Here is a 72,089-nt window from a genome sequence, read left to right as displayed (position 1 = left end):
GGTTGCTCGGAAAGTAGAAATGACCATAAGTTTCATACTGGTTGCAATAATTCGTTTTATACGATGGAAAAACCGTTGTATTTATATTGTATTTTATGCTTCTGGCGTTGACTTCTAAGGCCCTAGCTGTTCGATCTAGTCCAGCAACGCCCTAGAGTGACGCCTAGGGTGCCCGGAACGTAGAAATGACCATTACTTTCACACTGGTTCAATTATTCGTTTTATACGATGGAAAAGCGGTTGTATTTATATCGTATTTTATGCTTCTGGCGTTGACTTCTTAGGGCGTAACTATTCGGTCTGGTGGAGCAACGCCCTGTAGTGAAACCTAGGTTGCCCGGAACGTAGAATTGGCCATCACTTTCAAACTGGTTGCAATTATTCCTGTTATATGATGGAAACACTGTTGTATTTTTTTTGCATTTTATGGTTCGGGCGTTGACTTCTAAGGCCCTAACTATTCAATCTGTTGGAGCAACGCCCTAGGGTGGAGCCTAGGTTGCTCGGAAAGTAGAATTGTCCATAAGTTTCAAACTGGTTGCAATTATTCGTTTTATGCGATGTAAAAACTGTTGTATTTATATTGTATTTTATGTTTCTGGCGTTGACTTCTAAGGCACTAACTATGCGATCTGGTGGAACAACGCCCTAGAGTGAGGCCTAGGTTGCCTGGAACGTAGAAATGACCATAACTTTCACACTGGTTGCTATTATTCGTTTTATACGGTGTAAAGGCTGTTGTATTTATTTTGTATTTTATTCTTCTGGTGTTGACTTCTTAGGCCCTAACTATTCGATCTGGTGGAACAACGCCGTAGAGTGAAGCCTAGGTTGCCCGGAACGTAGAAATGACCATTACTTTCACACTGTTTGCAATTATTCCTTTTATACGATGGAAAAGCTGTTGCATTTATATCGTATTTTATGCTTCTGGCGTTTACTTCTAAGGCCCGAACTATTCAACCTGTTGGAGCAACGCCCTGGGGTGAAGCCTAGGTTGTTCGGAAAGTAGAAATGACCATAAGTTTCATACTGGTTGCAATTATTCGTTTTATACGATGGAAAATCTGTTGTATTTATATTGTATTTTATGATTCTGGCGTTGACTTCTAAGGCACTAACTATTCGATCTGGTGGAGCAACGCCCTAGAGTGAAGCCTAGGTTGCTCGGAAAGTAGAAATGACCATATGTTTCATACTGGTTGCAATTATTCGCTTTATACGATGGAAAAACTGTTGCATCTTTATTGTATTTTATTCATCTGGGGTTGACATCTAAGGCCGTAGCTATTAGATGTGGTGGAACAACGCCCTAGGGTGAAGCCTAGGTTGCCCGGTACGTAGAAATGACCGTAACTTTTACACCGGTAGCAATAATTCGTTTTATACAATGGAAAAACCGTTCTATTTATTTGGTATTTTATGCTTCGGGCGTTGACTTCTAAGCTCCTAACTATTCAATCTGTTGGAGCGACGCCCTAGGGTGAAGCCTAGGTTGCCCGGAAAGTATAAATGACCATAACTTTCACACTGGTTGCAATTATTCGTTTTATACGATGGAAAAGCTGTTGCATCTTTATTGTATTTTATTCATCTGGGGTTGACTTCTAAGGCCGTAGCTATTAGATGTGGTGGAGCAGCGCCCTAGCATGACGCCTAGGTTGCCCGGAACGCAGAAATGACCATTACTTTGACAATGTTTGCAATTATACATTTTATACGATGGAAAAACTGTTGTACTTATATTGTATTTTATTCTTCTGGCGTTGACCTCTTAGGCCCTAACCATTCGATCTGGTGGAACAACGCCCTAGAGTGAAGCCTAGGTTGCCCGGAACATGGAAATGACCATTACTTTCACACTGTTTGCAATTATTCGTTTTATACGATGGAAAAGCTGTTGTATTTATATCGTATTTTATGCTTCTGGCGTTGACTTCTTAGGCCCTAACTATTCGATCTGGTGGAACAACGCCCTAGAGTGAAGCCTAGGTTGCCCGGAACGTAGAAATGACCATAACCTTCACACTGGTTGCAATTATTAGTTTTATACGATGGAAAAGCTGTTGTATTTATATTGTATTTTATGCCTCTGGCGTTGACTTCTAAGGCCGTAGCTATTGGATGTGTTGGAGCAACGCCCTAGAGTGACGCCTAGGGTGCTCGGAACGTGGAAATGACCATTACTTACACACTGGTTGCAATTATTCGTTTTATACGATGGAAAAGCTGTTGTATTTATATCATATTTTGTGCTTCTGGCGTTGACTTCTTAGGCCGTTACTATTCGATCTGGTGGAGCAACGCCCTGGAGTGAAACCTAGGTTGCCCGGAACGTAGAATTGGCCATCACTTTCGAACTGGTTGCAATTGCTCCTGTTATATGATGTAATCACTGTTGTATTCTTTTTGCATTTGATGCTTCTGGCGTTGACTTCTAAGGCCCTAACTATTCAATCTGTTGGAGCAATGCCCTAGGGTGAAGCCTAGGTTGCCCGGAACGTAGAAATGACCATAGCTTTCACACTGGTTGCAATTATTCGTTTTACACGATGGAAAAGCTGTTGTATTTATATCGTATTTTATGCTTCTGGCGTTGACTTCTTAGGCCCTAACTATTCGATCTGGTGGAACAACGCCCTAGAGTGAAGCCTAGGTTGCCCGGAACGTAGAAATGACCATAACTTTTACACTGGTAGCAATTATTCGTTTTATACAATGGAAAAACTGTTCTATTTATTTTGTATTTAATGCCTCGGGCGTTGGCTTCTAAGGCCCTAACTGTTTGATCTGGTGGAGCAACGCCCTGGAGTGAGGCCTAGGTTGCCCGGAACGTAGAAATGACCATAACTTTCACACTGGTTGCTATTATTCGTTTTATACGATGGAAAGACTGTTATATTTATATTGCATTTTATGCTTCTGGCGTTGACTTCTTAGGCCCTAACTATTCGATCTGGTGGAACAACGCCCTAGAGTGAAGCCTAGGTTGCCTGGAAAGTAGAAATGATCATCACTTTCACACGGGTTGCTATTATTCCTGTTATAGGGTGGAAAGACTGTTGTATTTTTATTGTAATTTATACTTCAGGCGGTGACTTCTGAGGCCGTAGCTATTCGATGTGGTGGATGAACGCCATAGAGTGACGCCTAGGTTGCCCGGAACGTAGAGATGACCATTACTTTTACACTGGTTGCAATTATTCGTTTTATACGATGGAAAAGCGGTTGTATTTATATCGTATTTTATGCTTCTGGCGTCGACTTCTAAGGCCCTAACTGTTTGATCTGGTGGAGCAACGCCCTAGAGTGAAGCCCAGGTTGCCCGGAACGTAGAAATGACCATAACTTTCACACTGGTTGCTAATATTCGTTTTATACGATGGAAAAAGTGTTATATTTATATTGTATTTTATTCTTCTGGCGTTGACTTCTTAGGCCCTAACTATTCGATCTGGTGGAACAACGGCCTAGGGTGTAGCCTAGGTTGCCCGAAACGTAGAAATGACCTTAACTTTTACACTGGTAGCAATTATTCGTTTTATACAATGGAAAAACTGTTCTATTTATTTTGTATTGAATGATTCGGGCGTTGACTCTTAAGGCCCTAACGGTTTGATCTGGTGGAGCAACGCCCTAGAGTGAAGCCTAGGTTGCCCGGAACGTAGAAATGACCATAACTTTCACACTGGTTGCTATTATTCGTTTTATACGATGGAAAATCTGTTATATTTATATTGTATTTTATGCTTCTGGCGTTGACTTCTTAGGCCCTAACTATTCGATCTGGTGGAACAACGCCTTAGAGTGAAGCCTAGATTGCCTGGAACGTAGAAATGACCATCACTTTCACACGGGTTGCAATTATTCGTTTTATACGATGGAAAAGCTGTTGCACCTTTATTGTATATTATTCATCTGGGGTTGACATCTAAGGCCGTAGCTATTAGATGTGGTGGAACAACGCCCTAGGGTGAAGCCTAGGTTGCCCGGAACGTAGAAATGACTGTAACTTTTACACCGGTAGCAATAATTCGTTTTATACGATGGAAAAGCGGTTGTATTTATATCGTATTTTATGCTTCTGGCGTCGACTTCTAAGGCCCTAACTGTTTGATCTGGTGGAGCAACGCCCTAGAGTGAAGCCCAGGTTGCCCGGAACGTAGAAATGACCATAACTTTCACACTGGTTGCTATTATTCGTTTTATACGATGGAAAGACTGTTATATTTATATTGCATTTTATGCTTCTGGCGTTGACTTCTTAGGCCCTAACTATTCGATCTGGTGGAACAACGCCCTAGAGTGAAGCCTAGGTTGCCTGGAAAGTAGAAATGATCATCACTTTCACACGGGTTGCTATTATTCCTGTTATAGGGTGGAAAGACTGTTGTATTTTTATTGTAATTTATACTTCAGGCGGTGACTTCTGAGGCCGTAGCTATTCGATGTGGTGGATGAACGCCATAGAGTGACGCCTAGGTTGCCCGGAACGTAGAGATGACCATTACTTTTACACTGGTTGCAATTATTCGTTTTATACGATGGAAAAGCGGTTGTATTTATATCGTATTTTATGCTTCTGGCGTCGACTTCTAAGGCCCTAACTGTTTGATCTGGTGGAGCAACGCCCTAGAGTGAAGCCCAGGTTGCCCGGAACGTAGAAATGACCATAACTTTCACACTGGTTGCTAATATTCGTTTTATACGATGGAAAAAGTGTTATATTTATATTGTATTTTATTCTTCTGGCGTTGACTTCTTAGGCCCTAACTATTCGATCTGGTGGAACAACGGCCTAGGGTGAAGCCTAGGTTGCCCGAAACGTAGAAATGACCTTAACTTTTACACTGGTAGCAATTATTCGTTTTATACAATGGAAAAACTGTTCTATTTATTTTGTATTGAATGATTCGGGCGTTGACTTTTAAGGCCCTAACGGTTTGATCTGGTGGAGCAACGCCCTAGAGTGAAGCCTAGGTTGCCCGGAACGTAGAAATGACCATAACTTTCACACTGGTTGCTATTATTCGTTTTATACGATGGAAAATCTGTTATATTTATATTGTATTTTATGCTTCTGGCGTTGACTTCTTAGGCCCTAACTATTCGATCTGGTGGAACAACGCCTTAGAGTGAAGCCTAGATTGCCTGGAACGTAGAAATGACCATCACTTTCACACGGGTTGCAATTATTCGTTTTATACGATGGAAAAGCTGTTGCACCTTTATTGTATATTATTCATCTGGGGTTGACATCTAAGGCCGTAGCTATTAGATGTGGTGGAACAACGCCCTAGGGTGAAGCCTAGGTTGCCCGGAACGTAGAAATGACTGTAACTTTTACACCGGTAGCAATAATTCGTTTTATACGATGGAAAAGCGGTTGTATTTATATCGTATTTTATGCTTCTGGCGTCGACTTCTAAGGCCCTAACTGTTTGATCTGGTGGAGCAACGCCCTAGAGTGAAGCCCAGGTTGCCCGGAACGTAGAAATGACCATAACTTTCACACTGGTTGCTATTATTCGTTTTATACGATGGAAAGACTGTTATATTTATATTGCATTTTATGCTTCTGGCGTTGACTTCTTAGGCCCTAACTATTCGATCTGGTGGAACAACGACCTAGAGTGAAGCCTAGGTTGCCTGGAAATTAGAAATGATCATCACTTTCACACGGGTTGCTATTATTCCTGTTATAGGGTGGAAATACTGTTGTATTTTTGTTGTAATTTATACTTCAGGCTGTGACTTCTGAGGCCGTAGCTATTCGATGTGGTGGATGAACGCCATAGAGTGACGCCTAGGTTGCCCGGAACGTAGAGATGACCATTACTTTTACACTGGTTGCAATTATTCGTTTTATACGATGGAAAAGCGGTTGTACTTATATTGTATTTTATTCTTCTGGCGTTGACCTCTTAGGCCCTAACCATTCGATCTGGTGGAACAACGCCCTAGAGTGAAGCCTAGGTTGCCCGGAACATGGAAATGACCATTACTTTCACACTGTTTGCAATTATTCGTTTTATACGATGGAAAAGCTGTTGTATTTATATCGTATTTTATGCTTCTGGCGTTGACTTCTTAGGCCCTAACTATTCGATCTGGTGGAACAACGCCCTAGAGTGAAGCCTAGGTTGCCCGGAACGTAGAAATGACCATAACCTTCACACTGGTTGCAATTATTAGTTTTATACGATGGAAAAGCTGTTGTACTTATATTGTATTTTATGCCTCTGGCGTTGACTTCTAAGGCCGTAGCTATTGGATGTGTTGGAGCAACGCCCTAGAGTGACGCCTAGGGTGCTCGGAACGTGGAAATGACCATTACTTACACACTGGTTGCAATTATTCGTTTTATACGATGGAAAAGCTGTTGTATTTATATCATATTTTATGCTTCTGGCGTTGACTTCTTAGGCCGTTACTATTCGATCTGGTGGAGCAACGCCCTGGAGTGAAACCTAGGTTGCCCGGAACGTAGAATTGGCCATCACTTTCGAACTGGTTGCAATTGCTCCTGTTATATGATGTAATCACTGTTGTATTCTTTTTGCATTTGATGCTTCAGGCGTTGACTTCTAAGGCCCTAACTATTCAATCTGTTGGAGCAATGCCCTAGGGTGAAGCCTAGGTTGCCCGGAACGTAGAAATGACCATAGCTTTCACACTGGTTGCAATTATTCGTTTTACACGATGGAAAAGCTGTTGTATTTATATCGTATTTTATGCTTCTGGCGTTGACTTCTTAGGCCCTAACTATTCGATCTGGTGGAACAACGCCCTAGAGTGAAGCCTAGGTTGCCCGGAACGTAGAAATGACCATAACTTTTACACTGGTAGCAATTATTCGTTTTATACAATGGAAAAACTGTTCTATTTATTTTGTATTTAATGCCTCGGGCGTTGGCTTCTAAGGCCCTAGCTGTTTGATCTGGTGGAGCAACGCCCTGGAGTGAGGCCTAGGTTGCCCGGAACGTAGAAATGACCATAACTTTCACACTGGTTGCTATTATTCGTTTTATACGATGGAAAGACTGTTATATTTATATTGCATTTTATGCTTCTGGCGTTGACTTCTTAGGCCCTAACTATTCGATCTGGTGGAACAACGCCCTAGAGTGAAGCCTAGGTTGCCTGGAAAGTAGAAATGATCATCATTTTCACACGGGTTGCAATTATTCCTGTTATAGGGTGGAAAGACTGTTGTATTTTTATTGTAATTTATACTTCAGGCGGTGACTTCTGAGGCCGTAGCTATTCGATGTGGTGGATGAACGCCATAGAGTGACGCCTAGGTTGCCCGGAACGTAGAGATGACCATTACTTTTACACTGGTTGCAATTATTCGTTTTATACGATGGAAAAGCGGTTGTATTTATATCGTATTTTATGCTCCTGGCGTCGACTTCTAAGGCCCTAACTGTTTGATCTGGTGGAGCAACGCCCTAGAGTGAAGCCCAGGTTGCCCGGAACGTAGAAATGACCATAACTTTCACACTGGTTGCTAATATTCGTTTTATACGATGGAAAAAGTGTTATATTTATATTGTATTTTATTCTTCTGGCGTTGACTTCTTAGGCCCTAACTATTCGATCTGGTGGAACAACGGCCTAGGGTGAAGCCTAGGTTGCCCGAAACGTAGAAATGACCTTAACTTTTACACTGGTAGCAATTATTCGTTTTATACAATGGAAAAACTGTTGTATTTATTTTGTATTGAATGATTCGGGCGTTGACTTCTAAGGCCCTAACGGTTTGATCTGGTGGAGCAACGCCCTAGAGTGAAGCCTAGGTTGCCCGGAACGTAGAAATGACCATAACTTTCACACTGGTTGCTATTATTCGTTTTATACGATGGAAAATCTGTTATATTTATATTGTATTTTATGCTTCTGGCGTTGACTTCTTAGGCCCTAACTATTCGATCTGGTGGAACAACGCCCTAGAGTGAAGCCTAGGTTGCCCGGAACCTGGAAATGACCATTACCTTCACACTGTTTGCAAATATACATTATATACGATGGAAAAGCTGTTGTATTTATATTGTATTTTATGCTTCTGGCGTTGACATCTTACGACCTAACTATTTAATCTGGTAGAGCACCGCCCTAGAGTGGAGCATAGGTTGCCCGGAACGTAGAACATACCATTACCTTCACACTGGTTACAATTATTCCTGTTACACGATGGAAAAACTGTTGCATCTTTATTGTATTTTATGCTTCTGGCGTTGACTCCTAAGGCCCTAACTATTCAATCTGTTGGAGCAATGGCCTAGGGTGAAGCCTAGGTTGCCCGGAACGTAGAAATGACCATAACTTTCACACTGGTTGCAATTATTCGTTTTATACGATGGAAAAGTTGTTGTATTTAAATCGTATTTTATGCTTCTGGCGTTGACTTCTCAGGCCCTAACTATTCGATCTGGTGGAACAACGCCCTAGAGTGAAGCCTAGGTTGCCCGGAACGTAGAAATGACCATAACTTTCACACTGGTTGCTATTATTCGTTTTATACGATGGAAAATCTGTTATATTTATATTGTATTTTATGCATCTGGCGTTGACTTCTTAGGCCCTAACTATTCGATCTGGTGGAACAACGCCCTAGAGTGAAGCCTAGATTGCCCGGAACGTAGAAATGACCATAACTTTCACACTGGTTGCAATTATTCGTTTTATACGATGGAAAAGCTGTTGTATTTATATTGTATTTTATGCCTCTGGCGTTGACTTCTAAGGCCGTAGCGATTGGATGTGGTGGAGCAACGCCCTAGAGTGACGCCTAGGGTGCTCGGAACGTAGAAATGACCATTACTTACACACTGGTTGCAATTATTCATTTAATACGATGGAAAAGCTGTTGTATTTATACCGTATTTTATGCTTCGGGCGATGACTTCTTAGGCCCTAACATTTCGATCTGGTGGAGCAACGCCCTACAGTGAAGCCTAGGTTGCTCGGAATGTAGAAATGACCTTAACTTTCACACTGGTGGCAATTATTCGTTTTATACGATGGAAACGCTGTTGCATTTATATTGTATTTTATGCCTCTGGCGTTGACTTCTAAGGCCGTAGCTATTAGATGTGGTGGAGCAACGCCCTAGAGTGACGCCTACGGTGCTCGGAACGTAGAAATGACCATTACTTTTACACTGGTTGCAATTATTCGTTTTATACGATGGAAAATCTGTTGTATTTAAATTGTATTATATGATTCTGGCGTTGACTTCTAAGGCACTAGCTATTCGATCTGGTGGAGCAACGCCCTAGAGTGAAGCCTAGGTTGCCCGGAACGTAGAATTGGCCATCACTTTCAAACTGGTTGCAATTATTCCTGTTATATGATGGAAACACTGTTGTATTTTTATTGCATTTTATGCTTCGGGCGTTGACTTCTAAGGCGCTAACTATTCAATCTGTTGGAGCAACGCCCTAGGGTGAAGCCTAGGTTGCTCGGAACGTGGAAATGACCATTACTTACACACTGGTTGCAATTATTCGTTTTATACGATGGAAAAGCTGTTGTATTTATATCATATTTTATGCTTCTGGCGTTGACTTCTTAGGCCGTTACTATTCGATCTGGTGGAGCAACGCCCTGGAGTGAAACCTGGGTTGCCCGGAACGTAGAATTGGCCATCACTTTCGAACTGGTTGCAATTGCTCCTGTTATATGATGTAATCACTGTTGTATTCTTTTTGCATTTGATGCTTCAGGCGTTGACTTCTAAGGCCCTAACTATTCAATCTGTTGGAGCAATGCCCTAGGGTGAAGCCTAGGTTGCCCGGAACGTAGAAATGACCATAGCTTTCACACTGGTTGCAATTATTCGTTTTACACGATGGAAAAGCTGTTGTATTTATATCGTATTTTATGCTTCTGGCGTTGACTTCTTAGGCCCTAACTATTCGATCTGGTGGAACAACGCCCTAGAGTGAAGCCTAGGTTGCCCGGAACGTAGAAATGACCATAACTTTTACACTGGTAGCAATTATTCGTTTTATACAATGGAAAAACTGTTCTATTTATTTTGTATTTAATGCCTCGGGCGTTGGCTTCTAAGGCCCTAACTGTTTGATCTGGTGGAGCAACGCCCTGGAGTGAGGCCTAGGTTGCCCGGAACGTAGAAATGACCATAACTTTCACACTGGTTGCTATTATTCGTTTTATACGATGGAAAGACTGTTATATTTATATTGCATTTTATGCTTCTGGCGTTGACTTCTTAGGCCCTAACTATTCGATCTGGTGGAACAACGCCCTAGAGTGAAGCCTAGGTTGCCTGGAAAGTAGAAATGATCATCATTTTCACACGGGTTGCAATTATTCCTGTTATAGGGTGGAAAGACTGTTGTATTTTTATTGTAATTTATACTTCAGGCGGTGACTTCTGAGGCCGTAGCTATTCGATGTGGTGGATGAACGCCATAGAGTGACGCCTAGGTTGCCCGGAGCGTAGAGATGACCATTACTTTTACACTGGTTGCAATTATTCGTTTTATACGATGGAAAAGCGGTTGTACTTATATTGTATTTTATTCTTCTGGCGTTGACCTCTTAGGCCCTAACCATTCGATCTGGTGGAACAACGCCCTAGAGTGAAGCCTAGGTTGCCCGGAACATGGAAATGACCATTACTTTCACACTGTTTGCAATTATTCGTTTTATACGATGGAAAAGCTGTTGTATTTATATCGTATTTTATGCTTCTGGCGTTGACTTCTTAGGCCCTAACTATTCGATCTGGTGGAACAACGCCCTAGAGTGAAGCCTAGGTTGCCCGGAACGTAGAAATGACCATAACCTTCACACTGGTTGCAATTATTAGTTTTATACGATGGAAAAGCTGTTGTACTTATATTGTATTTTATGCCTCTGGCGTTGACTTCTAAGGCCGTAGCTATTGGATGTGTTGGAGCAACGCCCTAGAGTGACGCCTAGGGTGCTCTGAACGTGGAAATGACCATTACTTACACACTGGTTGCAATTATTCGTTTTATACGATGGAAAAGCTGTTGTATTTATATCATATTTTATGCTTCTGGCGTTGACTTCTTAGGCCGTTACTATTCGATCTGGTGGAGCAACGCCCTGGAGTGAAACCTAGGTTGCCCGGAACGTAGAATTGGCCATCACTTTCGAACTGGTTGCAATTGCTCCTGTTATATGATGTAATCACTGTTGTATTCTTTTTGCATTTGATGCTTCTGGCGTTGACTTCTAAGGCCCTAACTATTCAATCTGTTGGAGCAATGCCCTAGGGTGAAGCCTAGGTTGCCCGGAACGTAGAAATGACCATAGCTTTCACACTGGTTGCAATTATTCGTTTTACACGATGGAAAAGCTGTTGTATTTATATCGTATTTTATGCTTCTGGCGTTGACTTCTTAGGCCCTAACTATTCGATCTGGTGGAACAACGCCCTAGAGTGAAGCCTAGGTTGCCCGGAACGTAGAAATGACCATAACTTTTACACTGGTAGCAATTATTCGTTTTATACAATGGAAAAACTGTTCTATTTATTTTGTATTTAATGCCTCGGGCGTTGGCTTCTAAGGCCCTAACTGTTTGATCTGGTGGAGCAACGCCCTGGAGTGAGGCCTAGGTTGCCCGGAACGTAGAAATGACCATAACTTTCACACTGGTTGCTATTATTCGTTTTATACGATGGAAAGACTGTTATATTTATATTGCATTTTATGCTTCTGGCGTTGACTTCTTAGGCCCTAACTATTCGATCTGGTGGAACAACGCCCTAGAGTGAAGCCTAGGTTGCCTGGAAAGTAGAAATGATCATCACTTTCACACGGGTTGCTATTATTCCTGTTATAGGGTGGAAAGACTGTTGTATTTTTATTGTAATTTATACTTCAGGCGGTGACTTCTGAGGCCGTAGCTATTCGATGTGGTGGATGAACGCCATAGAGTGACGCCTAGGTTGCCCGGAACGTAGAGATGACCATTACTTTTACACTGGTTGCAATTATTCGTTTTATACGATGGAAAAGCGGTTGTATTTATATCGTATTTTATGCTTCTGGCGTCGACTTCTAAGGCCCTAACTGTTTGATCTGGTGGAGCAACGCCCTAGAGTGAAGCCCAGGTTGCCCGGAACGTAGAAATGACCATAACTTTCACACTGGTTGCTAATATTCGTTTTATACGATGGAAAAAGTGTTATATTTATATTGTATTTTATTCTTCTGGCGTTGACTTCTTAGGCCCTAACTATTCGATCTGGTGGAACAACGGCCTAGGGTGAAGCCTAGGTTGCCCGAAACGTAGAAATGACCTTAACTTTTACACTGGTAGCAATTATTCGTTTTATACAATGGAAAAACTGTTCTATTTATTTTGTATTGAATGATTCGGGCGTTGACTTTTAAGGCCCTAACGGTTTGATCTGGTGAGTGAAGCCTAGGTTGCCCGGAACGTAGAAATGACCATAACTTTCACACTGGTTGCTATTATTCGTTTTATACGATGGAAAATCTGTTATATTTATATTGTATTTTATGCTTCTGGCGTTGACTTCTTAGGCCCTAACTATTCGATCTGGTGGAACAACGCCTTAGAGTGAAGCCTAGATTGCCTGGAACGTAGAAATGACCATCACTTTCACACGGGTTGCAATTATTCGTTTTATACGATGGAAAAGCTGTTGCACCTTTATTGTATATTATTCATCTGGGGTTGACATCTAAGGCCGTAGCTATTAGATGTGGTGGAACAACGCCCTAGGGTGAAGCCTAGGTTGCCCGGAACGTAGAAATGACTGTAACTTTTACACCGGTAGCAATAATTCGTTTTATACGATGGAAAAGCGGTTGTATTTATATCGTATTTTATGCTTCTGGCGTCGACTTCTAAGGCCCTAACTGTTTGATCTGGTGGAGCAACGCCCTAGAGTGAAGCCCAGGTTGCCCGGAACGTAGAAATGACCATAACTTTCACACTGGTTGCTATTATTCGTTTTATACGATGGAAAGACTGTTATATTTATATTGCATTTTATGCTTCTGGCGTTGACTTCTTAGGCCCTAACTATTCGATCTGGTGGAACAACGCCCTAGAGTGAAGCCTAGGTTGCCTGGAAAGTAGAAATGATCATCACTTTCACACGGGTTGCTATTATTCCTGTTATAGGGTGGAAATACTGTTGTATTTTTGTTGTAATTTATACTTCAGGCTGTGACTTCTGAGGCCGTAGCTATTCGATGTGGTGGATGAACGCCATAGAGTGACGCCTAGGTTGCCCGGAACGTAGAGATGACCATTACTTTTACACTGGTTGCAATTATTCGTTTTATACGATGGAAAAGCGGTTGTACTTATATTGTATTTTATTCTTCTGGCGTTGACCTCTTAGGCCCTAACCATTCGATCTGGTGGAACAACGCCCTAGAGTGAAGCCTAGGTTGCCCGGAACATGGAAATGACCATTACTTTCACACTGTTTGCAATTATTCGTTTTATACGATGGAAAAGCTGTTGTATTTATATCGTATTTTATGCTTCTGGCGTTGACTTCTTAGGCCCTAACTATTCGATCTGGTGGAACAACGCCCTAGAGTGAAGCCTAGGTTGCCCGGAACGTAGAAATGACCATAACCTTCACACTGGTTGCAATTATTAGTTTTATACGATGGAAAAGCTGTTGTACTTATATTGTATTTTATGCCTCTGGCGTTGACTTCTAAGGCCGTAGCTATTGGATGTGTTGGAGCAACGCCCTAGAGTGACCCCTAGGGTGCTCGGAACGTGGAAATGACCATTACTTACACACTGGTTGCAATTATTCGTTTTATACGATGGAAAAGCTGTTGTATTTATATCATATTTTATGCTTCTGGCGTTGACTTCTTAGGCCGTTACTATTCGATCTGGTGGAGCAACGCCCTGGAGTGAAACCTAGGTTGCCCGGAACGTAGAATTGGCCATCACTTTCGAACTGGTTGCAATTGCTCCTGTTATATGATGTAATCACTGTTGTATTCTTTTTGCATTTGATGCTTCAGGCGTTGACTTCTAAGGCCCTAACTATTCAATCTGTTGGAGCAATGCCCTAGGGTGAAGCCTAGGTTGCCCGGAACGTAGAAATGACCATAGCTTTCACACTGGTTGCAATTATTCGTTTTACACGATGGAAAAGCTGTTGTATTTATATCGTATTTTATGCTTCTGGCGTTGACTTCTTAGGCCCTAACTATTCGATCTGGTGGAACAACGCCCTAGAGTGAAGCCTAGGTTGCCCGGAACGTAGAAATGACCATAACTTTTACACTGGTAGCAATTATTCGTTTTATACAATGGAAAAACTGTTCTATTTATTTTGTATTTAATGCCTCGGGCGTTGGCTTCTAAGGCCCTAACTGTTTGATCTGGTGGAGCAACGCCCTGGAGTGAGGCCTAGGTTGCCCGGAACGTAGAAATGACCATAACTTTCACACTGGTTGCTATTATTCGTTTTATACGATGGAAAGACTGTTATATTTATATTGCATTTTATGCTTCTGGCGTTGACTTCTTAGGCCCTAACTATTCGATCTGGTGGAACAACGCCCTAGAGTGAAGCCTAGGTTGCCTGGAAAGTAGAAATGATCATCATTTTCACACGGGTTGCAATTATTCCTGTTATAGGGTGGAAAGACTGTTGTATTTTTATTGTAATTTATACTTCAGGCGGTGACTTCTGAGGCCGTAGCTATTCGATGTGGTGGATGAACGCCATAGAGTGACGCCTAGGTTGCCCGGAACGTAGAGATGACCATTACTTTTACACTGGTTGCAATTATTCGTTTTATACGATGGAAAAGCGGTTGTATTTATATCGTATTTTATGCTTCTGGCGTCGACTTCTAAGGCCCTAACTGTTTGATCTGGTGGAGCAACGCCCTAGAGTGAAGCCCAGGTTGCCCGGAACGTAGAAATGACCATAACTTTCACACTGGTTGCTAATATTCGATTTATACGATGGAAAAAGTGTTATATTTATATTGTATTTTATTCTTCTGGCGTTGACTTCTTAGGCCCTAACTATTCGATCTGGTGGAACAACGGCCTATGGTGAAGCCTAGGTTGCCCGAAACGTAGAAATGACCTTAACTTTTACACTGGTAGCAATTATTCGTTTTATACAATGGAAAAACTGTTGTATTTATTTTGTATTGAATGATTCGGGCGTTGACTTCTAAGGCCCTAACGGTTTGATCTGGTGGAGCAACGCCCTAGAGTGAAGCCTAGGTTGCCCGGAACGTAGAAATGACCATAACTTTCACACTGGTTGCTATTATTCGTTTTATACGATGGAAAATCTGTTATATTTATATTGTATTTTATGCTTCTGGCGTTGACTTCTTAGGCCCTAACTATTCGATCTGGTGGAACAACGCCCTAGAGTGAAGCCTAGATTGCCTGGAACGTAGAAATGACCATCACTTTCACACGGGTTGCAATTATTCGTTTTATACGATGGAAAAGCTGTTGCACCTTTATTGTATATTATTCATCTGGGGTTGACATCTAAGGCCGTAGCTATTAGATGTGGTGGAACAACGCCCTAGGGTGAAGCCTAGGTTGCCCGGAACGTAGAAATGACCGTAACTTTTACACCGGTAGCAATAATTCGTTTTATACAATGGAAAAACCGTTCTATTTATTTGGTATTTTATGCTTCGGGCGTTGCCTTCGAAGCTCCTAACTAATTAATCTGTTGGAGCAACGCCCTAGGGTGAAGCCTAGGTTGCCCGGAAAGTATAAATGACCATAACTTTCACACTGGTTGCAATTATTCGTTTTATACGATGGAAAAGCTGTTGCATCTTTATTGAATTTTATTCATCTGGGGTAGACTTCTAAGGCCGTAGCTATTAGATGTGGTGGAGCAGCGCCCTAGGGTGACGCCTAGGTTGCCCGGAACGTAGAAATGACCATTACTTTCACAATGTTTGCAATTATACATTTTATACGATGGAAAAACTGTTGTACTTATATTGTATTTTATTCTTCTGGCGTTGACCTCTTAGGCCCTAACCATTCGATCTGGTGTAACAACGCCCTAGAGTGAAGCCTAGGTTGCCCGGAACGTAGAAATGACCATAGCTTTCACACTGGTTGCAATTATTCGTTTTACACGATGGAAAAGCTGTTGTATTTATATCGTATTTTATGCTTCTGGCGTTGACTTCTTAGGCCCTAACTATTCGATCTGGTGGAACAACGCCCTAGAGTGAAGCCTAGGTTGCCCGGAACGTAGAAATGACCATAACTTTTACACTGGTAGCAATTATTCGTTTTATACAATGGAAAAACTGTTGTATTTATTTTGTATTGAATGATTCGGGCGTTGACTTCTAAGGCCCTAACGGTTTGATCTGGTGGAGCAACGCCCTAGAGTGAAGCCTAGGTTGCCCGGAACGTAGAAATGACCATAACTTTCACACTGGTTGCTATTATTCGTTTTATACGATGGAAAATCTGTTATATTTATATTGTATTTTATGCTTCTGGCGTTGACTTCTTAGGCCCTAACTATTCGATCTGGTGGAACAACGCCCTAGAGTGAAGCCTAGATTGCCTGGAACGTAGAAATGACCATCACTTTCACACGGGTTGCAATTATTCGTTTTATACGATGGAAAAGCTGTTGCACCTTTATTGTATATTATTCATCTGGGGTTGACATCTAAGGCCGTAGCTATTAGATGTGGTGGAACAACGCCCTAGGGTGAAGCCTAGGTTGCCCGGAACGTAGAAATGACCGTAACTTTTACACCGGTAGCAATAATTCGTTTTATACAATGGAAAAACCGTTCTATTTATTTGGTATTTTATGCTTCGGGCGTTGACTTCTAAGCTCCTAACTAATTAATCTGTTGGAGCAACGCCCTAGGGTGAAGCCTAGGTTGCCCGGAAAGTATAAATGACCATAACTTTCACACTGGTTGCAATTATTCGTTTTATACGATGGAAAAGCTGTTGCATCTTTATTGAATTTTATTCATCTGGGGTTGACTTCTAAGGCCGTAGCTATTAGATGTGGTGGAGCAGCGCCCTAGGGTGACGCCTAGGTTGCCCGGAACGTAGAAATGACCATTACTTTCACAATGTTTGCAATTATACATTTTATACGATGGAAAAACTGTTGTACTTATATTGTATTTTATTCTTCTGGCGTTGACCTCTTAGGCCCTAACCATTCGATCTGGTGTAACAACGCCCTAGAGTGAAGCCTAGGTTGCCCGGAACGTAGAAATGACCATAGCTTTCACACTGGTTGCAATTATTCGTTTTACACGATGGAAAAGCTGTTGTATTTATATCGTATTTTATGCTTCTGGCGTTGACTTCTTAGGCCCTAACTATTCGATCTGGTGGAACAACGCCCTAGAGTGAAGCCTAGGTTGCCCGGAACGTAGAAATGACCATAACTTTTACACTGGTAGCAATTATTCGTTTTATACGATGGAAAAACTGTTCTATTTATTTTGTATTTAATGCCTCGGGCGTTGGCTTCTAAGGCCCTAACTGTTTGATCTGGTGGAGCAACGCCCTGGAGTGAGGCCTAGGTTGCCCGGAACGTAGAAATGACCATAACTTTCACACTGGTTGCTATTATTCGTTTTATACGATGGAAAGACTGTTGTATTTATATTGTATTTTATGCTTCTGGCGTTCACTTCCTAGGCCCTAGCTATTCGATCTGGTGGAACAACGCCCTCGGGTGAAGCCTAGGTTGCCCGGAACGTAGAAATGACCATAACTTTTACACTGGTAGCAATTATTCGTTTTATACAATGGAAAAACTGTTCTATTTATTTTGTATTTAATGCTTCGGGCGTTGGCTTCTAAGGCCCTAACTGTTTGATCTGGTGGAGCAACGCCCTAGAGTGAAGCCTAGGTTGCCGGGACGTAGAAATGACCATTACTTTCACAATGTTTGCAATTATACAATTTATACGATGGAAAAACTGTTGGACTTATATTGTATTTTATTCTTCTGGCGTTGACCTCTTAGGCCCTACACCATTCGATCTGGTGGAACAACGCCCTAGAGTGAAGCCTAGGTTGCCCGGAACCTGGAAATGACCATTACCTTCACACTGTTTGCAAATATACATTATATACGATGGAAAAGCTGTTGTATTTATATTGTATTTTATGCTTCTGGCGTTGACATCTTACGACCTAACTATTTAATCTGGTAGAGCACCGCCCTAGAGTGGAGCATAGGTTGCCCGGAACGTAGAACATACCATTACCTTCACACTGGTTACAATTATTCCTGTTACACGATGGAAAAACTGTTGCATCTTTATTGTATTTTATGCTTCTGGCGTTGACTCCTAAGGCCCTAACTATTCAATCTGTTGGAGCAATGGCCTAGGGTGAAGCCTAGGTTGCCCGGAACGTAGAAATGACCATAACTTTCACACTGGTTGCAATTATTCGTTTTATACGATGGAAAAGTTGTTGTATTTAAATCGTATTTTATGCTTCTGGCGTTGACTTCTCAGGCCCTAACTATTCGATCTGGTGGAACAACGCCCTAGAGTGAAGCCTAGGTTGCCCGGAACGTAGAAATGACCATAACTTTCACACTGGTTGCTATTATTCGTTTTATACGATGGAAAATCTGTTATATTTATATTGTATTTTATGCATCTGGCGTTGACTTCTTAGGCCCTAACTATTCGATCTGGTGGAACAACGCCCTAGAGTGAAGCCTAGATTGCCCGGAACGTAGAAATGACCATAACTTTCACACTGGTTGCAATTATTCGTTTTATACGATGGAAAAGCTGTTGTATTTATATTGTATTTTATGCCTCTGGCGTTGACTTCTAAGGCCGTAGCGATTGGATGTGGTGGAGCAACGCCCTAGAGTGACGCCTAGGGTGCTCGGAACGTAGAAATGACCATTACTTACACACTGGTTGCAATTATTCATTTAATACGATGGAAAAGCTGTTGTATTTATACCGTATTTTATGCTTCGGGCGATGACTTCTTAGGCCCTAACATTTCGATCTGGTGGAGCAACGCCCTACAGTGAAGCCTAGGTTGCTCGGAATGTAGAAATGACCTTAACTTTCACACTGGTGGCAATTATTCGTTTTATACGATGGAAACGCTGTTGCATTTATATTGTATTTTATGCCTCTGGCGTTGACTTCTAAGGCCGTAGCTATTAGATGTGGTGGAGCAACGCCCTAGAGTGACGCCTACGGTGCTCGGAACGTAGAAATGACCATTACTTTTACACTGGTTGCAATTATTCGTTTTATACGATGGAAAATCTGTTGTATTTATATTGTATTATATGATTCTGGCGTTGACTTCTAAGGCACTAGCTATTCGATCTGGTGGAGCAACGCCCTAGAGTGAAGCCTAGGTTGCCCGGAACGTAGAATTGGCCATCACTTTCAAACTGGTTGCAATTATTCCTGTTATATGATGGAAACACTGTTGTATTTTTATTGCATTTTATGCTTCGGGCGTTGACTTCTAAGGCGCTAACTATTCAATCTGTTGGAGCAACGCCCTAGGGTGAAGCCTAGGTTGCTCGGAACGTGGAAATGACCATTACTTACACACTGGTTGCAATTATTCGTTTTATACGATGGAAAAGCTGTTGTATTTATATCATATTTTATGCTTCTGGCGTTGACTTCTTAGGCCGTTACTATTCGATCTGGTGGAGCAACGCCCTGGAGTGAAACCTAGGTTGCCCGGAACGTAGAATTGGCCATCACTTTCGAACTGGTTGCAATTGCTCCTGTTATATGATGTAATCACTGTTGTATTCTTTTTGCATTTGATGCTTCAGGCGTTGACTTCTAAGGCCCTAACTATTCAATCTGTTGGAGCAATGCCCTAGGGTGAAGCCTAGGTTGCCCGGAACGTAGAAATGACCATAGCTTTCACACTGGTTGCAATTATTCGTTTTACACGATGGAAAAGCTGTTGTATTTATATCGTATTTTATGCTTCTGGCGTTGACTTCTTAGGCCCTAACTATTCGATCTGGTGGAACAACGCCCTAGAGTGAAGCCTAGGTTGCCTGGAAAGTAGAAATGATCATCATTTTCACACGGGTTGCAATTATTCCTGTTATAGGGTGGAAAGACTGTTGTATTTTTATTGTAATTTATACTTCAGGCGGTGACTTCTGAGGCCGTAGCTATTCGATGTGGTGGATGAACGCCATAGAGTGACGCCTAGGTTGCCCGGAACGTAGAGATGACCATTACTTTTACACTGGTTGCAATTATTCGTTTTATACGATGGAAAAGCGGTTGTATTTATATCGTATTTTATGCTTCTGGCGTCGACTTCTAAGGCCCTAACTGTTTGATCTGGTGGAGCAACGCCCTAGAGTGAAGCCCAGGTTGCCCGGAACGTAGAAATGACCATAACTTTCACACTGGTTGCTAATATTCGTTTTATACGATGGAAAAAGTGTTATATTTATATTGTATTTTATTCTTCTGGCGTTGACTTCTTAGGCCCTAACTATTCGATCTGGTGGAACAACGGCCTAGGGTGAAGCCTAGGTTGCCCGAAACGTAGAAATGACCTTAACTTTTACACTGGTAGCAATTATTCGTTTTATACAATGGAAAAACTGTTGTATTTATTTTGTATTGAATGATTCGGGCGTTGACTTCTAAGGCCCTAACGGTTTGATCTGGTGGAGCAACGCCCTAGAGTGAAGCCTAGGTTGCCCGGAACGTAGAAATGACCATAACTTTCACACTGGTTGCTATTATTCGTTTTATACGATGGAAAATCTGTTATATTTATATTGTATTTTATGCTTCTGGCGTTGACTTCTTAGGCCCTAACTATTCGATCTGGTGGAACAACGCCCTAGAGTGAAGCCTAGATTGCCTGGAACGTAGAAATGACCATCACTTTCACACGGGTTGCAATTATTCGTTTTATACGATGGAAAAGCTGTTGCACCTTTATTGTATATTATTCATCTGGGGTTGACATCTAAGGCCGTAGCTAGTAGATGTGGTGGAACAACGCCCTAGGGTGAAGCCTAGGTTGCCCGGAACGTAGAAATGACCGTAACTTTTACACCGGTAGCAATAATTCGTTTTATACAATGGAAAAACCGTTCTATTTATTTGGTATTTTATGCTTCGGGCGTTGACTTCTAAGCTCCTAACTAATTAATCTGTTGGAGCAACGCCCTAGGGTGAAGCCTAGGTTGCCCGGAAAGTATAAATGACCATAACTTTCACACTGGTTGCAATTATTCGTTTTATACGATGGAAAAGCTGTTGCATCTTTATTGAATTTTATTCATCTGGGGTTGACTTCTAAGGCCGTAGCTATTAGATGTGGTGGAGCAGCGCCCTAGGGTGACGCCTAGGTTGCCCGGAACGTAGAAATGACCATTACTTTCACAATGTTTGCAATTATACATTTTATACGATGGAAAAACTGTTGTACTTATATTGTATTTTATTCTTCTGGCGTTGACCTCTTAGGCCCTAACCATTCGATCTGGTGTAACAACGCCCTAGAGTGAAGCCTAGGTTGCCCGGAACGTAGAAATGACCATAGCTTTCACACTGGTTGCAATTATTCGTTTTACACGATGGAAAAGCTGTTGTATTTATATCGTATTTTATGCTTCTGGCGTTGACTTCTTAGGCCCTAACTATTCGATCTGGTGGAACAACGCCCTAGAGTGAAGCCTAGGTTGCCCGGAACGTAGAAATGACCATAACTTTTACACTGGTAGCAATTATTCGTTTTATACGATGGAAAAACTGTTCTATTTATTTTGTATTTAATGCCTCGGGCGTTGGCTTCTAAGGCCCTAACTGTTTGATCTGGTGGAGCAACGCCCTGGAGTGAGGCCTAGGTTGCCCGGAACGTAGAAATGACCATAACTTTCACACTGGTTGCTATTATTCGTTTTATACGATGGAAAGACTGTTGTATTTATATTGTATTTTATGCTTCTGGCGTTCACTTCCTAGGCCCTAGCTATTCGATCTGGTGGAACAACGCCCTCGGGTGAAGCCTAGGTTGCCCGGAACGTAGAAATGACCATAACTTTTACACTGGTAGCAATTATTCGTTTTATACAATGGAAAAACTGTTCTATTTATTTTGTATTTAATGCTTCGGGCGTTGGCTTCTAAGGCCCTAACTGTTTGATCTGGTGGAGCAACGCCCTAGAGTGAAGCCTAGGTTGCCGGGACGTAGAAATGACCATTACTTTCACAATGTTTGCAATTATACAATTTATACGATGGAAAAACTGTTGGACTTATATTGTATTTTATTCTTCTGGCGTTGACCTCTTAGGCCCTACACCATTCGATCTGGTGGAACAACGCCCTAGAGTGAAGCCTAGGTTGCCCGGAACCTGGAAATGACCATTACCTTCACACTGTTTGCAAATATACATTATATACGATGGAAAAGCTGTTGTATTTATATTGTATTTTATGCTTCTGGCGTTGACATCTTACGACCTAACTATTTAATCTGGTAGAGCACCGCCCTAGAGTGGAGCATAGGTTGCCCGGAACGTAGAACATACCATTACCTTCACACTGGTTACAATTATTCCTGTTACACGATGGAAAAACTGTTGCATCTTTATTGTATTTTATGCTTCTGGCGTTGACTCCTAAGGCCCTAACTATTCAATCTGTTGGAGCAATGGCCTAGGGTGAAGCCTAGGTTGCCCGGAACGTAGAAATGACCATAACTTTCACACTGGTTGCAATTATTCGTTTTATACGATGGAAAAGTTGTTGTATTTAAATCGTATTTTATGCTTCTGGCGTTGACTTCTCAGGCCCTAACTATTCGATCTGGTGGAACAACGCCCTAGAGTGAAGCCTAGGTTGCCCGGAACGTAGAAATGACCATAACTTTCACACTGGTTGCTATTATTCGTTTTATACGATGGAAAATCTGTTATATTTATATTGTATTTTATGCATCTGGCGTTGACTTCTTAGGCCCTAACTATTCGATCTGGTGGAACAACGCCCTAGAGTGAAGCCTAGATTGCCCGGAACGTAGAAATGACCATAACTTTCACACTGGTTGCAATTATTCGTTTTATACGATGGAAAAGCTGCTGTATTTATATTGTATTTTATGCCTCTGGCGTTGACTTCTAAGGCCGTAGCGATTGGATGTGGTGGAGCAACGCCCTAGAGTGACGCCTAGGGTGCTCGGAACGTAGAAATGACCATTACTTACACACTGGTTGCAATTATTCATTTAATACGATGGAAAAGCTGTTGTATTTATACCGTATTTTATGCTTCGGGCGATGACTTCTTAGGCCCTAACATTTCGATCTGGTGGAGCAACGCCCTACAGTGAAGCCTAGGTTGCTCGGAATGTAGAAATGACCTTAACTTTCACACTGGTGGCAATTATTCGTTTTATACGATGGAAACGCTGTTGCATTTATATTGTATTTTATGCCTCTGGCGTTGACTTCTAAGGCCGTAGCTATTAGATGTGGTGGAGCAACGCCCTAGAGTGACGCCTACGGTGCTCGGAACGTAGAAATGACCATTACTTTTACACTGGTTGCAATTATTCGTTTTATACGATGGAAAATCTGTTGTATTTATATTGTATTATATGATTCTGGCGTTGACTTCTAAGGCACTAGCTATTCGATCTGGTGGAGCAACGCCCTAGAGTGAAGCCTAGGTTGCCCGGAACGTAGAATTGGCCATCACTTTCAAACTGGTTGCAATTATTCCTGTTATATGATGGAAACACTGTTGTATTTTTATTGCATTTTATGCTTCGGGCGTTGACTTCTAAGGCGCTAACTATTCAATCTGTTGGAGCAACGCCCTAGGGTGAAGCCTAGGTTGCTCGGAAAGTGGAAATAACCATAAGTTTCATACTGGTTGCAATTATTCGTTTTATACAATGGAAAAGCTGTTGTATTTATATCGTATTTTATGATTCTGGCGTTGTCTTCTTAGGCCGTAACTATTCCGTCTGGTGGAGCAACGCCCTGGAGTGAAACCTAGGTTGCCCGGAACGTAGAATTGGCCATCACTTTCAAACTGGTTGCAATTATTCCTGTTATATGATGGAAACTCTGTTGTATTTTTTTTGCATTTTATGGTTCGGGCGTTGACTTCTAAGGCCCTAACTATTGAATCTGTTGGAGCAACGCCCTAGGGTGAAGGCTAGGTTGCTAGGAAAGTAGAAATGATCATAAGTTTCAACTGGTTGCAATTATTCGTTTTATACGATGGAAAAACTGTTGTATTTATATTGTATTTTATGCTTCTGGCGTTGACTTCTTAGGCCCTAACTATTCGATCTGGTGGAACAACGCCCTAGAGTGAAGCCTAGATTGCCTGGAACGTAGAAATGGCCATCACTTTCACACGGGTTGCAATTATTCGTTTTATACGATGGAAAAACTGTTGTATTTATATTTTATTTTATGCTTCTGGCGTTGACTTCTTAGGCCCTAACTATTCGATCTGGTGGAACAACGCCCTAGAGTGAAGCCTAGGTTGCCCGGAAAGTATAAATGACCATAACTTTCACACTGGTTGCAATTATTCGTTTTATACGATGGAAAAGCTGTGGCATCTTTATTGTATTTTATTCATCTGGGGTTGACTTCTAAGGCCGTAGCTATTAGATGTGGTGGAGCAACGCCCTAGGGTGACGCGTAGGTTGCCCGGAACGTAGAAATGACCATTACTTTCACAATGTTTGCAATTATACAATTTATATGATGGAAAAACTGTTGGACTTATATTGTATTTTATTCTTCCGGCGTCGACCTCTTAGGCCCTACACCATTCGATCTGGTGGAACAACGCCCTAGAGTGAAGCCTAGGTTGCCTGGAACGTAGAAATGACCATCACTTTCACACGGGTTGCAATTATTCCTGTTATAGGATGGAAAAACTGTTGTATTTGTATTGTATTTTATGCTGCTGGCGTTCACTTCCTAGGCCCTAGCTATTCGATCTGGTGGAACAACGCCCTCGGGTGAAGCCTAGGTTGCCCGGAACGTAGAAATGACCATTACTTTCACACTGGTTGCAATTATTCGTTTTATACGATGGAAAATCTGTTGTATTTATATTGTATTATATGATTCTGGCGTTGACTTCTAAGGCACTAGCTATTCGATCTGGTGGAGCAACGCCCTAGAGTGAAGCCTAGGTTGCCCGGAACGTAGAATTGGCCATCACTTTCAAACTGGTTGCAATTATTCCTGTTATATGATGGAAACACTGTTGTATTTTTATTGCATTTTATGCTTCGGGCGTTGACTTCTAAGGCGCTAACTATTCAAGCTGTTGGAGCAACGCCCTAGGGTGAAGCCTAGGTTGCTCGGAAAGTGGAAATAACCATAAGTTTCATACTGGTTGCAATTATTCGTTTTATACGATGGAAAAGCTGTTGTATTTATATCGTATTTTATGATTCTGGCGTTGTCTTCTTAGGCCGTAACTATTCCGTCTGGTGGAGCAACGCCCTGGAGTGAAACCTAGGTTGCCCGGAACGTAGAATTGGCCATCACTTTCAAACTGGTTGCAATTATTCCTGTTATATGATGGAAACTCTGTTGTATTTTTTTTGCATTTTATGGTTCGGGCGTTGACTTCTAAGGCCCTAACTATTGAATCTGTTGGAGCAACGCCCTAGGGTGAAGGCTAGGTTGCTAGGAAAGTAGAAATGATCATAAGTTTCAACTGGTTGCAATTATTCGTTTTATACGATGGAAAAACTGTTGTATTTATATTGTATTTTATGCTTCTGGCGTTGACTTCTTAGGCCCTAACTATTCGATCTGGTGGAACAACGCCCTAGAGTGAAGCCTAGATTGCCTGGAACGTAGAAATGGCCATCACTTTCACACGGGTTGCAATTATTCGTTTTATACGATGGAAAAACTGTTGTATTTATATTGTATTTTATGCTTCTGGCGTTGACTTCTTAGGCCCTAACTATTCGATCTGGTGGAACAACGCCCTAGAGTGAAGCCTAGGTTGCCCGGAAAGTATAAATGACCATAACTTTCACACTGGTTGCAATTATTCGTTTTATACGATGGAAAAGCTGTTGCATCTTTATTGTATTTTATTCATCTGGGGTTGACTTCTAAGGCCGTAGCTATTAGATGTGGTGGAGCAGCACCCTAGGGTGACGCCTAGGTTGCCCGGAACGCAGAAATGACCATTACTTTCACACTGGTTCAATTATTCGTTTTATACGATGGAAAAGCGGTTGTATTTATATCGTATTTTATGCTTCTGGCGTTGACTTCTTAGGGCGTAACTATTCGGTCTGGTGGAGCAACGCCCTGGAGTGAAACCTAGGTTGCCCGGAACGTAGAATTGGCCATCACTTTCAAACTGGTTGCAATTATTCCTGTTATATGATGGAAACACTGTTGTATTTTTTTTGCATTTTATGGTTCGGGCGTTGACTTCTAAGGCCCTAACTATTCAATCTGTTGGAGCAACGCCCTAGGGTGAAGCCTAGGTTGCCCGGAAGGTATAAATGACCATAACTTTCACACTGGTTGCAATTATTCGTTTTATACGATGGAAAAGCTGTTGCATCTTTATTGTATTTTATTCATCTGGGGTTGACTTCTAAGGCCGTAGCTATTAGATGTGGTGGAGCAGCACCCTAGGGAGACGCCTAGGTTGCCCGGGACGCAGAAATGACCATTACTTTCACAATGTTTGCAATTATACATTTTATACGATGGAAAAACTGTTGTACTTATATTGTATTTTATTCTTCTGGCGTTGACCTCTTAGGCCCTAACCATTCGATCTGATGGAACAACGCCCTAGAGTGAAGCCTAGGTTGCCCGGAACATGGAAATGACCATTACTTTCACACTGTTTGCAATTATTCGTTTTATACGATGGAAAAGCTGTTGTATTTATATCGTATTTTATGCTTCTGGCGTTGACTTCTAAGGCACTAACTATTCGATCTGGTGGAGCAACGCCCTAGAGTGAAGCCTAGGTTGCCCGGAACGTAGAATTGGCCATCACTTTCAAACTGGTTGCAATTATTCCTGTTATATGATGGAAACACTGTTGTATTTTTATTGCATTTTATGCTTCGGGCCTTGACTTCTAAGGCCCTAACTATTCAATCTGTTGGAGCAACGCCCTAGGGTGTACCTTAGGTTGCTCGGAAAGTAGAAATGACCATAAGTTTCATACTGGTTGCAATAATTCGTTTTATACGATGGAAAAACTGTTGTATTTATATTGTATTTTATGCTTCTGGCGTTGACTCCTAAGGCCCTAGCTGTTCGATCTAGTCCAGCAACGCCCTAGAGTGACGCCTAGGGTGCCCGGAACGTAGAAATGACCATTACTTTCACACTGGTTCAATTATTCGTTTTATACGATGGAAAAGCGGTTGTATTTATATCGTATTTTATGCTTCTGGCGTTGACTTCTTAGGGCGTAACTATTCGGTCTGGTGGAGCAACGCCCTGGAGTGAAACCTAGGTTGCCCGGAACGTGGAATTGGCCATCACTTTCAAACTGGTTGCAATTATTCCTGTTAGATGATGGAAACACTCTAGTATTTTTTTTGCATTTTATGGTTCGGGCGTTGACTTCTAAGGCCCTAACTATTCAATCTGTTGGAGCAACGCCCTAGGGTGTAGCCTAGGTTGCTCGGAAAGTAGAAATGACCATAAGTTTCATACTGGTTGCAATAATTCGTTTTATACGATGGAAAAACTGTTGTATTTATATTGTATTTTATGCTTCTGGCGTTGACTTCTAAGGCCCTAGCTGTTCGATCTAGTCCAGCAACGCCCTAGAGTGACGCCTAGGGTGCCCGGAACGTAGAAATGACCATTACTTTCACACTGGTTCAATTATTCGTTTTATACGATGGAAAAGCGGTTGTATTTATATCGTATTTTATGCTTCTGGCGTTGACTTCTTAGGGCGTAACTATTCGGTCTGGTGGAGCAACGCCCTGGAGTGAAACCTAGGTTGCCCGGAACGTAGAATTGGCCATCACTTTCAAACTGGTTGCAATTATTCCTGTTATATGATGGAAACACTGTTGTATTTTTTTTGCATTTTATGGTTCGGGCGTTGACTTCTAAGGCCCTAACTATTCAATCTGTTGGAGCAACGCCCTAGGGTGGAGCCTAGGTTGCTCGGAAAGTAGAATTGTCCATAAGTTTCAAACTGGTTGCAATTATTCGTTTTATGCGATGTAAAAACTGTTGTATTTATATTGTATTTTATGTTTCTGGCGTTGACTTCTAAGGCACTAACTATGCGATCTGGTGGAACAACGCCCTAGAGTGAGGCCTAGGTTGCCTGGAACGTAGAAATGACCATAACTTTCACACTGGTTGCTATTATTCGTTTTATACGGTGTAAAGGCTGTTGTATTTATTTTGTATTTTATTCTTCTGGTGTTGACTTCTTAGGCCCTAACTATTCGATCTGGTGGAACAACGCCGTAGAGTGAAGCCTAGGTTGCCCGGAACGTAGAAATGACCATTACTTTCACACTGTTTGCAATTATTCCTTTTATACGATGGAAAAGCTGTTGCATTTATATCGTATTTTATGCTTCTGGCGTTTACTTCTAAGGCCCGAACTATTCAACCTGTTGGAGCAACGCCCTGGGGTGAAGCCTAGGTTGTTCGGAAAGTAGAAATGACCATAAGTTTCATACTGGTTGCAATTATTCGTTTTATACGATGGAAAATCTGTTGTATTTATATTGTATTTTATGATTCTGGCGTTGACTTCTAAGGCACTAACTATTCGATCTGGTGGAGCAACGCCCTAGAGTGAAGCCTAGGTTGCTCGGAAAGTAGAAATGACCATATGTTTCATACTGGTTGCAATTATTCGCTTTATACGATGGAAAAACTGTTGCATCTTTATTGTATTTTATTCATCTGGGGTTGACATCTAAGGCCGTAGCTATTAGATGTGGTGGAACAACGCCCTAGGGTGAAGCCTAGGTTGCCCGGTACGTAGAAATGACCGTAACTTTTACACCGGTAGCAATAATTCGTTTTATACAATGGAAAAACCGTTCTATTTATTTGGTATTTTATGCTTCGGGCGTTGACTTCTAAGCTCCTAACTATTCAATCTGTTGGAGCGACGCCCTAGGGTGAAGCCTAGGTTGCCCGGAAAGTATAAATGACCATAACTTTCACACTGGTTGCAATTATTCGTTTTATACGATGGAAAAGCTGTTGCATCTTTATTGTATTTTATTCATCTGGGGTTGACTTCTAAGGCCGTAGCTATTAGATGTGGTGGAGCAGCGCCCTAGCATGACGCCTAGGTTGCCCGGAACGCAGAAATGACCATTACTTTGACAATGTTTGCAATTATACATTTTATACGATGGAAAAACTGTTGTACTTATATTGTATTTTATTCTTCTGGCGTTGACCTCTTAGGCCCTAACCATTCGATCTGGTGGAACAACGCCCTAGAGAGAAGCCTAGGTTGCCCGGAACATGGAAATGACCATTACTTTCACACTGTTTGCAATTATTCGTTTTATACGATGGAAAAGCTGTTGTATTTATATCGTATTTTATGCTTCTGGCGTTGACTTCTTAGGCCCTAACTATTCGATCTGGTGGAACAACGCCCTAGAGTGAAGCCTAGGTTGCCCGGAACGTAGAAATGACCATAACCTTCACACTGGTTGCAATTATTAGTTTTATACGATGGAAAAGCTGTTGTATTTATATTGTATTTTATGCCTCTGGCGTTGACTTCTAAGGCCGTAGCTATTGGATGTGTTGGAGCAACGCCCTAGAGTGACGCCTAGGGTGCGCGGAACGTGGAAATGACCATTACTTACACACTGGTTGCAATTATTCGTTTTATACGATGGAAAAGCTGTTGTATTTATATCATATTTTATGCTTCTGGCGTTGACTTCTTAGGCCGTTACTATTCGATCTGGTGGAGCAACGCCCTGGAGTGAAACCTAGGTTGCCCGGAACGTAGAATTGGCCATCACTTTCGAACTGGTTGCAATTGCTCCTGTTATATGATGTAATCACTGTTGTATTCTTTTTGCATTTGATGCTTCTGGCGTTGACTTCTAAGGCCCTAACTATTCAATCTGTTGGAGCAATGCCCTAGGGTGAAGCCTAGGTTGCCCGGAACGTAGAAATGACCATAGCTTTCACACTGGTTGCAATTATTCGTTTTACACGATGGAAAAGCTGTTGTATTTATATCGTATTTTATGCTTCTGGCGTTGACTTCTTAGGCCCTAACTATTCGATCTGGTGGAACAACGCCCTAGAGTGAAGCCTAGGTTGCCCGGAACGTAGAAATGACCATAACTTTTACACTGGTAGCAATTATTCGTTTTATACAATGGAAAAACTGTTCTATTTATTTTGTATTTAATGCCTCGGGCGTTGGCTTCTAAGGCCCTAACTGTTTGATCTGGTGGAGCAACGCCCTGGAGTGAGGCCTAGGTTGCCCGGAACGTAGAAATGACCATAACTTTCACACTGGTTGCTATTATTCGTTTTATACGATGGAAAGACTGTTATATTTATATTGCATTTTATGCTTCTGGCGTTGACTTCTTAGGCCCTAACTATTCGATCTGGAGGAACAACGCCCTAGAGTGAAGCCTAGGTTGCCTGGAAAGTAGAAATGATCATCACTTTCACACGGGTTGCTATTATTCCTGTTATAGGGTGGAAAGACTGTTGTATTTTTATTGTAATTTATACTTCAGGCGGTGACTTCTGAGGCCGTAGCTATTCGATGTGGTGGATGAACGCCATAGAGTGACGCCTAGGTTGCCCGGAACGTAGAGATGACCATTACTTTTACACTGGTTGCAATTATTCGTTTTATACGATGGAAAAGCGGTTGTATTTATATCGTATTTTATGCTTCTGGCGTCGACTTCGAAGGCCCTAACTGTTTGATCTGGTGGAGCAACGCCCTAGAGTGAAGCCCAGGTTGCCCGGAACGTAGAAATGACCATAACTTTCACACTGGTTGCTAATATTCGTTTTATACGATGGAAAAAGTGTTATATTTATATTGTATTTTATTCTTCTGGCGTTGACTTCTTAGGCCCTAACTATTCGATCTGGTGGAACAACGGCCTAGGGTGAAGCCTAGGTTGCCCGAAACGTAGAAATGACCTTAACTTTTACACTGGTAGCAATTATTCGTTTTATACAATGGAAAAACTGTTCTATTTATTTTGTATTGAATGATTCGGGCGTTGACTTCTAAGGCCCTAACGGTTTGATCTGGTGGAGCAACGCCCTAGAGTGAAGCCTAGGTTGCCCGGAACGTAGAAATGACCATAACTTTCACACTGGTTGCTATTATTCGTTTTATACGATGGAAAATCTGTTATATTTATATTGTATTTTATGCTTCTGGCGTTGACTTCTTAGGCCCTAACTATTCGATCTGGTGGAACAACGCCCTAGAGTGAAGCCTAGATTGCCTGGAACGTAGAAATGACCATCACTTTCACACGGGTTGCAATTATTCGTTTTATACGATGGAAAAGCTGTTGTATTTATATTGTATTTTATGCCTCTGGCGTTGACTTCTAAGGCCGTAGCGATTGGATCTGGTGGAACAACGCCCTAGAGTGAAGCCTAGGTTGCCCGGAACGTAGAAATGACCATAACTTTCACACTGGTTGCTATTATTCGTTTTATACGATGGAAAATCTGTTATATTTATATTGTATTTTATGCATCTGGCGTTGACTTCTTAGGCCCTAACTATTCGATCTGGTGGAACAACGCCCTAGAGTGAAGCCTAGATTGCCCGGAACGTAGAAATGACCATAACTTTTACACTGGTAGCAATTATTCGTTTTATACAATGGAAAAACTGTTCTATTTATTTTGTATTTAATGCTTCGGGCGTTGGCTTCTAAGGCCCTAACTGTTTGATCTGGTGGAGCAATGGCCTAGGGTGAAGCCTAGGTTGCCCGGAACGTAGAAATGACCATAACTTTCACACTGGTTGCAATTATTCGTTTTATACGATGGAAAAGTTGTTGTATTTAAATCGTATTTTATGCTTCTGGCGTTGACTTCTCAGGCCCTAACTATTCGATCTGGTGGAACAACGCCCTAGAGTGAAGCCTAGGTTGCCCGGAACGTAGAAATGACCATTACCTTCACACTGTTTGCAAATATACATTATATACGATGGAAAAGCTGTTGTATTTATATTGTATTTTATGCTTCTGGCGTTGACTTCTTACGACCTAACTATTTAATCTGGTAGAGCACCGCCCTAGAGTGGAGCATAGGTTGCCCGGAACGTAGAACATACCATTACCTTCACACTGGTTACAATTATTCCTGTTACACGATGGAAAAACTGTTGCATCTTTATTGTATTTTATGCTTCTGGCGTTGACTCCTAAGGCCCTAACTATTCAATCTGTTGGAGCAATGGCCTAGGGTGAAGCCTAGGTTGCCCGGAACGTAGAAATGACCATAACTTTCACACTGGTTGCAATTATTCGTTTTATACGATGGAAAAGTTGTTGTATTTAAATCGTATTTTATGCTTCTGGCGGTGACTTCTCAGGCCCTAACTATTCGATCTGGTGGAACAACGCCCTAGAGTGAAGCCTAGGTTGCCCGGAACGTAGAAATGACCATAACTTTCACACTGGTTGCTATTATTCGTTTTATACGATGGAAAATCTGTTATATTTATATTGTATTTTATGCATCTGGCGTTGACTTCTTAGGCCCTAACTATTCGATCTGGTGGAACAACGCCCTAGAGTGAAGCCTAGATTGCCCTGAACGTAGAAATGACCATAACTTTCACACTGGTTGCAATTATTCGTTTTATACGAATGGAAAAGCTGTTGTATTTATATTGTATTTTATGCCTCTGGCGTTGACTTCTAAGGCCGTAGCGATTGGATGTGGTGGAGCAACGCGCTAGAGTGACGCCTAGGGTGCTCGGAACGTAGAAATGACCATTACTTACACACTGGTTGCAATTATTCATTTAATACGATGGAAAAGCTGTTGTATTTATACCGTATTTTATGCTTCGGGCGATGACTTCTTAGGCCCTAACATTTCGATCTGGTGGAGCAACGCCCTACAGTGAAGCCTAGGTTGCTCGGAATGTAGAAATGACCTTAACTTTCACACTGGTGGCAATTATTCGTTTTATACGATGGTAACGCTGTTGCATTTATATTGTATTTTATGCCTCTGGCGTTGACTTCTAAGGCCGTAGCTATTAGATGTGGTGGAGCAACGCCCTAGAGTGATGCCTACGGTGCTCGGAACGTAGAAATGACCATTACTTTCACACTGGTTGCAATTATTCGTTTTATACGATGGAAAATCTGTTGTATTTATATTGTATTATATGATTCTGGCGTTGACTTCTAAGGCACTAGCTATTCGATCTGGTGGAGCAACGCCCTAGAGTGAAGCCTAGGTTGCCCGGAACGTAGAATTGGCCATCACTTTCAAACTGGTTGCAATTATTCCTGATATATGATGGAAACACTGTTGTATTTTTATTGCATTTTATGCTTCGGGCGTTGACTTCTAAGGCGCTAACTATTCAATCTGTTCGAGCAACGCCCTAGGGTGAAGCCTAGGTTGCTCGGAAAGTGGAAATAACCATAAGTTTCATACTGGTTGCAATTATTCGTTTTATACGATGGAAAAGCTGTTGTATTTATATCGTATTTTATGATTCTGGCGTTGTCTTCTTAGGCCGTAACTATTCCGTCTGGTGGAGCAACGCCCTGGAGTGAAACCTAGGTTGCCCGGAACGTAGAATTGGCCATCACTTTCAAACTGGTTGCAATTATTCCTGTTATATGATGGAAACTCTGTTGTATTTTTTTTGCATTTTATGGTTCGGGCGTTGACTTCTAAGGCCCTAACTATTGAATCTGTTGGAGCAACGCCCTAGGGTGAAGGCTAGGTTGCTAGGAAAGTAGAAATGATCATAAGTTTCAACTGGTTGCAATTATTCGTTTTATACGATGGAAAAACTGTTGTATTTATATTGTATTTTATGCTTCTGGCGTTGACTTCTTAGGCCCTAACTATTCGATCTGGTGGAACAACGCCCTAGAGTGAAGCCTAGATTGCCTGGAACGTAGAAATGGCCATCACTTTCACACGGGTTGCAATTATTCGTTTTATACGATGGAAAAACTGTTGTATTTATATTGTATTTTATGCTTCTGGCGTTGACTTCTTAGGCCCTAACTATTCGATCTGGTGGAACAACGCCCTAGAGTGAAGCCTAGGTGGCCCGGAAAGTATAAATGACCATAACTTTCACACTGGTTGCAATTATTCGTTTTATACGATGGAAAAGCTGTGGCATCTTTATTGTATTTTATTCATCTGGGGTTGACATCTAAGGTCGTAGCTATTAGATGTGGTGGAACAACGCCCTAGGGTGAAGCCTAGGTTGCCCGAAACGTAGAAATGACCATAACTTTTACACCGGTAGCAATAATTCGTTTTATACAATGGAAAAACCGTTCTATTTATTTGGTATTTTATGCTTCGGGCGTTGACTTCTAAGCTCCTAACTATTCAATCTGTTGGAGCAACGCCCTAAGGTGAAGCCTAGGTTGCCGGGAAAGTACAAATGACCATAACTTTCACACTGGTTGCAATTATTCGTTTTATACGATGTAAAAGCTGTGGCATCTTTATTGTATTTTATTCATCTGCGGTTGACTTCTAAGGCCGTAGCTATTAGATGTGGTGGAGCAACGCCCTAGGGTGACGCGTAGGTTGCCCGGAACGTAGAAATGACCATTACTTTCACAATGTTTGCAATTATACAATTTATACGATGGAAAAACTGTTGGACTTATATTGTATTTTATGCTTCTGGCGTTGACTTCTTAGGCCCTAACTATTCGATCTGGTGGAACAACGCCCTAGAGTGAAGCCTAGATTGCCTGGAACGTAGAAATGGCCATCACTTTCACACTGGTTGCAATTATTCGTTTTACACGATGGAAAAGCTGTTGTATTTATATCGTATTTTATGCTTCTGGCGTTGACTTCTTAGGCCCTAACTATTCGATCTGGTGGAACAACGCCCTAGAGTGAAGCCTAGGTTGCCCGGAACGTAGAAATGACCATAACCTTCACACTGGTTGCTATTATTCGTTTTATACGATGGAAAGACTGTTATATTTATATTGCATTTTATGCTTCTGGCGCTGACTTCTTAGGCCCTAACTATTCGATCTGGTGGAACAACGCCCTAGAGTGAAGCCTAGGTTGCCTGGAACGTAGAAATGATCATCACATTCACACTGGTTGCAATTATTCGTTTTACACGATGGAAAAGCTGTTGTATTTATATCGTATTTTATGCTTCTGGCGTTGACTTCTTAGGCCCTAACTATTGGATCTGGTGGAACAACGCCCTAGAGTGAAGCCTAGGTTGCCCGGAACGTAGAAATGACCATAACTTTTACACTTGTAGCAATTATTCGTTTTATACAATGGAAAAACTGTTCTATTTATTTTGTATTTAATGCTTCGGGCGTTGGCTTCTAAGGCCCTAACTGTTTGATCTGGTGGAGCAACGCCCTGGAGTGAAGCCTAGGTTGCCCGGAACGTAGAAATGACCATAACTTTCACACTGGTTGCTATTATTCGTTTTATACGATGGAAAGACTGTTATATTTATATTGCATTTTATGCTTCTGGCGCTGACTTCTTAGGCCCTAACTATTCGATCTGGTGGAACAACGCCCTAGAGTGAAGCCTAGGTTGCCTGGAACGTAGAAATGATCATCACATTCACACGGGTTGCAATTATTCCTGTTATAGGGTGGAAAGGCTGTTGTATTTTTATTGTAATTTATACTTCAGGCGGTGACTTCTGAGGCCGTAGCTATTCGATGTGGTGGATGAACGCCATAGAGTGACGCCTAGGTTGCCCGGAACGTAGAAATGACCATAACTTTCACACTGGTTGCAATTATTCGTTTTACACGATGGAAAAGCTGTTGTATTTATATCGTATTTTATGCTTCTGGCGTTGACTTCTTAGGCCCTAACTATTCGATCTGGTGGAACAACGCCCTAGAGTGAAGCCTAGGTTGCCCGGAACGTAGAAATGACCATAACTTTTACACTGGTAGCAATTATTCGTTTTATACAATGGAAAAACTGTTCTATTTATTTTGTATTTAATGCTTCGGGCGTTGGCTTCTAAGGCCCTAACTGTTTGATCTGGTGGAGCAACGCCCTGGAGTGAAGCCTAGGTTGCCCGGAACGTAGACATGACCATAACTTTCACACTGGTTGCTATTATTCGTTTTATACGATGGAAAGACTGTTATATTTATATTGCTTTTTATGCTTCTGGCGTTGACTTCTTAGGCCCTAACTATTCGATCTGCTGGAACAACGCCCTAGAGTGAAGCCTAGGTTGCCTGGATCGTAGAAATGACCATCACTTTCACACGGGTTGCAATTATTCCTGTTATAGGGTGGAAAGACTGTTGTATTTTTATTGTATTTTATACTTCAGGCGGTGACTTCTGAGGCCGTAGCTATTCGATGTGGTGGATGAACGCCATAGAGTGACGCCTAGGTTGCCCGGAACGTAGAAATGACCATAACTTTCACACTGGTTGCAATTATTCGTTTTATACGATGGAAAAGCTGTTGTATTTATATTGTATTTTATGCATCTGGCGTTGACTTCTAAGGCACTAACTATTCGACATGGTGGAGCAACGCAATAGAGTGAAGCCTAGGTTGCCCGGAACGTAGAATTGGCCATCACTTTCAAACTGGATGCAATTATTCCTGTTCTATGATGGAAACACTGTTGTATTTTTTTTGCATTTGATTGTTCGGGCGTTGACTTCTAAGGCCCGAACTATTCAACCTGTTGGAGCAACGCCCTAGGGTGAAGCCTAGGTTGCTCGGAAAGTAGAAATGACCATAAGTTTCATACTGGTTGCAATTATTCGTTTTATACGATGGAAAATCTGTTGTATTTATATTGTATTATATGATTCTGGCGTTGACTTCTAAGGCACTAACTATTCGATCTGGTGGAGCAACGCCCTAGAGTGAAGCCTAGGTTGCCCGGAACGTAGAATTGGCCATCACTTTCAAACTGGTTGCAATTATTCCTGTTATATGATGGAAACACTGTTGTATTTTTATTGCATTTTATGCTTCGGGCGTTGACTTCTAAGGCGCTAACTATTCAATCTGTTGGAGCAACGCCCTAGGGTGAAGGCTAGGTTGCTAGGAAAGTAGAAATGATCATAAGTTTCATACTGGTTACAATTATTCGTTTTATACGATGGAAAAACTGTTGTATTTATATTGTATTTTATGCTTCTGGCGTTGATTTCTTAGGCCCTAACTATTCGATCTGGTGGAACAACGCCCTAGAGTGAAGCCTAGATTGCCTGGAACGTAGAAATGGCCATCACTTTCACACGGGTTGCAATTATTCGCTTTATACGATGGAAAAGCTGTTGCATCATTATTGTATTTTATTCATCTGGGGTTGACATCTAAGGCCGTAGGTATTAGATGTGGTGGAACAACGCCCTAGGGTGAAGCCTAGGTTGCCCGGAACGTAGAAATGACCATAACTTTTACACCTGTAGCAATAATTCGTTTTATACAATGGGAAAACCGTTCTATTTATTTGGTATTTTATGCTTCGGGCGTTGACTTCTAAGCTCCTAACTATTCAATCTGTTGGAGCAGCGCCCTAGGGTGAAGCCTAGGTTGCCCGGAAAGTATAAATGACCATAGCTTTCACACTGGTTGCAATTATTCGTTTTACACGATGGAAAAGCTGTTGTATTTATATCGTATTTTATGCTTCTGGCGTTGACTTCTTAGGCCCTAACTATTCGATCTGGTGGAACAACGCCCTAGAGTGAAGCCTAGGTTGCCCGGAACGTAGAAATGACCATAACTTTCACACTGGTTGCTATTATTCGTTTTATACGATGGAAAGACTGTTATATTTATATTGCATTTTATGCTTCTGGCGCTGACTTCTTAGGCCCTAACTATTCGATCTGGTGGAACAACGCCCTAGAGTGAAGCCTAGGTTGCCTGGAACGTAGAAATGATCATCACATTCACACTGGTTGCAATTATTCGTTTTACACGATGGAAAAGCTGTTGTATTTATATCGTATTTTATGCTTCTGGCGTTGACTTCTTAGGCCCTAACTATTCGATCTGGTGGAACAACGCCCTAGAGTGAAGCCTAGGTTGCCCGGAACGTAGAAATGACCATAACTTTTACACTTGTAGCAATTATTCGTTTTATACAATGGAAAAACTGTTCTATTTATTTTGTATTTAATGCTTCGGGCGTTGGCTTCTAAGGCCCTAACTGTTTGATCTGGTGGAGCAGCGCCCTGGAGTGAAGCCTAGGTTGCCCGGAACGTAGAAATGACCATAACTTTCACACTGGTTGCTATTATTCGTTTTATACGATGGAAAGACTGTTATATTTATATTGCATTTTATGCTTCTGGCGCTGACTTCTTAGGCCCTAACTATTCGATCTGGTGGAACAACGCCCTAGAGTGAAGCCTAGGTTGCCTGGAACGTAGAAATGATCATCACATTCACACGGGTTGCAATTATTCCTGTTATAGGGTGGAAAGGCTGTTGTATTTTTATTGTAATTTATACTTCAGGCGGTGACTTCTGAGGCCGTAGCTATTCGATGTGGTGGATGAACGCCATAGAGTGACGCCTAGGTTGCCCGGAACGTAGAAATGACCATAACTTTCACACTGGTTGCAATTATTCGTTTTACACGATGGAAAAGCTGTTGTATTTATATCGTATTTTATGCTTCTGGCGTTGACTTCTTAGGCTCTAACTATTCGATCTGGTGGAACAACGCCCTAGAGTGAAGCCTAGGTTGCCCGGAGCGTAGAAATGACCATAACTTTTACACTGGTAGCAATTATTCGTTTTATACAATGGAAAAACTGTTCTATTTATTTTGTATTTAATGCTTCGGGCGTTGGCTTCTAAGGCCCTAACTGTTTGATCTGGTGGAGCAACGCCCTGGAGTGAAGCCTAGGTTGCCCGGAACGTAGAAATGACCATAACTTTCACACTGGTTGCTATTATTCGTTTTATACGATGGAAAGACTGTTATATTTATATTGCATTTTATGCTTCTGGCGTTGACTTCTTAGGCCCTAACTATTCGATCTGGTGGAAGAACGCCCTAGAGTGAAGCCTAGGTTGCCTGGATCGTACAAATGACCATCACTTTCACACGGGTTGCAATTATTCCTGTTATAGGGTGGAAAGACTGTTGTATTTTTATTGTATTTTATACTTCAGGCGGTGACTTCTGAGGCCGTAGCTATTCGATGTGGTGGATGAACGCCATAGAGTGCGCGTAGGTTGCCCGGAACGTAGAAATGACCATAACTTTCACACTGGTTGCAATTATTCGTTTTATACGATGGAAAAGCTGTTGTATTTATATTGTATTTTATGCATCTGGCGTTGACTTCTAAGGCACTAACTATTCGACATGGTGGAGCAACGCAATAGAGTGAAGCCTAGGTTGCCCGGAACGTAGAATTGGCCATCACTTTCAAACTGGATGCAATTATTCCTGTTATATGATGGAAACACTGTTGTATTTTTTTTGCATTTGATTGTTCGGGCGTTGACTTCTAAGGCCCGAACTATTCAACCTGTTGGAGCAACGCCCTAGGGTGAATCCTAGGTTGCTCGGAAAGTAGAAATGACCATAAGTTTCATACTGGTTGCAATTATTCGTTTTATACGATGGAAAATCTGATGTATTTATATTGTATTATATGATTCTGGCGTTGACTTCTAAGGCACTAACTATTCGATCTGGTGGAGCAACGCCCTAGGGTGAAGCCTAGGTTGCCCGGAACGTAGAATTGGCCATCACTTTCAAACTGGTTGCAATTATTCCTGTTATATGATGGAAACACTGTTGTATTTTTATTGCATTTTATGCTCCGGGCGTTGACTTCTAAGGCGCTAACTATTCAATCTGTTGGAGCAACGCCCTAGGGTGAAGGCTAGGTTGCTAGGAAAGTAGAAATGATCATAAGTTTCATACTGGTTGCAATTATTCGTTTTATACGATGGAAAAACTGTTGTATTTATATTGTATTTTATGCTTCTGACGTTGACTTCTTAGGCCCTAACTATTCGATCTGGTGGAACAACGCCCTAGAGTGAAGCCTAGATTGCCTGGAACGTAGAAATGGCCATCACTTTCACACGGGTTGCAATTATTCGTTTTATACGATGGAAAAGCTGTTGCATCATTATTGTATTTTATTCATCTGGGGTTGACATCTAAGGCCGTAGGTATTAGATGTGGTGGAACAACGCCCTAGGGTGAAGCCTAGGTTGCCCGGAACGTAGAAATGACCATAACTTTTACACCTGTAGCAATAATTCGTTTTATACAATGGAAAAACCGTTCTATTTATTTGGTATTTTATGCTTCGGGCGTTGACTTCTAAGCTCCTAACTATTCAATCTGTTGGAGCAACGCCCTAGGGTGAAGCCTAGGTTGCCCGGAAAGTATAAATGACCATAGCTTTCACACTGGTTGCAATTATTCGTTTTACACGATGGAAAAGCTGTTGTATTTATATCGTATTTTATGCTTCTGGCGTTGACTTCTTAGGCCCTAACTATTCGATCTGGTGGAACAACGCCCTAGAGTGAAGCCTAGGTTGCCCGGAACGTAGAAATGACCATAACTTTCACACTGGTTGCTATTATTCGTTTTATACGATGGAAAATCTGTTGTATTTATATTGTATTATATGATTCTGGCGTTGACTTCTAAGGCACTAACTATTCGATCTGGTGGAGCAAAGCCCTAGAGTGAAGCCTAGGCTGCCCGGAACGTAGAATTGGCCATCACTTTCAAACTGGTTGCAATTATTCCTGTTATATGATGGAAACACTGTTGTATTTAAATCGTATTTTATGCTTCGGGCGTTGACTTCTTAGGCCCTAACTATTCGATCTGGTGGAACAACGCCCTAGAGTGAAGCCTAGGTTGCCTGGAACGTAGAAATGACCATAACTTTCACACTGGTTGCTATTATTCGTTTTATGCGATGGAAAAACTGTTATATTTATATTGTATTTTATGCCTCTGGCGTTGCATTCTTAGGCCCTAGCTATTCGATCTGGTGGAACGACGCCATAGAGTGAAGGCTAGGTTGCCCGGAACGTAGAAATGACCATAACTTTTACACTGGTAGCAATTATTCGTTTTATACAATGGAAAAACTATTCTATTTATTTTGTATTTAATGCTTCGGGCGTTGGCTTCTAAGGCCCTAACGGTTTGATCTGGTGGAGCAACGCCCTAGAGTGAAGCCTAGGTTGCCCGGAACGTAGAAATGACCATAACTTTCACACTGGTTGCTATTATTCGTTTTATACGATGGAAAGACTGTTATATTTATATTGCATTTTATGCTTCAGGCGGTGACTTCTGAGGCCGTAGCTATTCGATGTGGTGGATGAACGCCATAGAGTGACGCCTCGGTTGCCCGGAACGTAGAAATGACCATAACTTTCACACTGGTTGCAATTATTCGTTTTATACGACGGAAAAGCTGTTGTATTTATATTGTATTTTATGCATCTGGCGTTGACTTCTAAGGCACTAACTATTCGACATGGTGGAGCAACGCAATAGAGTGAAGCCTAGGTTGCCCGGAACGTAGAATTGGCCATAACTTTCAAACTGGATGCAATTATTCCTGTTATATCATGGAAACACTGTTGTATTTTTTTTGCATTTGATTGTTCGGGCGTTGACTTCTAAGGCCCGAACTATTCAACCTGTTGGAGCAACGCCCTAGGGTGAAGCCTAGGTTGCTCGGAAAGTAGAAATGACCATAAGTTTCATACTGGTTGCAATTATTCGTTTTATACGATGGAAAATCTGTTGTATTTATATTGTATTATATGATTCTGGCGTTGACTTCTAAGGCACTAACTATTCGATCTGGTGGAGCAACGCCCTAGAGTGAAGCCTAGGTTGCCCGGAACGTAGAATTGGCCATCACTTTCAAACTGGTTGTAATTATTCCTGTTATATGATGGAAACACTGTGGTATTTTTATTGTATTTTATAATCCAGGCGTTGACTTCTGAGGCCGTAGCTATTCGATGTGGTGGAAGAACGCCATACAGTGAATCCTAGGTTGCCCGGAACGTAGAAATGACCATTACTTTCACACTGTTTGCTATTATTCATTTTGTACGATGGAAAAGCTGTTGTATTTATAATGTATTTTAAGCCTCAGGCGTTGACTTCTTAGGCCCTAACTATTCGATCTGGTGGAACAACGCCCTAGAGTGAAGCCTAGGTTGCCCGGAACATGGAAATGACCAGTACATTCACACTGGTTGCAGTTATTCCTGTAAAACGATGGAAAAACTGTTGTATCTTTATTGTATTTTATGCTTCGGGCGTTGACTTCTAAGGACCTAACTATTCGATCTGGTGGAAAAACGCCCTAGGGTGAACCCTAGGTTGCCCGGAACGTAGAAATGACCATAACTTTTACACTGGCAGCAGTTATTCGTTTTATACAATGGAAAAACTGTTCTATTTATTTTGCATTTTATGCTTCGGGCGTAAACTTCTAAGGCCCTACCTATTCAATCTGTTGGTGCATCGCCTAAGGCTGAAGTTTATGTTGCCCGGAAAGTAGAAATGACGTTAACTTTCATACTGGTTGCAATTATTCGTTTTATACGATGGAAAAACTGTTTTATTTATTTTGTATTTTATGTTTCGGGCGTTGATTTCTAAGGCCCTAACTATACGATCTGGTGCCGCAACGCCCTAGAGTGAAGCCGAGGCTGCCCGGAACGTAGAAATGACCATAACTTTCACACTGTTTGCAGGTATTCCTGTTATACGATGGAAAAACTTTTACATCTTTATAGTACTTTATGCTTCTGGCGTTGACTTCTAAGGCCCTAGCTATTCGATCTGGTGGCGCAACGCCCTAGAGTGAAGCCTAGGTTGTCCGGAACGTAGAAATGACCATAACTTTCATACTGGTTGCTATCATTCGTTTTATACGATGGAAAAACTGTTATATTTATATTGTATTTTATGCTTCTGGCGTTGACTTCTTAGGCCCTAACTGTTCGATCTGGTGGAAGAACGCCCTAGGGTGAGGCCTAGGGGGCCCGGAAAGTAGAAATGACCATAACTTACAGACTGGTTGCAATTTTGCATTTTATACGATGGAAAAGCTGTGGCATCTTTATTGCATTTTATTCATCTGGGGTTGACTTCTAAGGCCGTAGATATTAGATGTGGTGGAGCAGCGCCCTGGAGTGACGCCTAAGTTGCCCGGAACGTAGAAATGACCATTACCTTCACACTGGTTGCAATTATTCGTTTTATACTATGGAAAAACTGTTCTATTTATTTTGTATTTTATGCTTCGGGCGTTGACTTCTAAGGCCCTAACTATTCAATCTGTTGGTGCAACGCCCAAGGGAGAAGCCTATGTTGACCGGAAAGTAGAAATGACGTTAACTTTCATACTGGTTGCAATTATTCGTTTTATTCGATGGAAAAACTGTTTTATTTATTTTGTGTTTTATGCTTCGGGCGTTGACTTCTAAGGCCCTAACTATTCGATCTGGTGGGGCAACGCCCTAGAGGGAAGCCTAGCTTGCCCGGAAAGTAGAAATGACCATAACTTTCATCCTGGTTGCAATTATTCGTTTTATATGATGGAAAAACTGTTGTATTTATATAGTGTTTTATGCTTCTGGCGTTGACTTCTTAGGCCCTAACTATTCCATCTGGTGGAACAACGCCCTAGGGTGAAGCCTAGGTTGCCTGGAACGTAGAAATGACCATCACTTTCACACGGGTTGCAATTATTCCTGTTATAGGATGGAAAGACTGTTGTATTTTTATTGTATTTTATACTTCAGGCGTTGACTTCTAAGGCCCTAGCTAATCGATCTGGTCGAGCAACGCCCTAGAGTGAAACCTAGGTTGCCCGGAACGTAGAAATGACAATAACTTTCACACCGGTAGCAATTATTCGTTTTATACGATGGAAAAACTGTTCTATTTATTTTGTATTTTATGCTTCGGGCGTTGACTTCTAAGGCCCTAACTATTCAATCTGTTGGTGCAACGCCCAAAGGTGAAGCCTATGTTGCCCGGAAAGTAGAAATGACGTTAACTTTCATACTGGTTGCAATTATTCGTTTTATGCGATGGAAAAACTGTTTTATTTATTTTGTGTTTTATGCTTCGGGCGTTGACTTCTAAGGCCCTAACTATTCGATCTGGTGGCGCAACGCCCTAGAGTGAAGCCTAGGTTGCCCGGAACGTAGAAATGACCATCACTTTCAAACTGGTTGGAATCATTCCTGTTATACCATGGAAAAACTGTTGTACCTTTATTGCATTTTATGCTTCTGGCGTTGACTTCTTAGGGCCTAACTATTCGATCTGGTGGAACAACGCCCTCGAGTGAAGCCCAGGTTGCCTGGAACGTAGAAATGACCATTACATTCACACGGTTTGCAGTTATTCCTGCTATACGATGGAAAATCTTTTGCATCTTTATTGTATTTTATGATTCTGGCGTTGACTTCTAAGGCCCTAGCCTTTCGATTTGGTGGAGCAACGCCCTACAGTGGAGCCAAGGTTGCCCGGTACGTAGAAATGACCATTACTTTCACACTGTTTGCAAATATACATTATATACGATGGAAAATCTGTTGTATTTATGTTGTATTTTATGCTTGTGGCGTTGATTTCTAAGGCTCTAACTGTTCGATCTGGTGGAGCAACGCCCTAGAGTGAAGGCTAGGTTGCTCGGAACGTAGAAATGACCATTACATTCACACTGCTTGCAATTATTCGTTTTATACGATGGAAAAACTGTTGTATTTTTATTGTATTCTATGCTTCTGGCGTTTATTTCTAAGTCGCTAGCTATTTGATCTGGTGGAGCAACGACCTAGAGTGAAGCCTAGGTTGCCCGGAACGTAGAAATGACCATTACTTTCACACTGATTGCTATTATTCATTTTGTACGATGGAAAAACTTTTGCATCTTTACTGTATTTTATGCTTCTGGCGTTGACTTCTAAGGCCCTAGCTGTTCGATTTGGTGGAGCAACGCCCTAGAGTGGAGCCTAGGTTGCCCGGTACGTAGAAATGACCACTACTTTCACACTGTTTGCTATTATTCGTTTTATACGATGGAAAAACTGTTACATTTATATTGTATTTTATGCTTCTGGCGTTGACTTCTTAGGCCCTAACTATTCGATCTGGTGGAACATCGCCCTAGAGTGAAGCCTAGGTTGCCTGGACCGTAGAAATGACCATTACTTTCACACCGTTTGCAGTTATTCCTGTTACACGATGGAAAAACTTTTGCATCTTTACTGTATTTTATGCTTCTGGCGTTGACGTCTAAGGCCCTAACCATTCGATCTGGTGGAGCAACGCCCTAGGGTGAAGCCTAGGTTGGCCGGAATGTAGAAATGTCCATTACTTTCACACTGGTTGCAACTATTCCTGTTATACGATGGAAAGCTGTTGCTCTTTAATCGTATTTTATGCTTTTAGCGATGAATTCAAAGTCCCTAGCTATTCGATGTGGTGGAGCAACGCCCTAGAGTGACGCCTAGGTTGCTCGGAACGTTGAAATGACCATTACTTTCACACTGGTTGCAATTATTCGTTTTATACGATGGAAAGGCTGTTGTATTTATATCGTATTTTATGCATCTGGCGTTGACTTCTTAGGAACTAACTATTCGATCTGGTGGAGGAGCGCCCTGGAGAGAAACCTAGGTTGCCGAAACGTAGAAATGACCATTACATTCACACTGGTTGCAATTATTCCTGTTACACGGTGGAAAAACTGTTGTATTTTTATTGTATTCTATGCTTCTGGCGTTTAATTCTATGTCGCTAGCTATTGGATCTGGTGGATCAACGACCTAAAGTGAAGCCTAGGTAGCCTGGAACGTAGAAATGACCATCACTTTCACACGGGTTGCAACTATTCCTGTTATAGGATGGAAAGACTGTTGTATTTTTATTGTATTTTATACTTCAGGCGTTGACTTCTAAGGCCCTAGCTAATCGATCTGGTCGAGCAACGCCCTAGAGTGAAACCTAGGTTGCCCGGAACGTAGAAATGACCATAACTTCCACACTGGTTGCAATTATTCGTTTTATACGATGGAAAAGCTGTTCTATTTATATCGTATTTTACGCTTCTGGCGTTGACTTCTTAGGCCCTAACTATTCCATCTGGTGGAACAACGCCCTCGTGTGAAGCCCAGGTTGCGCGGAACGGAGAAATGACAATAAGTTTCACACCGGTAGCAATTATTCGTTTTATACGATGGAAAAACTGTTCTATTTATTTTGTATTTTATGCTTCGGGCGTTGACTTCTAAGGCCCTAACTATTCAATCTGTTGGTGCAACGCCCAAAGGTGAAGCCTATGTTGCCCGGAAAGTAGAAATGACGTTAACTTTCATACTGGTTGCAATTATTCGTTTTATGCGATGGAAAAACTGTTTTATTTATTTTGTATTTTATGCTTCGGGCGTTGACTTCTAAGGCCCTAACTATTCGATCTGGTGGCGCAACGCCCTAGAGTGAAGCCTAGGTTGCCCGGAACGTAGAAATGACCATCACTTTCAAACTGGTTGGAATCACTCCTGTTATACGATGGAAAAACTGTTGTACTTTTATTGCATTTTATGCTTCTGGCGTTGACTTCTTAGGGCCTAACTATTCGATCTGGTGGAACAACGCCCTCGAGTGAAGCCCAGGTTGCCTGGAACGTAGAAATGACCATTACATTCACAAGGTTTGCAGTTATTCCTGTTATACGATGGAAAATCTTTTGCATCTTTATTGTATTTTATGCTTCTGGCGTTGACTTCTAAGGCCCTAGCTTTTCGATTTGGTGGAGCAACGCCCTACAGTGGAGCCAAGGTTGCCCGGTACGTAGAAATGACCATTACTTTCACACTGTTTGCAAATATACATTATATACGATGGAAAATCTGTTGTATTTATGTTGTATTTTATGCTTGTGGCGTTGATTTCTAAGGCTCTAACTATTCGATCTGGTGGAGCAACGCCCTAGAGTGAAGGCTAGGTTGCTCGGAACGTAGAAATGACCATTACATTCACACTGCTTGCAATTATTCGTTTTATACGATGGAAAAACTGTTGCATTTTTATTGTTTCTTATGCTCCTGGCGTTGATTTCTAAGGCCCTAACTATTCGATCTGGTGGAGCAACACCCTACAGTAAAGCCTAGGTTGCCCGGAACGTCGAAATGACCAGAACGCTCACACTGGTTGTAATTATTCGTTTTATACGATGGGAAAGCTGTTGTATTTATATTGTATTTTATGCTTCTGGCGTTGACTCCTTAGGCCCTAACTATTCGACCTGGTGGAGCAACGCCCTAGAGTGAAACCTAGGTTGCCGGAACGTAGAAATGACAATTCCATTCACACTGGTTGCAATTATTCCTGTTATACGATGGAAAAACTGTTGTATTTTTATTGTATTCTATGCTTCTGGCGTTTAATTCTAAGTCGCTAGCTATTTGATCTGGTGGAGCAACGACCTAGAGTGAAGCCTAGGTTGCCCGGACCGTAGAAATGACCATTACCTTCACACTGTTTGCAATTATTCGTCTTATACGATGGAAAAACTGTTACATTTATATTGTATTTTGTGCTTCTGGCGTTGACTTCTTAGGCCCTAACTATTCGATCTGGTGGAACAACGCCCTAGAGTGAAGCCTAGGTTGCCTGTACCGTCGAAATGACCATTACTTTCACACTGTTTGCAGTTATTCCTGTTACACGATGGAAAAACTTTTGCATCTTTACTGTATTTTATGCTTCTGGCGTTGACTTCTAAGGCCCTAACCATTCGATCTGGTGGAGCAACTCCCTAGGGTGAAGCCTAGGTTGGCCGGAATGTAGAAATGTCCATTACTTTCACACTGGTTGCAACTATTCCTGTTATACGATGGAAAGCTGTTGCACTTTAATCGTATTTTATGCTTTTAGCGATGAATTCTAAGTCCCTAGCTATTCGATGTGGTGGAGCAACGCCCTAGAGTGACGCCTAGGTTGCTCGGAACGTAGAAATGACCATTACTTTCACACTGGTTGCAATTATTCGTTTTATACGATGGAAAGGCTGTTGTATTTATATCGTATTTTATGCATCTGGCGTTGAGTTCTTAGGAACTAACTATTCGATCTGGTGGAGGAGCGCCCTGGAGAGATACCTAGGTTGCCGAAACGTAGAAATGACCATTACATTCACACTGGTTGCAATTATTCCTGTTACACGGTGGAAAAACTGTTGTATTTTTATTGTATTCTATGCTTCTGGCGTTTAATTCTAAGTCGCTAGCTATTGGATCTGGTGGAGCAACGACCTAAAGTGAAGCCTAGGTTGCGCGGAACGTAGAAATGACCATTACTTTCACACTGTTTGCTATTATTCATTTTGTACGATGGAAAAGCTGTTGTATTTATATTGTATTTTATCCTTCTGGCATTGAATTCTAAGTCCCTAGCTATTCGATCTGCTAGAGCAACGCCCTAGAGTGAAACCTAGGTTATCCGGAACGTAGAAATGACCAGTACATTCACACTGGTTGCAGTTACTCCACTAAACGATGGAAAAACTGTTGCATCTTTATTGTATTTTATGCTTCTGGCGTTGACTTCTAAGGTCCTAACTATTCGATCTGATGGAGCAACGCCCTAGGGTGAAGCCTAGGTTGGCCGGAACGTAGAAATGACCATTACATTCACACTGGTTGCAATTATTCCTGTTATACGATGGAAAAACTGTTGTATTTTTATTGTATTCTATGCTTCTGGCGTTTAATTCTAAGACGCTAGCTATTTGATCTGGTAGAGCAACGACCTAGAGTGAAGCCTAGGTTGCCCGGACCGTAGAAATGACCATTACCTTCACACTGTTTGCAATTATTCATTTTGTACGATGGAAAAGCTGTTGTATTTATAATGTATTTTATGCCTCAGGCGTTGACTTCTTAGGCCCTAACTATTCGATCTGGTGGAACAACGCCCTAGAGTGAAGCCTAGGTTGCCCGGAACATGGAAATGACCAGTACATTCACACTGGTTGCAGTTATTCCTGTAAAACGATGGAAAAACTGTTGTATCTTTATTGTATTTTATGCTTCTGGCGTTGACTTCTAAGGCCCTAACTATTCGATCTGGTGGAGCAACGCCCTAGAGTGAAGCCTAGATTGCCCGGAACGTTGAAATGACCATAACTTTCACACTGGTTGATATTATTCGTATTATACGATGGAAAAACTGTTACATTTATATTGTATTTTATTCTTATGGCGTTGAATTCTAAGTCCCTAGCTACTCAATCTGGTGGAGCAACGCTCTAGAGTGAAACCTAGGTTACCCGGAACGTAGAAATGACCAGTACTTTCACACTGTTTGCAGTTATTCCTGTCATACGGTGGAAAAACTGTTGCATCTTTATTGCATTTTATGCTTCTGGCGTTGACTTCTAAGGCCCTAACTATTCGATCTGGTGGAGCAACGCCCTAGGGTGAAGCCTAGGTTGGTCGGAATGTAGAAATGTCCATAACTGTCACACTGGTTGCAATTATTCGTTTTATACGATTGAAAAGCTGTTGTATTTATATTGTATTTTATGCTTCTGGCGTTGACTTCTTAGGCCCTAACTATTCCCTCTGGTGGATCGACGCCCTAGAGTGAAACCTACGTTGCCCGGAACGTAGAAATGAACATTACTTTCACACTGGTTGCAATTATTCGTTTTATTCGATGGAAAAACTGTTGTATTTATATTGTATTTTATGCTTCGGGCATTGACTTCTAAGGCCCTAACTGTTTGATCCGGTGGAGCAACGCCCTAGAGTGAAGCCTAGGTTATCCGGAACGTAGAAATGACCAGTACATCCACACTGGTTGCAGTTGTTCCTGTAAAACGATGGAAAAACTGTTGCATCTTTATTGTATTTTATGCTTCTGGCGTTGACTTCTAAGGCCCTAGCTATTCGATTTGGTGGAGCAACGCCCTAGAGTGGAGCCTAGGTTGCCCGGTACGTAGAAATGACCATTACTTTCACACTGTTTGCTATTATTCGTTTTATACGATGGAAAGGCTGTTGTATTTATATCGTATTTTATGCATCTGGCGTTGACTTCTTAGGAACTAGCTATTCGATCTGGTGGAGCAACGCCCTGGAGAGAAACCTAGGTTGCCGGAACGTAGAAATGACCATTACATTCACACTGGTTGCAATTATTCCTGTTACACGATGGAAAAACTGTTGTATTTTTATTGTATTCTATGCTTCTGACGTTTACTTCTAAGTCGCTAGCTATTGTATCTGGTGGAGCAACGACCTAAAGTGAAGCCTAGGTTGGCCGGAATGTAGAAATGTCCATAGCTTTCACACTGGTTGCAATTATTCGTTTTATACGATTGAAAAGCTGTTGTATTTATATTGTATTTTATGCTTCTGGCGTTGACTTCTTAGGCCCTAACTATTCCCTCTGGTGGATCAACGCCCTAGAGTGAAACCTACGTTGCCCGGAACGTAGAAATGACCATTACTTTCACACTGGTTGCAGTTATACCTGTTATACGATGGAAAAACTGTTGCATCTTTAATGTATTTTATGCTTCTGGCGTTGACTTCTAAGGCCCGAACTATTCGATCTGGAGGAGCAACGCCCTAGGGTGAAGCCTAGGTTGGCCGGAATGTAGAAATGTCCGTAACTTTCACACTGGTTGCAATTATTCGTTTTATACGATTGAAGAGCTGTTGTATTTATATTGTATTTTATGCTTCTGGCGTTGACTACTTAGGCCCTAACTATTCCCTCTGGTGGATCAGCGCCCTAGAGTGAAACCTACGTTGCCCGGAACGTAGAAATGACCATTACTTTCACACTGGTTGCAATTATTCCTGTTATACGATGGAAAAACTGTTGTATTTTTATTGAATTGTATGCTTCTGGCGTTTAATTCTAAGACGCTAGCTATTTGATCTGGTGGAGCAACGACCTAGAGTGAAGCCTAGGTTGCCCGGAACGCAGAAATGACCATAACTTTCACACTGGTTGCAATTATTCCTGTTCTACGATGGACAGACTGTTTTATTTGTATCGTATTTTATGCTTCTGGCGTTGACGTCTAAGGACCTACATATTCGATCTTGTGGAGCAGCGCTCTAGAGTGAAGCCTAGGTTGCTCGGAACGTAGTAATGACCATAAATTTCACACTGGTTGCAATCATTCGTTTTATACGATGGAAAAACTGTTGTATTTATATTGTATTTTATGCCTCTGCCGTTGACTTCTAAGGCCGTAGCTATTAGATGTGGTGGAGCAACGCCGTAGAGTGAGGCCTAGGTTGCCCGGAACGTAGAAATGACCATTACTTTCACAATGTTTGCAACTACTCATTTTATACGATGGAATAACTGTTGTACTTATATTGTATTTTATCCTTCTGGCGTTGAATTCTAAGTCCCTAGCTATTCGATCTGGTAGAGCAACGCCCTAGAGTGAAACCTAGGTTATCCGGAACGTAGAAATGACCAGTACATTCACACTGGTTGCAGTTGTTCCTGTAAAACGATGGAAAAACTGTTGCATCTTTATTGTATTTTATGCTTCTGGCGTTGACTTCTAAGGCCCTAGCTATTCGATTTGGTGGAGCAACGCCCTAGAGTGGAGCCTAGGTTGCCCGGTACGTAGAAATGACCATTACTTTCACACTGTTTGCTATTATTCGTTTTATACGATGGAAAAACTGTTACATTTATATTGTATTTTATGCTTCTGGCGTTGACTTCTTAGGCCCTAACTATTCGATCTGGTGGAACAACGCCCTAGAGTGAAGCCTAGGTTGCCTGGACCGTAGAAATGACCATTACTTTCACACTGTTTGCAGTTATTCCTGTTACACGATGGAAAAACTTTTGCATCTTTACTGTATTTTATGCTTCTGGCGTTGACTTCTAAGGCCCTAACTATTCGATCTGGTGGAGCAACGCCCTAGGGTGAAGCCTAGGTTGGCCGGAATGTAGAAATGTCCATAACTTTCACACTGGTTCCAATTATTCGTTTTATACGATTGAAAAGCTGTTGTATTTATATTGTATTTTATGCTTCTGGCGTTGACGTCTAAGGACCTAACTATTCGATCTTGTGGAGCAACGCTCTAGAGTGAAGCCTAGGTTGCTCGGAATGTAGAAATGACCATAAATTTCACACTGGTTGCAATCATTCGTTTTATACTATGGAAAAACTATTGCATCTTTATCGTATTTTACGCTTCTGGCGTGGACTGCGAAGGCCCTAACTATTCGATCTGGTGGAGCAACGCCCTAGAGTGAAGCCTAGGTTGCCCGGAACGTAGAAATGACCATTACTTTCACAATATTTGCAACTACTCATTTTATACGATGGAATAACTGTTGTACTTATATTGTATTTTATCCTTCTGGCGTTGAATTCTTAGGCCCTAACTATTCCCGCTGGTGGATCAACGCCGTAGTGTGAAACCTACGTTGCCCGGAACGTAGAAATGACCATTACTTTCACATTGGTTGCAATTATTCGTTTTATACGATGGAAAAGCTGTTGTATTTATATCGTATTTTATGCTTCTGGCGTTGACTTCTTAGGACCTAACTAATCGATCTGGTGGAGCAACGCCCTAGAGTGAAGCCTAGGTTTCCCGGAACGTAGAAATGACCATTACATTCACACTGGTTGTAATCATTCGTTTGATACGATGGAAAAACTATTGCATCTTTATCGTATTTTACGCTTCTGGCGAGGACTTTGAAGGCCCTAACTATTCGATCTGGTGGAGCAACGCCCTAGAGTGAAGCCTAGGTTGCCAGGAACGTAGAAATGACCATTACATTCACAATATTTGCAACTACTCATTTTATTCGATGGAATAACTGTTGTACTTATATTGTATTTTATCCTTCTGGCGTTGAATTCTTAGGCCCTAACTATTCCCTCTGGTGGATCAACGCCGTAGTGTGAAACCTACGTTGCCCGGAACGTAGAAATGACCATTACTTTCACACTGGTTGCAATTATTCGTTTTATACGATGGAAAAGCTGTTGTATTTATATCGTATTTTATGCTTCTGGCGTTGACTTCTTAGGACCTAACTAATCGATGTGGTGGAAAAACGCCCTAGAGTGAAGCCTAGGTTGCCCGGAACGTAGAAATGACCATTACATTCACACTGGTTGCAATTATTCCTTTTATACGATGGAAAAACTGTTGTATTTTTATTGTATTCTATGCTTCTGGCGTTTAATTCTAAGACGCTAGCTATTTGATCTGGTGGAGCAACGACCTAGAGTGAAGCCTAGGTTGCCTGGACCGTAGAAATGACCATTACTTTCACACTGTTTGCAGCTATTCCTGTTACACGATGGAAAAACTTTTGCATCTTTACTGTATTTTATGCTTCTGGCGTTGACTTCTAAGACCCTAACTATTCGATCTGGTGGAGCAACGCCCTAGGGTGAAGCCTAGGTTGGCCGGAATGTAGAAATGTCCATAACTTTCACACTGGTTGCAATTATTCGTTTTATACGATGGAAAGGCTGTTGTATTTATATCGTATTTTATGCATCTGGCGTTGAGTTCTTAGGAACTAACTATTCGATCTGGTGGAGGAGCGCCCTGGAGAGATACCTAGGTTGCCGAAACGTAGAAATGACCATTACATTCACACTGGTTGCAATTATTCCTGTTACACGGTGGAAAAACTGTTGTATTTTTATTGTATTCTATGCTTCTGGCGTTTAATTCTAAGTCGCTAGCTATTGGATCTGGTGGAGCAACGACCTAAAGTGAAGCCTAGGTTGCGCGGAACGTAGAAATGACCATTACTTTCACACTGTTTGCTATTATTCATTTTGTACGATGGAAAAGCTGTTGTATTTATATTGTATTTTATCCTTCTGGCATTGAATTCTAAGTCCCTAGCTATTCGATCTGCTAGAGCAACGCCCTAGAGTGAAACCTAGGTTATCCGGAACGTAGAAATGACCAGTACATTCACACTGGTTGCAGTTACTCCACTAAACGATGGAAAAACTGTTGCATCTTTATTGTATTTTATGCTTCTGGCGTTGACTTCTAAGGTCCTAACTATTCGATCTGGTGGAGCAACGCCCTAGGGTGAAGCCTAGGTTGGCCGGAACGTAGAAATGACCATTACATTCACACTGGTTGCAATTATTCCTGTTATACGATGGAAAAACTGTTGTATTTTTATTGTATTCTATGCTTCTGGCGTTTAATTCTAAGACGCTAGCTATTTGATCTGGTAGAGCAACGACCTAGAGTGAAGCCTAGGTTGCCCGGACCGTAGAAATGACCATTACCTTCACACTGTTTGCAATTATTCATTTTGTACGATGGAAAAGCTGTTGTATTTATAATGTATTTTATGCCTCAGGCGTTGACTTCTTAGGCCCTAACTATTCGATCTGGTGGAACAACGCCCTAGAGTGAAGCCTAGGTTGCCCGGAACATGGAAATGACCAGTACATTCACACTGGTTGCAGTTATTCCTGTAAAACGATGGAAAAACTGTTGTATCTTTATTGTATTTTATGCTTCTGGCGTTGACTTCTAAGGCCCTAACTATTCGATCTGGTGGAGCAACGCCCTAGAGTGAAGCCTAGATTGCCCGGAACGTTGAAATGACCATAACTTTCACACTGGTTGATATTATTCGTATTATACGATGGAAAAACTGTTACATTTATATTGTATTTTATTCTTATGGCGTTGAATTCTAAGTCCCTAGCTACTCAATCTGGTGGAGCAACGCTCTAGAGTGAAACCTAGGTTACCCGGAACGTAGAAATGACCAGTACTTTCACACTGTTTGCAGTTATTCCTGTCATACGGTGGAAAAACTGTTGCATCTTTATTGCATTTTATGCTTCTGGCGTTGACTTCTAAGGCCCTAACTATTCGATCTGGTGGAGCAACGCCCTAGGGTGAAGCCTAGGTTGGTCGGAATGTAGAAATGTCCATAACTGTCACACTGGTTGCAATTATTCGTTTTATACGATTGAAAAGCTGTTGTATTTATATTGTATTTTATGCTTCTGGCGTTGACTTCTTAGGCCCTAACTATTCCCTCTGGTGGATCGACGCCCTAGAGTGAAACCTACGTTGCCCGGAACGTAGAAATGAACATTACTTTCACACTGGTTGCAATTATTCGTTTTATTCGATGGAAAAACTGTTGTATTTATATTGTATTTTATGCTTCGGGCATTGACTTCTAAGGCCCTAACTGTTTGATCCGGTGGAGCAACGCCCTAGAGTGAAGCCTAGGTTATCCGGAACGTAGAAATGACCAGTACATTCACACTGGTTGCAGTTGTTCCTGTAAAACGATGGAAAAACTGTTGCATCTTTATTGTATTTTATGCTTCTGGCGTTGACTTCTAAGGCCCTAGCTATTCGATTTGGTGGAGCAACGCCCTAGAGTGGAGCCTAGGTTGCCCGGTACGTAGAAATGACCATTACTTTCACACTGTTTGCTATTATTCGTTTTATACGATAGAAAGGCTGTTGTATTTATATCGTATTTTATGCATCTGGCGTTGACTTCTTAGGAACTAACTATTCGATCTGGTGGAGGAGCGCCCTGGAGAGAAACCTAGGTTGCCGAAACGTAGAAATGACCATTACTTTCACACTGGTTGCAACTATTCCTGTTATACGATGGAAAGCTGTTGTACTTTAATCGTATTTTATGCTTTTAGCGATGAATTCTAAGTCCCTAGCTATTCGATCTGGTGGAGCAACGCCCTAGAGTGACGCCTAGGTTGCTCGGAACGTAGAAGTGACCATTACTTTCACACTGGTTGCATTTATTCGTTTTATACGATGGAAAGGTTGATGTATTTATATCGTATTTTATGCATCTGGCGTTGACTTCTTAGGAACTAACTATTCGATCTGGTGGAGCAACGCCCTGGAGAGAAACCTAGGTTGCCGGAACGTAGAAATGACCATTACATTCACACTGGTTGCAATTATTCCTGTTACACGATGGAAAAACTGTTGTATTTTTATTGTATTCTATGCTTCTGACGTTTACTTCTAAGTCGCTAGCTATTGTATCTGGTGGAGCAACGACCTAAAGTGAAGCCTAGGTTGGCCGGAATGTAGAAATGTCCATAGCTTTCACACTGGTTGCAATTATTCGTTTTATACGATTGAAAAGCTGTTGTATTTATATTGTATTTTATGCTTCTGGCGTTGACTTCTTAGGCCCTAACTATTCCCTCTGGTGGATCAACGCCCTAGAGTGAAACCTACGTTGCCCGGAACGTAGAAATGACCATTACTTTCACACTGGTTGCAGTTATACCTGTTATACGATGGAAAAACTGTTGCATCTTTAATGTATTTTATGCTTCTGGCGTTGACTTCTAAGGCCCGAACTATTCGATCTGGAGGAGCAACGCCCTAGGGTGAAGCCTAGGTTGGCCGGAATGTAGAAATGTCCGTAACTTTCACACTGGTTGCAATTATTCGTTTTATACGATTGAAGAGCTGTTGTATTTATATTGTATTTTATGCTTCTGGCGTTGACTTCTTAGGCCCTAACTATTCCCTCTGGTGGATCAGCGCCCTAGAGTGAAACCTACGTTGCCCGGAACGTAGAAATGACCATTACTTTCACACTGGTTGCAATTATTCCTGTTATACGATGGAAAAACTGTTGTTTTTTAATTGTATTTTATGCTTTTAGCGATGAATTCTAAGTCCCTAGCTATTCGATCTGGTGGAGCAACGCACTAGGTTGACGCCTAGGTTGCTCGGAACGTAGAAATGTCCATTACTTTCACACTGGTTGCAATTATTCCTTTTATACGATGGAAAAACTGTTGTATTTTTATTGAATTGTATGCTTCTGGCGTTTAATTCTAAGACGCTAGCTATTTGATCTGGTGGAGCAACGACCTAGAGTGAAGCCTAGGTTGCCCGGAACGCAGAAATGACCATAACTTTCACACTGGTTGCAATTATTCCTGTTCTACGATGGACAGACTGTTTTATTTGTATCGTATTTTATGCTTCTGGCGTTGACGTCTAAGGACCTACATATTCGATCTTGTGGAGCAACGCTCTAGAGTGAAGCCTAGGTTGCTCGGAATGTAGTAATGACCATAAATTTCACACTGGTTGCAATCATTCGTTTTATACGATGGAAAAACTGTTGTATTTATATTGTATTTTATGCCTCTGCCGTTGACTTCTAAGGCCGTAGCTATTAGATGTGGTGGAGCAACGCCGTAGAGTGAGGCCTAGGTTGCCCGGAACGTAGAAATGACCATTACTTTCACAATGTTTGCAACTACTCATTTTATACGATGGAATAACTGTTGTACTTATATTGTATTTTATCCTTCTGGCGTTGAATTCTAAGTCCCTAGCTATTCGATCTGGTAGAGCAACGCCCTAGAGTGAAACCTAGGTTATCCGGAACGTAGAAATGACCAGTACATTCACACTGGTTGCAGTTGTTCCTGTAAAACGATGGAAAAACTGTTGCATCTTTATTGTATTTTATGCTTCTGGCGTTGACTTCTAAGGCCCTAGCTATTCGATTTGGTGGAGCAACGCCCTAGAGTGGAGCCTAGGTTGCCCGGTACGTAGAAATGACCATTACTTTCACACTGTTTGCTATTATTCGTTTTATACGATGGAAAAACTGTTACATTTATATTGTATTTTATGCTTCTGGCGTTGACTTCTTAGGCCCTAACTATTCGATCTGGTGGAACAACGCCCTAGAGTGAAGCCTAGGTTGCCTGGACCGTAGAAATGACCATTACTTTCACACTGTTTGCAGTTATTCCTGTTACACGATGGAAAAACTTTTGCATCTTTACTGTATTTTATGCTTCTGGCGTTGACTTCTAAGGCCCTAACTATTCGATCTGGTGGAGCAACGCCCTAGGGTGAAGCCTAGGTTGGCCGGAATGTAGAAATGTCCATAACTTTCACACTGGTTCCAATTATTCGTTTTATACGATTGAAAAGCTGTTGTATTTATATTGTATTTTATGCTTCTGGCGTTGACGTCTAAGGACCTAACTATTCGATCTTGTGGAGCAACGCTCTAGAGTGAAGCCTAGGTTGCTCGGAATGTAGAAATGACCATAAATTTCACACTGGTTGCAATCATTCGTTTTATACTATGGAAAAACTATTGCATCTTTATCGTATTTTACGCTTCTGGCGTGGACTGCGAAGGCCCTAACTATTCGATCTGGTGGAGCAACGCCCTAGAGTGAAGCCTAGGTTGCCCGGAACGTAGAAATGACCATTACTTTCACAATATTTGCAACTACTCATTTTATACGATGGAATAACTGTTGTACTTATATTGTATTTTATCCTTCTGGCGTTGAATTCTTAGGCCCTAACTATTCCCGCTGGTGGATCAACGCCGTAGTGTGAAACCTACGTTGCCCGGAACGTAGAAATGACCATTACTTTCACATTGGTTGCAATTATTCGTTTTATACGATGGAAAAGCTGTTGTATTTATATCGTATTTTATGCTTCTGGCGTTGACTTCTTAGGACCTAACTAATCGATCTGGTGGAGCAACGCCCTAGAGTGAAGCCTAGGTTTCCCGGAACGTAGAAATGACCATTACATTCACACTGGTTGTAATCATTCGTTTGATACGATGGAAAAACTATTGCATCTTTATCGTATTTTACGCTTCTGGCGAGGACTTTGAAGGCCCTAACTATTCGATCTGGTGGAGCAACGCCCTAGAGTGAAGCCTAGGTTGCCAGGAACGTAGAAATGACCATTACATTCACAATATTTGCAACTACTCATTTTATTCGATGGAATAACTGTTGTACTTATATTGTATTTTATCCTTCTGGCGTTGAATTCTTAGGCCCTAACTATTCGATCTGGTGGAGCGACGCCCTAGGGTGAAGCCTAGGTTGGCCGGAATGTAGAAATGTCCATAACTTTCACACTGGTTGCAATTATTCGTTTTATACGATTGAAAAGCTGTTGTATTTATATTGTATTTTATGCTTCTGGCGAGGACTTCGAAGGCCCTAACTATTCGATCTGGTGGATCAACGCCCTAGAGTGAAGCCTGGGTTGCCCGGAACGTAGAAATGCCCATTACATTCACAATATTTGCAACTACTCATTTTATTCGATGGAATAACTGTTGTACTTATATTGTATTTTATCCTTCTGGCGTTGAATTCTTAGGCCCTAACTATTCCCTCTGGTGGATCAACGCCGTAGTGTGAAACCTACGTTGCCCGGAACGTAGAAATGACCATTACTTTCACACTGGTTGCAATTATTCGTTTTATACGATGGAAAAGCTGTTGTATTTATATCGTATTTTATGCTTCTGGCGTTGACTTCTTAGGACCTAACTAATCGATGTGGTGGAGCAACGCCCTAGAGTGAAGCCTAGGTTGCCCGGAACGTAGAAATGACCATTACATTCACACTGGTTGCAATTATTCCTTTTATACGATGGAAAAACTGTTGTATTTTTATTGTATTCTATGCTTCTGGCGTTTAATTCTAAGACGCTAGCTATTTGATCTGGTGGAGCAACGACCTAGAGTGAAGCCTAGGTTGCCCGGACCGTAGTAATGACCATTACCTTCACACTGTTTGCAATTATTCATTTTGTACGATGGAAAAGCTGTTGTATTTATATTGTATTTTATGCTTCTGGCGTTGACTTCTTAGGCCCTAACTATTCGATCTGGTGGAACAACGCCCTAGAGTGAAGCCTAGGTTGCCTGGACCGTAGAAATGACCATTACTCTCACACTGTTTGCAGCTATTCCTGTTACACGATGGAAAAACTTTTGCATCTTTACTGTATTTTATGCTTCTGGCGTTGACTTCTAAGGCCCTAACTATTCGATCTGGTGGAGCAACGCCCTAGGGTGAAGCCTAGGTTGGCCGCAATGTAGAAATGTCCATAACTTTCACACTGGTTGCAATTATTCGTTTTATACGATTGAAAAGCTATTGTATTTATATTGTATTTTATGCTTCTGGCGTTGACTTCTTAGGCCCTAACTATTGCCTCTGGTGGATCGACGCCCTAGAGTGAAACCTACGTTGCCCGGAACGTACAAATGACCATTACTTTCACACTGGTTGCAACTATTCCTGTTATACGATGGAAAGCTGTTGTACTTTAATCGTATTTTATGCTTTTAGCGATGAATTCTAAGTCCCTAGCTATTCGACCTGGCGGAGCAACGCCCTAGAGAGACGCCTAGGTTGCTCGGAACGTAGAAATGACCATTACTTTCACACTGGTTGCAATTATTCGTTTTATACGATGGAAAGGTTGTTGTATTTATATTGTATTTTATGCATCTGGCGTTGACTTCTTAGGAACTAACTATTCGATCTGGTGGAGCAACGCCCTGGAGAGAAACCTAGGTTGCCGGAACGTAGAAATGACCATTACATTCACACTGGTTGCATTTATTCCTGTTACACGATGGAAAAACTGTTGTATTTTTATTGTATTCTATGCTTCTGGCGTTTAATTCTAAGTCGCTAGCTATTGGATCTGGTGGAGCAACGACCTAAAGTGAAGCCTAGGTTGCCCGGAACGTAGAAATGACCATTACTTTCACACTATTTGCTATTATTCATTTTGTACGATGGAAAAGCTGTTGTCTTTATATTGTATTTTATGACTCTGGCGTTGACTTCTAAGGCCGTAGCTATTAGATGTGGTGGAGCAACGCCGTAGAGTGAGGCCTATGTTGCCCGGAACGTAGAAATGACCATTACTTTCACAATGTTTGCAACTACTCATTTTATACGATGGAATAACTGTTGTACTTATATTGTATTTTATCCTTCTGGCGTTGAATTCTAAGTCCCTAGCTATTCGATCTGGTAGAGCAACACCCTAGAGTGAAACCTAGGTTATCCGGAACGTAGAAATGACCAGTACATTCACACTGGTTGCAGTTACTCCTGTAAAACGATGGAAAAACTGTTGCATCTTTATTGTATTTTATGCTTCTGGCGTTGACTTCTAAGGCCCTAACTATTCGATCTGGTGGAGCAGCGCCCTAGGGTGAAGCCTAGGTTGGCCGGAATGTAGAAATGTCCATAGCTTTCACACTGGTTGCAATTATTCGTTTTATACGATTGAAAAGCTGTTGTATTTATATTGTATTTTATGCTTCTGGCGTTGACTTCTTAGGCCCTAACTATTCCCTCTGGTGGATCAACGCCCTAGAGTGAAACCTACGTTGCCCGGAACGTAGAAATGACCATTACTTTCACACTGGTTGCAGTTATACCTGTTATACGATAGAAAAACTGTTGCATCTTTAATGTATTTTATGTTTCTGGCGTTGACTTCTAAGGCCCGAACTATTCGATCTGGAGGAGCAACGCCCTAGGGTGAAGCCTAGGTTGGCCGGAATGTAGAAATGTCCGTAACTTTCACACTGGTTGCAATTATTCGTTTTATACGATTGAAGAGCTGTTGTATTTATATTGTATTTTATGCTTCTGGCGTTGACTTTTTAGGCCCTAACTATTCCCTCTGGTGGATCAGCGCCCTAGAGTGAAACCTACGTTGCCCGGAACGTAGAAATGACCATTACTTTCACACTGGTTGCAATTATTCCTGTTATACGATGGAAAAACTGTTGTTTTTTAATTGTATTTTATGCTTTTAGCGATGAATTCTAAGTCCCTAGCTATTCGATCTGGTGGAGCAACGCACTAGGTTGACGCCTAGGTTGCTCGGAACGTAGAAATGTCCATTACTTTCACACTGGTTGCAATTATTCGTTTTATACGATGGAAAAGCTGTTGTATTTATATCGTATTTTATGCTTCTTGCGTGGACTTCGTAGGACCTAACTATTGGATCTGGTGGAGCATCGCCCTGGAGTGAAACCTATGTTGCCCGGAACGTGGAAATGACCATTACTTTCACACTGGTTGCAATTATTCCTGTTATACGATGGAAAAATTGTTGTATTTTTATTGCATTTTATGCTTCGGGCATTGACTTCTAAGGCCCTAACTCTTCAATCTGTTGGAGCAACGCCCTAGGGTGAAGCCTAGGTTGCCCGGAAAGTAGAAATGACGTTAACTTTCAGACTGGTTGCAATTATTCGTTTTATTCGATGGAAAAACTGTTGTAATTATATTGTATTTTATGCTTCGGGCATTGACTTGTAAGGCCCTAACTATTTGATCTGGTGGAGCAACGCCCTAAAGTGAAGCCTAGGTTGCCCGGACCGTAGTAATGACCATTACCTTCACACTGTTTGCAATTATTCATTTTGTACGATGGAAAAGCTGTTGTATTTATATTGTATTTTATGCTTCTGGCGTTGACTTCTTAGGCCCTAACTATTCGATCTGGTGGAACAACGCCCTAGAGTGAAGCCTAGGTTGCCTGGACCGTAGAAATGACCATTACTTTCACACTGTTTGCAGCTATTCCTGTTACACGATGGAAAAACTTTTGCATCTTTACTGTATTTTATGCTTCTGGCGTTGACTTCTAAGGCCCTAACTATTCGATCTGGTGGAGCAACGCCCTAGGGTGAAGCCTAGGTTGGCCGGAATGTAGAAATGTCCATAACTTTCACACTGGTTGCAATTATTCGTTTTATACGATTGAAAAGCTATTGTATTTATATTGTATTTTATGCTTCTGGCGTTGACTTCTTAGGCCCTAACTATTGCCTCTGGTGGATCGACGCCCTAGAGTGAAACCTACGTTGCCCGGAACGTACAAATTTCCATTACTTTCACACTGGTTGCAACTATTCCTGTTATACGATGGAAAGCTGTTGTACTTTAATCGTATTTTATGCTTTTAGCGATGAATTCTGAGTCCCTAGCTATTCGACCTGGCGGAGCAACGCCCTAGAGAGACGCCTAGGTTGCTCGGAACGTAGAAATGACCATTACTTTCACACTGGTTGCAATTATTCGTTTTATACGATGGAAAGGTTGTTGTATTTATATTGTATTTTATGCATCTGGCGTTGACTTCTTAGGAACTAACTATTCGATCTGGTGGAGCAACGCCCTGGAGAGAAACCTAGGTTGCCGGAACGTAGAAATGACCATTACATTCACACTGGTTGCATTTATTCCTGTTACACGATGGAAAAACTGTTGTATTTTTATTGTATTCTATGCTTCTGGCGTTTAATTCTAAGTCGCTAGCTATTGGATCTGGTGGAGCAACGACCTAAAGTGAAGCCTAGGTTGCCCGGAACGTAGAAATGACCATTACTTTCACACTATTTGCTATTATTCATTTTGTACGATGGAAAAGCTGTTGTCTTTATATTGTATTTTATGACTCTGGCGTTGACTTCTAAGGCCGTAGCTATTAGATGTGGTGGAGCAACGCCGTAGAGTGACGCCTATGTTGCCCGGAACGTAGAAATGACCATTACTTTCACAATGTTTGCAACTACTCATTTTATACGATGGAATAACTGTTGTACTTATATTGTATTTTATCCTTCTGGCGTTGAATTCTAAGTCCCTAGCTATTCGATCTGGTAGAGCAACACCCTAGAGTGAAACCTAGGTTATCCGGAACGTAGAAATGACCAGTACATTCACACTGGTTGCAGTTACTCCTGTAAAACGATGGAAAAACTGTTGCATCTTTATTGTATTTCATGCTTCTGGCGTTGACTTCTAAGGCCCTAACTATTCGATCTGGTGGAGCAACGCCCTAGGGTGAAGCCTAGGTTGGCCGGAATGTAGAAATGTCCATAGCTTTCACACTGGTTGCAATTATTCGTTTTATACGATTGAAAAGCTGTTGTATTTATATTGTATTTTATGCTTCTGGCGTTGACTTCTTAGGCCCTAACTATTCCCTCTGGTGGATCAACGCCCTAGAGTGAAATCTACGTTGCCCGGAACGTAGAAATGACCATTACCTTCACACTGGTTGCAGTTATACCTGTTATACGATGGAAAAACTGTTGCATCTTTAATGTATTTTATGCTTCTGGCGTTGACTTCTAAGGCCCGAACTATTCGATCTGGAGGAGCAACGCCCTAGGGTGAAGCCTAGGTTGGCCGGAATGTAGAAATGTCCGTAACTTTCACACTGGTTGCAATTATTCGTTTTATACGATTGAAGAGCTGTTGTATTTATATTGTATTTTATGCTTCTGGCGTTGACTTCTTAGGCCCTAACTATTCCCTCTGGTGGATCAGCGCCCTAGAGTGAAACCTACGTTGCCCGGAACGTAGAAATGACCATTACTTTCACACTGGTTGCAATTATTCCTGTTATACGATGGAAAAACTGTTGTTTTTTAATTGTATTTTATGCTTTTAGCGATGAATTCTAAGTCCCTAGCTATTCGATCTAGTGGAGCAACGCACTAGGTTGACGCCTAGGTTGCTCGGAACGTAGAAATGTCCATTACTTTCACACTGGTTGCAATTATTCGTTTTATACGATGGAAAAGCTGTTGTATTTATATCGTATTTTATGCTTCTGGCGTGGACTTCGTAGGACCTAACTATTGGATCTGGTGGAGCATCGCCCTGGAGTGAAACCTATGTTGCCCGGAACGTAGAAATGACCATTACTTTCACAATGGTTGCAATTATTCCTGTTATACGATGGAAAAATTGTTGTATTTTTATTGCATTTTATGCTTCGGGCATTGACTTCTAAGGCCCTAACTATTCAATCTGTTGGAGCAACGCCCTAGGGTGAAGCCTAGGTTGCCCGGAAAGTAGAAATGACGTTAACTTTCAGACTGGTTGCAATTATTCGTTTTATTCGATGGAAAAACTGTTGTAATTATATTGTATTTTATGCTTCGGGCATTGACTTGTAAGGCCCTAACTATTTGATCTGGTGGAGCAACGACCTAGAGTGAAGCCTAGGTTGCCCGGACCGTAGAAATGACCATTACCTTCACACTGTTTGCAATTATTCATTTTGTACGATGGAAAAGCTGTTGTATTTATATTGTATTTTATGCCTCTGGCGTTGACTTCTTAGGCCCTAACTATTCGATCTGGTGGAACAACGCCCTAGAGTGAAGCCTAGGTTGCCCGGAACATGGAAATGACCAGTACATTCACACTGGTTGCAGTTATTCCTGTAAAACGATGGAAAAACTGTTGTATCTTTATTGTATTTTATGCTTCTGGCGTTGACTTCTAAGGCTCTAACTATTCGATCTGGTGGAGCAACGCCCTAGGGAGAAGCCTAGGTTGCCCGGAAAGTAGAAATGACCATAACTTTCACACTGGTAGCAATTATTCGTTTTATACTATGGAAAAACTGTTCTATTTATTTTGTATTTTATGCTTCGGGCGTTGACTTCTAAGGCACTAACTATTCGATCTGGTGGTGCAACACACTAGGGTGAAGACTAGGTTGCCCGGAACGTAGAAATGACCATATCTTTCACACTGGTTGCAATTATTCCTGTTCTACGATGGACAAACTGTTGTATTTATATCGTATTTTATGCTTCTGGCGTTGACGACTAAGGACCTAACAATTCGATCTTGTGGGGCAACGCTCTAGAGTGAAGCCTAGGTTGCTCGGTATGTAGGATCGACCATAAATTTCACACTCGTTGCAATCATTCGTTTTATACGATGGAAAAACTGTTGCATCTTTATCGTACTTTATGCTTCGGGCGTGGACTTCTTAGGCCCTAACTGTTCGATCTGGTGGAGCAACTCCCTAGAGTGAATTCTAGGTTGCCCGGAACGTAGAAATGACCATAACTTTTACACTGGTAGCAATTATGCGTTTTATACAATGGAAAAATTGTTCTATTTGTTTCGCATTTTATGCTTTGGGCGTTGACTTCTAAGGCCCTAACTGATTGATCTGGTGGAGCAACGCCCTAGAGTGAAGCCTGGATTGCCCGGAACGTTGAAATGACCATAACTTTCACACTGGTTGATATTATTCGTTTTATACGATGGAAAAACTGTTACATTTATATTGTATTTTATTCTTATGGCGCTGAATTCTTAGTCCCTAGCTACTCAATCTGGCCGAGCAACGCCCTAGAGTGAAACCTAGGTTACCCGGAACGTAGAAATGACCAGTACTTTCACACTGTTTGCAGTTATTCCTGTTATACGGTGGAAAAACTGTTGCATCTTTATTGCATTTTATGCTTCTGGCGTTGACTTCTAAGGCCCTAATTATTCGATCTGGTGGAGCAACGCCCTAGGGTGAAGCCTAGGTTGGTCGGAATGTAGAAATGTCCATATCTGTCACACTGGTTGCAATTATTCGTTTTATACGATTGAAAAGCTGTTGTATTTATATTGTATTTTATGCTTCTGGCGTTGACTTCTTAGGCCCTAACTATTCCCTCTGGTGGATCGACGCCCTAGAGTGAAACCTACATTGCCCGGAACGTAGAAATGACCATTACTTTCACACTGGTTGCAATTATTCGTTTTATTCGATGGAAAAACTGTTGTATTTATATTGTATTTTATGCTTCGGGCATTGACTTCTAAGGCCCTAACTGTTTGATCCGGTGGAGCAACGCCCTAGAGTGAAGCCTAGGTTGCCCGGAACGCAGAAATGACCATAACTTTCACACTGGTTGCAATTATTCCTGTTCTACGATGGACAGACTGTTTTATTTGTATCGTATTTTATGCTTCTGGCGTTGACGTCTAAGGACCTACATATTCGATCTTGTGGAGCAACGCTCTAGAGTGAAGCCTAGGTTGCTCGGAATGTAGTAATGACCATAAATTTCACACTGGTTGCAATCATTCGTTTTATACGATGGAAAAACTGTTGTATTTATATTGTATTTTATGCCTCTGCCGTTGACTTCTAAGGCCGTAGCTATTAGATGTGGTGGAGCAACGCCGTAGAGTGAGGCCTAGGTTGCCCGGAACGTAGAAATGACCATTACTTTCACAATGTTTGCAACTACTCATTTTATACGATGGAATAACTGTTGTACTTATATTGTATTTTATCCTTCTGGCGTTGAATTCTAAGTCCCTAGCTATTCGATCTGGTAGAGCAACGCCCTAGAGTGAAACCTAGGTTATCCGGAACGTAGAAATGACCAGTACATTCACACTGGTTGCAGTTATACCTGTTATACGATGGAAAAACTGTTGCATCTTTAATGTATTTTATGCTTCTGGCGTTGACTTCTAAGGCCCGAACTATTCGATCTGGAGGAGCAACGCCCTAGGGTGAAGCCTAGGTTGCCCGGAAAGTAGAAATGACGTTAACTTTCAGACTGGTTGCAATTATTCGTTTTATTCGATGGAAAAACTGTTGTAATTATATTGTATTTTATGCTTCTGGCGTTGACGTCTAAGGACCTAACTATTCGATCTTGTGGAGCAACGCTCTAGAGTGAAGCCTAGGTTGCTCGGAATGTAGAAATGACCATAAATTTCACACTGGTTGCAATCATTCGTTTTATACTATGGAAAAACTATTGCATCTTTATCGTATTTTACGCTTCTGGCGTGGACTGCGAAGGCCCTAACTATTCGATCTGGTGGAGCAACGCCCTAGAGTGAAGCCTAGGTTGCCCGGGACGTAGAAATGACCATTACTTTCACAATATTTGCAACTACTCATTTTATACGATGGAATAACTGTTGTACTTATATTGTATTTTATCCTTCTGGCGTTGAATTCTTAGGCCCTAACTATTCCCGCTGGTGGATCAACGCCGTAGTGTGAAACCTACGTTGCCCGGAACGTAGAAATGACCATTACTTTCACATTGGTTGCAATTATTCGTTTTATACGATGGAAAAGCTGTTGTATTTATATCGTATTTTATGCTTCTGGCGTTGACTTCTTAGGACCTAACTAATCGATCTGGTGGAGCAACGCCCTAGAGTGAAGCCTAGGTTTCCCGGAACGTAGAAATGACCATTACATTCACACTGGTTGCAATCATTCGATTGATACGATGGAAAAACTATTGCATCTTTATCGTATTTTACGCTTCTGGCGAGGACTTCGAAGGCCCTAACTATTCGATCTGGTGGAGCAACGCCCTAGAGTGAAGCCTAGGTTGCCAGGAACGTAGAAATGACCATTACATTCACAATATTTGCAACTACTCATTTTATTCGATGGAATAACTGTTGTACTTATATTGTATTTTATCCTTCTGGCGTTGAATTCTTAGGCCCTAACTATTCGATCTGGTGGAGCAACGCCCTAGGGTGAAGCCTAGGTTGGCCGGAATGTAGAAATGTCCATAACTTTCACACTGGTTGCAATTATTCGTTTTATACGATTGAAAAGCTGTTGTATTAATATTGTATTTTATGCTTCTGGCGAGGACTTCGAAGGCCCTAACTATTCGATCTGGTGGATCAACGCCCTAGAGTGAAGCCTAGGTTGCCCGGAACGTAGAAATGACCATTACTTTCACATTGGTTGCAATTATTCGTTTTATACGATGGAAAAGCTGTTGTATTTATATCGTATTTTATGCTTCTGGCGTTGACTTCTTAGGACCTAACTAATCGATCTGGTGGAGCAACGCCCTAGAGTGAAGCCTAGGTTTCCCGGAACGTAGAAATGACCATTACATTCACACTGGTTGCAATCATTCGATTGATACGATGGAAAAACTATTGCATCTTTATCGTATTTTACGCTTCTGGCGAGGACTTCGAAGGCCCTAACTATTCGATCTGGTGGAGCAACGCCCTAGAGTGAAGCCTAGGTTGCCAGGAACGTAGAAATGACCATTACATTCACAATATTTGCAACTACTCATTTTATTCGATGGAATAACTGTTGTACTTATATTGTATTTTATCCTTCTGGCGTTGAATTCTTAGGCCCTAACTATTCGATCTGGTGGAGCAACGCCCTAGGGTGAAGCCTAGGTTGGCCGGAATGTAGAAATGTCCATAACTTTCACACTGGTTGCAATTATTCGTTTTATACGATTGAAAAGCTGTTGTATTAATATTGTATTTTATGCTTCTGGCGAGGACTTCGAAGGCCCTAACTATTCGATCTGGTGGATCGACGCCCTAGAGTGAAACCTACATTGCCCGGAACGTAGAAATGACCATTACTTTCACACTGGTTGCAATTATTCGTTTTATTCGATGGAAAAACTGTTGTATTTATATTGTATTTTATGCTTCGGGCATTGACTTCTAAGGCCCTAACTGTTTGATCCGGTGGAGCAACGCCCTAGAGTGAAGCCTAGGTTGCCCGGAACGCAGAAATGACCATAACTTTCACACTGGTTGCAATTATTCCTGTTCTACGATGGACAGACAGTTTTATTTGTATCGTATTTTATGCTTCTGGCGTTGACGTCTAAGGACCTACATATTCGATCTTGTGGAGCAACGCTCTAGAGTGAAGCCTAGGTTGCTCGGAATGTAGTAATGACCATAAATTTCACACTGGTTGCAATCATTCGTTTTATACGATGGAAAAACTGTTGTATTTATATTGTATTTTATGCCTCTGCCGTTGACTTCTAAGGCCGTAGCTATTAGATGTGGTGGAGCAACGCCGTAGAGTGAGGCCTAGGTTCCCCGGAACGTAGAAATGACCATTACTTTCACAATGTTTGCAACTACTCATTTTATACGATGGAATAACTGTTGTACTTATATTGTATTTTATCCTTCTGGCGTTGAATTCTAAGTCCCTAGCTATTCGATCTGGTAGAGCAACGCCCTAGAGTGAAACCTAGGTTATCCGGAACGTAGAAATGACCAGTACATTCACACTGGTTGCAGTTATACCTGTTATACGATGGAAAAACTGTTGCATCTTTAATGTATTTTATGCTTCTGGCGTTGACTTCTAAGGCCCGAACTATTCGATCTGGAGGAGCAACGACCTAGGGTGAAGCCTAGGTTGCCCGGAAAGTAGAAATGACGTTAACTTTCAGACTGGTTGCAATTATTCGTTTTATTCGATGGAAAAACTGTTGTAATTATATTGTATTTTATGCTTCTGGCGTTGACGTCTAAGGACCTAACTATTCGATCTTGTGGAGCAACGCTCTAGAGTGAAGCCTAGGTTGCTCGGAATGTAGAAATGACCATAAATTTCACACTGGTTGCAATCATTCGTTTTATACTATGGAAAAACTATTGCATCTTTATCGTATTTTACGCTTCTGGCGTGGACTGCGAAGGCCCTAACTATTCGATCTGGTGGAGCAACGCCCTAGAGTGAAGCCTAGGTTGCCCGGAACGTAGAAATGACCATTACTTTCACAATATTTGCAACTACTCATTTTATACGATGGAATAACTGTTGTACTTATATTGTATTTTATCCTTCTGGCGTTGAATTCTTAGGCCCTAACTATTCCCGCTGGTGGATCAACGCCGTAGTGTGAAACCTACGTTGCCCGGAACGTAGAAATGACCATTACTTTCACATTGGTTGCAATTATTCGTTTTATACGATGGAAAAGCTGTTGTATTTATATCGTATTTTATGCTTCTGGCGTTGACTTCTTAGGACCTAACTAATCGATCTGGGGGAGCAACGCCCTAGAGTGAAGCCTAGGTTTCCCGGAACGTAGAAATGACCATTACATTCACACTGGTTGCAATCATTCGTTTGATACGATGGAAAAACTATTGCATCTTTATCGTATTTTACGCTTCTGGCGAGGACTTCGAAGGCCCTAACTATTCGATCTGGTGGAGCAACGCCCTAGAGTGAAGCCTAGGTTGCCAGGAGCGTAGAAATGACCATTACATTCACAATATTTGCAACTACTCATTTTATTCGATGGAATAACTGTTGTACTTATATTGTATTTTATCCTTCTGGCGTTGAATTCTTAGGCCCTAACTATTCGATCTGGTGGAGCAACGCCCTAGGGTGAAGCCTAGGTTGGCCGGAATGTAGAAATGTCCATAACTTTCACACTGGTTGCAATTATTCGTTTTATACGGTGGAAAAGCTGCTGTATTTATATCGTATTTTATGATTCTGGCGTTGACTTCTTAGGCCCTAACTATTCCATCTGGTTGAACAACGCCCTAGGGTGAAGCCTAGGTTGCCCGGAAGGTAGAAATGACCATAACTTTCACACTGGTAGCAATTATTCGTTTTATACGATGGAAAAACTGTTCTATTTATTTTGTATTTTATGCTTCGGGCGTTGACTTCTAAGGCCCTAACTATTCGATCTGGTGGTGCAACACTATGGGTGAAGACTAGGTTGCCCGGAACGTAGAAATGACCATAACTTTCACACTGGTTGCAATTATTCCTGTTCTACGATGGACAAACTGTTGTATTCATATCGTATTTTATGCTTCTGGCGTTGACGACTAAGGACCTAACTATTCGATCTTGTGGGGCAACGCTCTAGAGTGAAGCCTAGGTTGCTCGGAATGTAGGAATGACCATAAATTTCACACTGGTTGCAATGATTCGTTTTATACGATGGAAAAACTGTTGCATCTTTATCGTACTTTATGCTTCGGGCGTGGACTTCTTAGGCCCTAACTATTCGATATGGTGGAGCAACTCCCTAGAGTGAAGCCTAGGTTGCCCGGAACGTAGAAATGACCATAACTTTTACACTGGTAGCAATTATTCGTTTTATACAATGGAAAAACTGTTCTATTTATTTTGCATTTTATGCTTTGGGCGTTGACTTCTAAGGCCCTAACTGATTGATCTGGTGGAGCAACGCCCTAGAGTGAAGCCTAGATTGCCCGGAACGTTGAAATGACCATAACTTTCACACTGGTTGATATTATTCGTTTTATACGATGGAAAAACTGTTATATT

This window comes from Calliopsis andreniformis, unplaced genomic scaffold (assembly GCF_051401765.1).
Source record: "Calliopsis andreniformis isolate RMS-2024a unplaced genomic scaffold, iyCalAndr_principal scaffold0015, whole genome shotgun sequence".
In the NCBI taxonomy this organism is placed as follows: Eukaryota; Metazoa; Arthropoda; class Insecta; order Hymenoptera; family Andrenidae; genus Calliopsis; species Calliopsis andreniformis.
This window is presented reverse-complemented; position numbering follows the sequence as displayed.